The sequence below is a fragment of the Melanotaenia boesemani genome, chromosome 8 (genome assembly GCF_017639745.1).
Source record: "Melanotaenia boesemani isolate fMelBoe1 chromosome 8, fMelBoe1.pri, whole genome shotgun sequence".
NCBI lineage: Eukaryota > Metazoa > Chordata > Actinopteri > Atheriniformes > Melanotaeniidae > Melanotaenia > Melanotaenia boesemani.
The window spans coordinates 36,709,119-36,780,778 of record NC_055689.1 but is presented as its reverse complement, the minus strand read 5'-3'; the positions used below and the strand labels follow the sequence as shown (position 1 = coordinate 36,780,778).

At 44.8% G+C, this 71,660-nt stretch overlaps 1 protein-coding gene and 1 gene segment (V, D, J or C); one reads left to right on the top strand and one right to left on the bottom strand.

Moving 5' to 3' along the window:
* The first annotated feature begins 24,654 nt into the window (after positions 1–24,654).
* On the top strand, positions 24,655–25,600 carry LOC121645182. The segment is given in 2 exon segments: positions 24,655–24,814; positions 25,099–25,600. Coding segments are annotated over 2 exon segments (426 nt in total).
* Positions 25,601–35,163: 9,563 nt separating this feature from the next.
* Positions 35,164–67,603, bottom strand: LOC121645018 (zinc finger protein 79-like; the record flags this gene model as incomplete). The annotated part of the gene is made up of 4 exons (XM_041993289.1): positions 35,164–36,681; positions 43,844–43,986; positions 62,602–62,782; positions 67,483–67,603. Coding segments are annotated over 4 exons (1,470 nt in total), but the record flags the coding sequence as incomplete, so codon positions are not given.
* Positions 67,604–71,660: the final 4,057 nt, after the last annotated feature.

Here is a 71,660-nt window from a genome sequence, read left to right as displayed (position 1 = left end):
GTTTTGTGCATCCTGGCATAGTAAATCAATGTGGTGAATTTCATGCATGTCGGTCCACGTAGGGGGCGGGGCTGGTTGATCAAAATATTGTAGGGGGCGCTATAGAGCCACTATGTCACTATTCCAGCATATGTCAATTTGGCTCAGTTCCACGTCTGAATACGATCCTTCCTGCCGAGTTTGGTGGAGATCGATGGTACACAGGGTGAGTTACAAGTACTTCCTGTTTGGTGGCGTCGGACCAATATTCGCCATGGTTACGTTTGGCGAAGGAACTTGAGATTTTTATTGTGGTATCATGAAAGGGTTTGACCTGTTGTGAAGCACTTTCAAGTGTCTGGGGTTCATGCCTGAGGAGAAGGACCACGACAACTGCAAAGTAGCACTTCCTGTTGAAAGTGGGCGGGGCTTAGGGCTAGACCGGAAGTGGTCATATGGGTCTGTTCGGGACCGGACCATGACTAAGCCCTGTGAGTTTGATGGCCTATGCCCTACCATGTGGAACATGTGTACAAAGTTTCATGAAGATTGATAACTTGCAATGGAGGGGCATCACAAATAGGTGGCGCTCTCGTTCAATTTTGCCTGAACAGTCCTGAGCACCCCAAATTATTAAATTTTTCGCATTCCAATGGGGGGGTAGGCAAAATTTGGTGAGTTTTGGAGCATGTTCAGGCCCCCAAAAATGCGATTCATTGTGCGAAATAAAAATAATAATAAACGCTTGCATTACAATAGGCCTTCGCACCGCCTTCGGTGCTCGGGCCTAATAATAAACGCTTGCATTTCAATAGGCCTTCGCACCGCCTTCGGTGCTCGGGCCTAATAATAATAAACGCTTGCATTTCAATAGGCCTTCGCACCGCCTTCGGTGCTCGGGCCTAATTAAAGCTGCAAGCAGCGATGAAGGCCCTCGCACCTCTGGCGCCGCTCCGGCCTATTGCACCGCCCCCTCAGCCGGCAACCTCCCTCCCCAAGCAAGCTCGCTCTGGCTGGCAGCCGTACGCTCAGTCGTCCCCATGTTTCTGCCTCGTGTGGTCATTGTCTCTCTCTGACCATCATCTCATACATCAATGGGCCTAATAATGACATCAGAAGTGGTCATGACCTTGTTCTGACCAATAGTGTGAAACAAATCCAAACAAAATCATGCTTTTAAGATCTGCAGATATCAACATGGCCAGTAGGTGGAGCTATAGTGTTTGATCTTGTACTAACATGTTCAGGTTGGGACTTTAATGACAACTGCCAACTATCACGTCCTTTGGCCAACCGAGTCCAGAGTTATTGCCACTTCCTGTTTGATGGCGAGGAACTGAAACCTCCCAGGCATCCATTTTAATCATGATGGTGGAAGGAGATTGTGATATTTTCAGTGATGAGGTCTCAAAGAATGATGTTGATGATTTTAAGTAGGTTTTAATGCGTTCAATGGTAAAAAAAAATGCAGTATTTCCTGTTTCCAGGGGGCGGGGCTATGGCGTTGACAACATCTCGACATGTAGATGTGGTTAGCATGGAAATGACATCATACGTGGCCATTTTGGTCAAGATAGGTTGTTTTATATTTAAGTTGTATCATTTTCGTCTCTCATGGCGAGATATCAAAGTTTGAGGCCACGCCCCCGCCATGCCCTTTCTCCTTTGAGAAAGTTTTGCATAACTTTTGATCACACATGCCTCTGGAAGCTTCAGAGTGTTTTTGAGGTAAATATGATCAAATCTGTAGGAGGAGGAGTTCAAATGCAGTGGTAAGAAAGCGGCAAAAATAACCCTAAAAATGACACTTTTTTCAAAATGGCCGACATCCTGTTGAAATTAGCCTAGAGGTCTAATGGACAATTTTGTACATCCTGGCATGTTAAATGAATGTGGTGAGTTTCATGCATGTTGGTCCACGTAGGGGGCGGGGCTGGTTGATCAAAATATTGTAGGGGGCGCTATAGAGCCACTATGTCACTATTCCAGCATATGTCAATTTGGCTCAGTTCCACGTCTGAATACGATCCTTCCTGCTGAGTTTGGTGGAGATCGATGGTACAACGGGTGAGTTACAAGTACTTCCTGTTTGGTGGCGTCGGATCAGTATTCGACATGGTTACATTTGGCGAAGGGACTTGAGATTTTTATTGTGGGATCATGAAAGGGTTTGACCTGTTGTGAAGCACTTTCAAGTGTCTGGGGTTCATGCCTGAGGAGAAGGACGCCGGCAACTGAAAAAAAGCACTTCCTGTTGAAAGTGGGCGGGGCTTAGGGCTAGACCGGAAGTGGTCATATGGATCTGCTCGGGACCGGACCATGAGTATTCCCTGTGAGTTTGAAGGTGATTGGGTGAAAATTGAGGGAGTTATAGTGAGTTATGATGTCATGGCGTCTAATCGTAGTTCGCCATGGCGCCACGGTCTCGCCTTGAAGGGTAGAGCAACAGTCTTCACCGGATATCATCCCCAACTTGTTTTCAGGTGTCTGACCCAGTTTGACCCCGGTTTTGTCCAAAAGGCCATAGCAGTGGGTCTTCGAGTAAAAAACATGACTTCCTATCGCCAGGGGGCGTGGCCTATTCATAATCCAATAATGAGCACGTAGATGTCTTGAGGATCGGACTAGTATCTGACGTGACCATTTTGGTTCAGAAATGTTGTTTTATGTGGGAGTTATATCAATTTCGTCTTTCATGGCGAGACATCAAACTTTGAGGCCACGCCCCCTGTACGCCGTTACTCCTTTGAGAAAGTTTTGCATAACTTTTGATCACACATGCCTTCTGAACATCCTCAGCCATTTTGGTGTCAATACGATAATATCTCAAGGAGGAGTTCGTTCAAATGCGAGGTCAGTGAAACGGCAAAATTGCGACTTTGACCCAAAATGGCCGACTTCCTGTTTTTTTTAGAGCAGTTCTCCAAGAGAATTTTTTGTTCGCCCGAGCATTTCGAACAATTGTAGCAAATTTCATGAAGATTGACGACATGCAGTGGCGGGGCACCATAAATAGGTGGCGCTCTCGTGCAATTTTCCCCGAACAGTCCCGAGCACCCTCCCATATGTAAATTTTCACATTCCAATGGGGGGGTAGGCAAAATTTGCTGAGTTTTGGAGCATGTTCAGGCCCCCAAAAATGCAATCCATTCGGCGGAAGAAAAATAAGAATAAGAATAAGAATAAGAAAAAGAAAAAACGCTTGCATTACAATAGGCCTTCGCACCGCCTTCGGTGCTCGGGCCTAATAATAAACGCTTGCACTTCAATAGGCCTTCGCACCGCCTTCGGTGCTCGGGCCTAATAATAAACGCCTGCATTTCAATAGGCCTTCTCACCGCCTTCGGTGCTCGGGCCTAATAATAATAAACGCTTGCATTAAAATAGGCCTTCGCACCGCCTTCGGTGCTCGGGCCTAATTAAAGCTGCAAGCAGCGATGAAGGCCCTCGCACCTCTGGCGCCGCTCTGGCCTATTGCACCGCCCCCTCGGCCTGCAACCTCCCTCCCCAAGCAAGCTCGCTCTGGCTGGCAGCCGTACGCTCAGTCGTCCCCATGTTTCTGCCTCTTGTGGTCATTGTCTCTCTCTGACCATCATCTCATACATCAATGGGCCTAATAATGACATCAGAAGTGGTCATGATCTTGTTCTGACCAATAGTGTGAAACAAATCCAAACAAAATCATGCTTTTAAGATCTGCAGATATCCACATGGTCAGTAGGTGGAGCTATACTGTTTGATCTTGTACTAACATGTTGAGGTTCGGACTTTAATGACAACTGCCAAGTATCACGTCATTGAGTCAACCGAGTCCAGAGTTATAGCCACTTCCTGTTTGATGGCGAGGGACAGAAACCTCACAGGCAGCCATTTTATTCATGATGGTGTAAGCAGTTTGTTATATTGTGAGTCATGTGTTCATCAAGGATAATATTGATGAGTTTGAGTAGGTGTGTAGGGTTTTCAATGGGAAAAGAGGAGTACTTCCTGTTTCCAGGGGGCGGGGCTATGGCGTTGAAAACATCAGGACATGAAGAGGCTTTTTGGTTTGTACTGGCATGTTATATAAATATGCCACATTTCATGAATGTCAGTCAAAGCAGTGGTTGGAGCTGACAGAATAAATAATTATAGGGGGCGCTATAGAGCCACATAACCAGCATATGTCTATTTAAATCAGTTCCAGGCCTGACCACTGTCCTTCCTGCCGAGTTTGGTGGAGATCGGGAGTACTATGGGTAAGTTGCAAATACTTCCTGTTTCATGGCGATGAACGCCATTCGCCATGGTTTTGCTTGAGGAAGGAACTTGAGGATTGTTTTCGGTAGTATCACGAAAGAGTTTGACCTGATCTGAAGCACTTTTGAGTGTGTGGAGTTCATTCCTGAGGAGAGGGACCCCAGTGTCTGAAAAAGACACTTCCTGTTGAAAGTGGGCGGGGCTTAGACCAAGACCAGAAGTAGTTCAATGTATCTGTTCAGGAACAGACCCTGAGTAATTACTGTGAGTGTGATGGTGATTGGATGAAAATTGAGGGATTTATACTGATTAATGGTGTGATGGCGTTTTATCCAAGTTTGTCATGACGCCACCGTCTGGCCATGCAGCGTTGAGCAATGTCCAGGTGACAACATCTGGACATGTAGATGTGGTCAGCATGGAAATGACATCAAACGGGGCCATTTTGGTCAAGATAGGTTGTTTTATATGTAAGTTATGTCAGTTTCGTCTCTCATGGCGAGATATCAAAGTTTGAGGCCACGCCCCCGCCATGCCCTTTCTCCTTTGAGAAAGTTTTGGATAACTTTTGATCACACATGCCTCTGGAAGCTTCAGAGTGATTTTGAGGTAAATACGATAAAGTCTGTAGGAGGAGTTCGTTCAAATGCAATGGCAAGAAACAGGCCAAAATGACCCTAAAAATGACACGTTTTACAAAATGGCCGACTTCCTGTCTAAATTAGCCTATAGGTCTAATGGACAGTTTTGTGCATCCTGGCATAGTAAATCAATGTGGTGAATTTCATGCATGTCGGTCCACGTAGGGGGCGGGGCTGGTTGATCAAAATATTGTAGGGGGCGCTATAGAGCCACTATGTCACTATTCCAGCATATGTCAATTTGGCTCAGTTCCACGTCTAAATACGATCGTTCCTGCCGAATTTGGTGGAGATCGATGGTACACCGGGTGAGTTACAAGTACTTCCTGTTTGGTGGCGTCGGACCAATATTCGCCATGGTTACGTTTGGCGACGGAACTTGAGATTTTTATTGTGGGATCATGAAAGGGTTTGACCTGTTGTGAAGCACTTTCAAGTGTCTGGAGTTCATGCCTGAGGAGCAGGACCCCGGCATCTGCAAAAAAGCACTTCCTGTCGAAAGTGGGCGGGGCTTAGGGTTAGACCGGAAGTGGTTATATGTGTCTGTTTGGGACCGGACCATGACTAAACCCTGTGAGTTTGATGGTGATTGGGTGAAAAATGAGGGAGTTATACTTGTTTTTGATGTCATGGCGTCTTATCGAAGTTTGCCATGGCGCCACGGTCTCGCCTTGCAGTGTAGAGCAACAGTCTTCACCGGATATCATCCCCAACTTGTTTTCAGGTGTCTGACCCAGTTTGACCCTGGTTCTGTCCAAAAGGCCAGAGCAGTGGGTCTTCGAGTAAAAAACATGACTTCCTGTCGCCAGGGGGCGTGGCCTATTCATAATCCAATAATGACCACATAGATGTGTTGAGGATGGGACTAGTATCATACGAGGCCATTTTGGGTCAGAAAAGTTGTTTTATGTGGGAGTTATATCAATTTCGTCTTTCATGGCGAGACATCAAACTTTGAGGCCACGCCCCCTGTACGCCCTTACTGCTTTGAGAAAGTTTTTGATAACTTTTGATCACACATGCCTTCTGAACATCCTGAGCCATTTTGGTGTCAATACGATAATATCTCTAAGAGGAGTTCGTTCAAATGCGAGGTCAGTAAAACGCCAAAATGGCGACTTTGACCCAAAATGGCCGACTTCCTGTTTTTTTTAGAGCACTACTCCAAGAGGTTTTTTTGTTGGCCCGAGCATTTGGAACAAGTGTACCGATTTTCATGAAGATTGACGACATGCAGTGGCGGGGCACCATAAATAGGTGGCGCTCTTGTTCAGTTTTGCCAGAACAGTCCCGAGCACCCCAAAATACGAAATTTTTCACATTCCTTTGGAGGGGTACGCAAAATTTGGTGAGTTTTGGGGTATGTTGAGACCCCCAAAAATGCAATTCATTTGACGGGAGAATAATAAGAATAATTAAAGCTGCAAGCAGCGATGAAGGCCCTCGCACCTCTGGCGCCGCTCCGGCCTATTGCACCGCCGCATGAGTCGTAACGTCCCAGCCCCAACATGCCTGCTCTCGCTTGCAGCCGTATGCTCAGTCGTCCCCAGGTTTTCTGCCTTGAGTGGACATTGTCGCCCACTGAGGATCAACTGGTACATCTCTGGGCCCAAAAATGCATCAGAGATGTTCTTGACCATGTTCTGATCAATTGTGTGAAATAAATACAAACAACAGCATGGTTTTAATATCTGCAGATGTCAACATAGCCAGTAGGTGGCACTGTAGTGTTTGATAATGTACTAACATGTTGAGGTTGGGACTTTAATGACAACTGCCAAATATCACATCCTTTGGTCAACCGAGTCCAGAGTTATAGCCACTTCCTGTTTGATGGCGAGGGACAGAATCCTCCCTGGCAGCCATTTTAATCATGATGGTGTGAGTAGATTGTGATATTTTTAATCATGAGGTCTCCAAGAATGACATTGATGAGTTTGATGGTGTTTGTAAGGTTTTCAATGGTAAAACATAGGGTACTTCCTGTTTCCAGGGGGCGGGGCTATGGCATTGACAACATCTGGACATGTAGATGTGGTCAGCATGGAAATGACATCATACGTGGCCATTTTGGTTAAGATACGTTGTTTAATATGAAAGTTATATCAGTTTCGTCTGTAATGGCGAGATATCAAAGTTTGAGGCCACGCCCCCGCCATGCCCTTTCTCCTTTGAGAAAGTTTTGGATAACTTTTGATCACACATGCCTCTGGAAGCTTCAGAGTGATTTTGAGGTAAATACAATTAAATCTGTAGGAGGAGTTCGTTCAAATGCAATGGCAAGAAACAGGCCAAAATTACCCTGAAAATGACACGTTTTCCAAAATGGCCAACTTCCTGTTGAAATTAGCCTAAAGGTCTAATGGACAGTTTTGTGCATCCTGGCATAGAAAATCAATGTGGTGAATTTCATGCATGTCGGTCCACGTAGGGGGCGGGGCTGGTTGATCAAAATATTGTAGGGGGCGCTATAGAGCCACTATGTCACTATTCCAGCATATTTGAATTTGGCTCAGTTCCACGTCTGAATACGATCCTTCCTGCAGAGTTTGGTGGAGATCGATGGTACACCGGGTGAGTTACAAGTACTTCCTGTTTGGTGGCGTTGGACTAATATTCGCCATGGTTATGTTTGGCGAAGGAACTTGAGATTTTTGTTGTAGTATCATGAAAGGGTTTGACCTGTTGTGAAGCACTTTCAAGTGTGTGAGGTTCATGCCTGAGGAGAAGGACAACGACAACTGCAGAAAAGCACTTCCTTTTGAAAGTGGGCGGGGCTTAGGGCTAGACCGGAAGTGGTCATATGGGTCTGTTCGGGACCGGACCATGACTAAGCCCTGTGAGTTTGATGGTGATTGGGTGAAAAATGAGGGAGTTATACTGATTTATGATGTCATGGCGTCTTATCGAAGTTCGCCATGGCGCCACGGTCTCGCCTTGCAGCGTAGAGCAACAGTCTTCACCGGATATCATCCCCAACTTGTTTTCAGGTGTCTGATGCAGTTTGACCCCGGTTGTGTTCAAAACGTCAGAGAAGTGGGTCTTCGAGTAAAAAACATGACTTCCTGTCACCAGGGGGCGTGGCCTATTCATAATCCAATGATGACCATGTAGATGTCTTGAGGATGGGACTAGTATCATACGTGGCCGTTTTGGTTCAGAAATGTTGTTTTATGTGGGAGTTATTTCAATATCGTGTTTCATGGCGAGACATCAAACTTTGAGGCCACGCCCCCTGTACGCCGTTACTCCTTTGAGAGAGTTTTGCATAACTTTTGATCACACATGCCTTCTGAACATCCTGAGCCATTTTGGTGTCAATACGATAATATCTCTAGGAGGAGTTCGTTCAAATGCGAGGTCAGTGAAACGCCAAAATGGCGACTTTGACCCAAAATGGCCGACTTCCTGTTTTTTTTAGAGCACTACTCCAAGAGGATTTTTTGTTCGCCCGAGCATTTGGAACAAGTGCACTGATTTTCATGAAGATTGACGACATGCACTGGCGGGGCACCATAAATAGGTGGCGCTCTTGTTCAATTTTGCCCAAATAGTCCCGAGCACCCCAAAATATGAAATTTTTCACATTCGAATGGGGGGGTACGCAAAATTTGGTGAGTTTTGGGGTATGTTGAGACCCCCAAAAATGCAATTCATTTGACGGACGAATAATAATAAGAAGAAGAATTAAAGCTGCAAGCAGCGATGAAGGCCCTCGCACCTCTGGCGCCGCTCTGGCCTATTGCACCGCCCCCTCGGCCTGCAACCTCCCTCCCCAAGCAAGCTCGCTCTGGCTGGCAGCCGTACGCTCAGTCGTCCCCATGTTTCTGCCTCGTGTGGTCATTGTCTCTCTCTGACCATCATCTCATACATCAATGGGCCTAATAATGACATCAGAAGTGGTCATGACCTTGTTCTGACCAATAGTGTGAAACAAATCCAAACACAATCATGCTTTTAAGATCTGCAGATATCAACATGGCCAGTAGGTGGAGCTATAGTGTTTGATCTTGTACTAACATGTTGAGGTTCGGACTTTAATGACAACTGCCAAGTATCACGTCATTGGGTCAACCGAGTCCAGAGTTATAGCCACTTCCTGTTTGATGGCGAGGGACAGAAACCTCACAGGCAGCCATTTTATTCATGATGGTGTAAGCAGTTTGTTATATTGTGAGTCATGTGTTCATCAAGGATAATATTGATGAGTTTGAGTAGGTGTGTAGGGTTTTCAATGGGATAAAAGGGGTACTTCCTGTTTCCAGGGGGCGGGGCTATGGCGTTGAAAACATCAGGACATGAAGAGGCTTTTTGGTTTGTACTGGCATGTTATATAAATATGCCACATTTCATGAATGTCAGTCAAAGCAGTGGTTGGAGCTGATAGAATAAATAATTATAGGGGGCGCTATAGAGCCACATAACCAGCATATGTCTATTTAAATCAGTTCCAGGCCTGACCACTGTCCTTCCTGCCGAGTTTGGTGGAGATCGGGAGTACTATGGGTCAGTTGCAAATACTTCCTGTTTCATGGCGATGAACGCCATTCGCCATGGTTTTGCTTGAGGAAGGAACTTGAGGATTGTTTTCGGTAGTATCACGAAAGAGTTTGACCTGATCTGAAGCACTTTTGAGTGTGTGGAGTTCATTCCTGAGGAGAGGGACCCCAGTGTCTGAAAAAGACACTTCCTGTTGAAAGTGGGCGGGGCTTAGACCAAGACCAGAAGTAGTTCAATGTATCTGTTCAGGAACAGACCCTGAGTAATTACTGTGAGTGTGATGGTGATTGGATGAAAATTGAGGGATTTATACTGATTAATGATGTCATGGCGTTTTATCCAAGTTTGTCATGACGCCACCGTCTGGCCATGCAGCGTTGAGCAATGTCCAGGTGACAACATCTGGACATGTAGATGTGGTCAGCATGGAAATGACATCAAACGGGGCCATTTTGGTCAAGATAGGTTGTTTTATATGTAAGTTATGTCAGTTTCGTCTGTCATGGCGAGATATCAAAGTTTGAGGCCACGCCCCCGCCATGCCCTTTCTCCTTTGAGAAAGTTTTGCATAACTTTTGATCACACATGCCTCTGGAAGCTTCAGAGTGATTTTGAGGTAAATACGATATAATCTGTAGGAGGAGTTCGTTCAAATGCAATGGCAAGAAACAGGCCAAAATGACCCTGAAAATGACACGTTTTACAAAATGGCCGACTTCCTGTTGAAATTAGCAAAAAGGTGTAATGGACAGTTTTGTGCATCCTGGCATAGTAAATCAATGTGGTGAATTTCATGCATGTCGGTCCACGTAGGGGGCGAGGCTGGTTGATCAAAATATTGTAGGGGGCGCTATAGAGCCACTATGTCACTATTCCAGCATATGTCAATTTGGCTCAGTTCCACGTCTGAATACGATCCTTCCTGCTGAGTTTGGTGGAGATCGATGATACACCGGGTGAGTTACAAGTACTTCCTGTTTGATGGCGTCGGACCAAGATTCGCCATGGTTACGTTTGGCGAAGGAACTTGAGATTTTTATTGTAGTATCATGAAAGGGTTTGACCTGTTGTGAAGCACTTTCAAGTGTCTGGGGTTCATGCCTGAGGAGAAGGACCAAGACAACTGCTAAAAAGCACTTCCTGTTGAAAGTGGGCGGGGCTTAGGGCTAGACCGGAAGTGGTCATATGGGTGTGTTCGGGACCGGACCATGACTAAGCCCTGTGAGTTTGATGGTGATTGGGTGAAAAATGAGGGAGTTATACTTATTAATGATGTCATGGCGTCTTATCGAAGTTCGCCATGGCGCCACGGTCTTGCTTTGCAGCGTAGAGCAACAGTCTTCACCGGATATCATCCCCAACTTGTTTTCAGGTGTCTGATGCAGTTTGACCCCGGTTGTGTTCAAAACGTCAGAGAAGTGGGTCTTCGAGTAAAAAACATGACTTCCTGTCGCCAGGGGGCGTGGCCTATTGATAATCCAATGATGACCATGTAGATGTCTTGAGGATGGGACTAGTATCATACGTGGCCATTTTGGTTCAGAAATGTTGTTTTATGTGGGAGTTATATCAATTTCGTCTTTCATGGCGAGACATCAAACTTTGAGGCCACGCCCCTTCTACGCCCTTACTCCTTTGAGAAAGTTTTGCATAACTTTTGATCACACATGGCTTCTGAACATCCTGAGCCATTTTGGTGTCAATCCGATAATATCTCTAGGAGGAGTTCGTTCAAATACGAGGTCAGTAAAACGCCAAAATGGCGACTTTGACCCAAAATGGCCGACTTCCTGTTTTTTTGAGAGCAGTTCTCCAAGAGGATTTTTTGTTCGCCCGAGTATTTCAAACATGTGTTGCGAATTTCATGAAGATTGACGACGTGCAGTGGCGGGGCACCATAAATAGGTGGCGCTCTCGTTCACTTTTGCCCGAACAGTCCCGAGCACCCCAAAATATGAAATTTTTCACATTCCTTTGGGGGGGTACGCAAAATTTGGTGAGTTTTGGGGTATGTTGAGACCCCCAAAAATGCAATTCATTTGACGGAAGAAAAAGAATAAGAATAAGAATAATAATTAAAGCTGCAAGCAGCGATGAAGGCCCTCGCACCTCTGGCGCCGCTCTGGCCTATTGCACCGCCCCCTCGGCCTGCAACCTCCCTCCCCAAGCAAGCTCGCTCTGACTGGCAGCCGTACGCTCAGTCGTCCCCATGTTTCTGCCTCGTGTGGTCATTGTCTCTCTCTGACCATCATCTCATACATCAATGGGCCTAATAATGACATCAGAAGTGGTCATGACCTTGTTCTGACCAATAGTGTGAAACAAATCCAAACACAATCATGCTTTTAAGATCTGCAGATATCAACATGGCCAGTGGGTGGAGCTATAGTGTTTGATCTTGTACTAACATGTTGAGGTTCGGACTTTAATGACAACTGCCAAGTATCACGTCATTGGGTCAACCGAGTCCAGAGTTATAGCCACTTCCTGTTTGATGGCGAGGGACAGAAACCTCACAGGCAGCCATTTTATTCATGATGGTGTAAGCAGTTTGTTATATTGTGAGTCATGTGTTCATCAAGGATAATATTGATGAGTTTGAGTAGGTGTGTAGGGTTTTCAATGGGATAAAAGGGGTACTTCCTGTTTCCAGGGGGCGGGGCTATGGCGTTGAAAACATCAGGACATGAAGAGGCTTTTTGGTTTGTACTGGCATGTTATATAAATATGCCACATTTCATGAATGTCAGTCAAAGCAGTGGTTGGAGCTGATAGAATAAATAATTATAGGGGGCGCTATAGAGCCACATAACCAGCATATGTCTATTTAAATCAGTTCCAGGCCTGACCACTGTCCTTCCTGCCGAGTTTGGTGGAGATCGGGAGTACTATGGGTCAGTTGCAAATACTTCCTGTTTCATGGCGATGAACGCCATTCGCCATGGTTTTGCTTGAGGAAGGAACTTGAGGATTGTTTTCGGTAGTATCACGAAAGAGTTTGACCTGATCTGAAGCACTTTTGAGTGTGTGGAGTTCATTCCTGAGGAGAGGGACCCCAGTGTCTGAAAAAGACACTTCCTGTTGAAAGTGGGCGGGGCTTAGACCAAGACCAGAAGTAGTTCAATGTATCTGTTCAGGAACAGACCCTGAGTAATTACTGTGAGTGTGATGGTGATTGGATGAAAATTGAGGGATTTATACTGATTAATGATGTCATGGCGTTTTATCCAAGTTTGTCATTACGCCACCGTCTGGCCATGCAGCGTTGAGCAATGTCCAGGTGACAACATCTGGACATGTAGATGTGGTCAGCATAGAAATGACATCAAACGGGGCCATTTTGGTCAAGATAGGTTGTTTTATATGTAAGTTATGTCAGTTTCGTCTCTCATGGCGAGATATCAAAGTTTGAGGCCACGCCCCCGCCATGCCCTTTCTCCTTTGAGAAAGTTTTGCATAACTTTTAATCACACATGCCTCTGGAAGCTTCAGAGTGATTTTGAGGTAAATACGATATAATCTGTAGGAGGAGTTCGTTCAAATGCAATGGCAAGAAACAGGCCAAAATGACCCTGAAAATGACACGTTTTACAAAATGGCCGACTTCCTGTTGAAATTAGCCTATAGGTCTAATGGACAGTTTTGTGCATCCTGGCATAGTAAATCAATGTGGTGAATTTCATGCATGTCGGTCCACGTAGGGGGCAGGGCTGGTTCATCAAAATATTGTAGGGGGCGCTATAGAGCCACTATGTCACTATTCCAGCATATGTCAATTTGGCTCAGTTCCACGTCTGAATACGATCCTTCCTGCCGAGTTTGGTGGAGATCGATGGTACACAGGGTGAGTTACAAGTACTTCCTGTTTGGTGGCGTCGGACCAATATTCGCCATGGTTACGTTTGGCGAAGGAACTTGAGATTTTTATTGTGGTATCATGAAAGGGTTTGACCTGTTGTGAAGCACTTTCAAGTGTCTGGGGTTCATGCCTGAGGAGAAGGACCACGACAACTGCAAAGTAGCACTTCCTGTTGAAAGTGGGCGGGGCTTAGGGCTAGACCGGAAGTGGTCATATGGGTGTGTTCGGGACCGGACCATGACTAAGCCCTGTGAGTTTGATGGTGATTGGGTGAAAAATGAGGGAGTTATAGTGATTGATGATGTCATGGCGTCTAATCGAAGTTCGCCATGGCGCCACGGTCTGGCCTTGCAGCGTAGAGCAACAGTCTTCACCGGATATCATCCCCAACTTGTTTACAGGTGTCTGACCCGGTTTGACCCCGGTTGTGTCCAAAAGGCCAGAGCAGTGGGTCTTCGAGTAAAAAACATGACTTCCTGTCGCCAGGGGGCGTGGCCTATTCATAATCCAATAATGATGGCGTAGATGTCTTGAAGATGGGACTAGCAACATGCGTGGCCATTTTCGTTCAGAAATGTTGTTTTATGTGGGAGTTATTTCAATTTCGTCTTTCATGGCGAGACATCAAACTTTGAGGCCACGCCCCCTGTACGCCGTTACTCCTTTGAGAGAGTTTTGCATAACTTTTGATCACACATGCCTTCTGAACATCCTCAGCCATTTTGGTGTCAATACGATAATATCTGTAGGAGGAGTTCGTTCAAATGCGACGTCAGTAAAACGCCAAAATGGCGACTTTGACCCAAAATGGCTGACTTCCTGTTTTTTTTCGGACAGTGCTCCAAGAGGATTTTTTGTTCGCCCCACCATTTAGAACAAGTGTACCGATTTTCATGAAGATTGATGACATGCAGTGGCGGGGCATCATAAATAGGTGGCGCTCTCGTTCAATTTTGCCCGAACAGTCCCGAGCACCCCACCATATGTAAATTTACGCATTCCTTTGGGGGGGTAGGCAAAATTTGGTGAGTTTTCGAGCATGGGCAGTACCCCAAAAATGTGTTTGAGTTTTGAGAAGAATAATAAGAATAAGAAGAAGAAGAAGAAGAAGAAAAAACGCTTGCATTACAATAGGCCTTCGCACCGCCTTCGGTGCTCTGGCCTAATAATAAACGCTTGCATTACAATAGGCCTTCGCACCGCCTTCGGTGCTCGGGCCTAATAAACGCTTGCATTACAATAGGCCTTCGCACCGCCTTCGGTGCTCGGGCCTAATTAAAGCCGCAAGCGGCATCCATCGGGTCCGAGCTGCCTGGACCCCGCCACCCGATATCGCCATGACAACAGGTGGTGTAATGCGTTAAGGACCCAACCTGTATGAGTCCTGTGAAGTTTGATGCAGTTCCCATGTATTCCTACGGAGATATCAGCAAACCGTGTTTCATGGCGAGAAGGCATTTTTCCGTCGGTTGCCACGGTTACACACTGTCTCCTATCAGAAAGATTTGAGGAGCGTTTGGTCCCCAACTTATCAGGAAGCTTCCTACCAAGTTTGGAGTCAGTCGCACTAATCCCCTCAGACTAGTTCGTTAAAATGGGAGTGAAATCCAAGATGGCGGGCAGTGCGTTGCCATGGCAACAGGTGTTCTGTTGACATCAATGCTGGACTTGGGTTGTCACAAGTATGAATCCTGTCAAGTTTGGTGCAGATCCCAGGTATTCCTATGGAGATATAAGCAAACCGTGTTTCATGGCGAGGGCATTTTTCCGTCGGTTGCCACGGTTACACGCTTTTTCCTATTAGAAAGATTTGAGGAGCGTTTGGTCCCCAACTTGTGAGGAAGCTTCCCACCAAGTTTGAAGTCAGCCGCACGAATCCCCTCAGACTAGTTCGTTAAAATGGCAGTGAAATCCAAGATGGCGGGCACCCCGTTGCCATGGCAACAGGTGTTCTATTGACTTCTTTGCTGGACTTGGGGTGTCACAAGTATGAATCCTATCAAGTTTGGTGCAGATCCCACGTATTCCTATGGAGATATAAGCAAACCGTGTTTCATGGCGAGGTCATTTTCCATCAGTTGCCACGGTAACACGCTTCCTGCTATTAGAAAGATTTGAGGAGCGTTTGGACCCCAACTTGTCAGGAAGGTTCCCACCAAGTTTGGAGTCGGTCGCACGAATCCTCTCAGACTAGTTCATTCAAATGGCAGTGAAATCCAAGATGGCGGCCACCCCGTTGCCATGGCAACAGGTGTTCGATTGACGTCTTTGCTGGACTTGGGGTGTGACACGTATGAATACTGTCAAGTTTGGTGCAGATCCCATCTATTTCTATGGAGATATGAGCAAACCGTGTTTCATGGCGAGAAGGCGTTTTTCTGTCGGTTGCCACGGTAACACGCTTTCTGCTATTAGAGAGATTTGAGGAGCGTTTGGTCCCCAACTTGTCAGGAAGCTTCCTACCAAGTTTGGAGTCAGTCGCACGAATCCCCTCAGACTAGTTCGTTCAAATACGATGTGTGTAAAGTGCAAAAAATGGCAAAAAAATGGCTGCACACGCCAAGATGGCGGGCACCCCGTTGCCATGACGACAGGTGTTACATTGAGTTTTTTGGTCAACACGGGGTGGTACACGTGTGTGGCGAGTTTCGTCTTCCTACGTTGAAGTAGACTTCCTGGGCCCTATTCATGTGGTGATTTTTGGTGACTCTAGGTGGCGCTGTTGAGGCAATTTTGCATTGAATAGTATGCGGACCTTATAATATCCGATTTTCGCCGGGCTTGACGTGTGTGCCAAGTTTCACAACTTTTCATGGGTGTTTAGGGGGTCAAATTAGGCGTCGAAATGCTTAGGAGGAGTATAATAATAAACATTTCAACTACAATAGGGTCTCGCCATACTTTGTATGGCTCGGACCCTAATAATAAACATTTCAACTACAATAGGGCCCCGCCATACTTCGTATGGCTCGGACCCTAATAATAATTAAAGCCGCAAGCGGCATCCATCGGGTCCGAGCAGCCTGGACCCCGCCACCCGATGTTGCCATGACAACAGCTGGTGTAACGCGCTAAGGACCCAACCGGTATGAATCATGTCAAGTTTGGTGCAGTTCCCATGTATTCCTATGGAGCTATGAGCAAACCACGTTTCATGGCGAGAAGGCTTTTTCCGTCGGTTGCCACGGTTACACGCTTTCTCCTATCAGAAAGATTTGAGTAGCGTTTGTTCCCCAACTTGTCAGGAAGGTTCCCACCAAGTTTGGAGTCGGTCGCCCGAATCCCCTCAGACTAGTTCGTTCCAATGGCAGTGAAATCCAAGATGGCGGGTACACCGTTGCCATGGCAACAGGTGTTCGATTGACTTATTTGCTGCACTTGGGGTGGGACACGTATGAATGCAGTGAAGTTTGGTGAAGATCCCGTGTATTTCTATGGAGATATGATCAACCCGTGTTTCATGGCGAGGAGGCTTTTTCCGTCGGTTGCCACGGTTACAGGCTTTCTGCTATTAGAAAGATTTGAGGAGCGTTTGGTCCCCAACTTGTCAGTAACGTTCCCACCAAGTTTGGAGTCTGTCGCACGAATCCCCTCAGACTAGTTCGTTCAAATGTCAGTGAAATCCAAGATGGCGGGCACCCCGTTGCCATGGCAACAGGTGTTTGATTGACTTCTTTGCTGGACTTGGGGTGTCACACGTATGAATACTGTCAAGTTTGGTGGAGATCTCATGTATTTCTGTGGAGATATGAGCAAACCGTGTTTCATGGCGAGAAGGCATTTTTCCGTCTGTTGCCACGGTAACATGGTTTCTGCTATTAGAAAGATTTGAGGAGCGTTTGGTCCCCAACTTGTCAGGAAGGTTCCCACCAAGTTTGGAGTCAGTCGCACGAATCCCCTCAGACTAGTTCGTTGAAATGGCAATGAAATCCAAGATGGCGGCCACCCCGTTGCCATGGCAACAGGTGTTCGATTGACTTCTGTGCTGGACTTGGGGTGTGACAGGTATGAATACTGTCAAGTTTGGTGCAGTTCCCATTTCTTCCTGTGGAGATATGAGCAAACCGTGTTTTATGGCGAGAAGGCGTTTTTCTGTCGGTTGCCACAGTAACACGCTTTCTGCTATTAGAGAGATTTGAGGAGCGATTGGTCCCCAACTTGTCAGGAAGCTTCCCACCAAGTTTGGAGTCAATCGCACGAATCCCCTCAGACTAGTTAGTTCAAATATGATGTGTGTAAAGTGCCAAAAAAGGCAAAAAAATGGCCGCACACACCAAGATGGCGGGTGCCCCGTTGCCATGACAACAGGTGTTTGATTGAGTTTTTTAGTTGACTCGGGGTGGTACACGTGTGTGCCGAGTTTCGTGTTCCTACGTCCAAGTAGACTTTTGGGACCCCATTCATTTGGTGATTTTTGGGGTGTCTAGGGGGCGCTGTTGAGCCACTTTTGTATTGAAGTGTATGCGGATCTTATGATATCCGAGTTACGCGGGACTTGATGTGTGTGCCAAGTTTCACAACTTTTCATGGGTGTTTAGGGGGTCAAATTTGGCGTCGAAATGCTTAGAAGAAGTATAATAAACATTTCAGGAACAATAGGGCCTTGCCATACTTTGTATGGCTCGGACCCTAATTAAAGCCGCAAGCGGCATCCATCGGGTCCGAGCTGCCTGGACCCCGCCACCCGATGTCGCCATGACAACAGGTGGTGTAATGCGTTAAAGACCCAACAAGTCTGAATCCTGTCAAGTTTGGTGCAGTTCCCATTTATTCCTGTGGAGATATAAGCAAACCGTGTTTCATGGGGAGAAGGCGTATTCCGTCGGTTGCCACGGTAACACGCTTTTTCCTATTAGAAAGATTTGAGGAGCGTTTGGTCCCCAACTTGTCAGGAAGGTCCCCACCAAGTTTGGAGTCAGTCGGACGAATACCTTCAGAGTAGTTTGTTCATATGGCAGTGAAATCCAAGATGGCGGCCACCCCGTTGCCATGGCAACAGGTGTTCGATTGACTTCTTTGCTGGACTTGTGGTGTCACCAGTATAAATACTGTGAACTTTGGTGCAGATCCCATCTATTTCTGTGGAGATATGAGCAACCGTGTTTCATGGCGAGGTCTTTTTCCATCGGTTGCCACGGTAACACGCTTTCTGCTATTAGAAAGATTTGAGGAGCGTTTGGTCCCCAACTTGTCAGGAAGGTCCCCACCAAGTTTGGAGTCGGTCGGACCATTCCCCTCAGACTAGTTCGTTCAAATGGCAATGAAATCCAAGATGGCGGCCACCCCGTTGCCATGGCAACAGGTGTTCGATTGACTTCTGTGCTGGACTTGGGGTGTGACAGGTATGAATACTCTGAAGTTTGGTGCAGATCCCATCTATTTCGATGGAGATATGAGCAAACCGTGTTTCATGGCGAGAAGGCGTTTTTCCGTCGGTTGCCACGGTAACACGCTTTCTGCTATTAGAGAGATTTGAGGAGCGTTTGGTCCCCAACTTGTCAGGAAGGTCCCCACCAAGTTTGGAGTCAATCGCACGAATCCCCTCAGACTAGTTCGTTCAAATACGATGTGTGTAAAGTGGAAAAAATGGGAAAAAAATGGCCGCACACGCCAAGATGGCGGGCACCCCGTTGCCATGGCGACAGGTGTTACATTGAGTTTTTTGGTCAACACGGGGTGGTACACGTGTGTGCCGAGTTTCGTCTTCCTACGTTGAAGTCGACTTCCGGGGCCCCATTCATGTGGTGATTTTTGGTGACTCTAGGTGGCGCTGTTGAGCCAATTTTGCATTGAATAGTATGCGGACCTTATAATATCCGAGTTACGCGGGGCTTGACGTGTGTGCCAAGTTTCACAACTTTTCATGGGTGTTTAGGGGGTCAAATGTGGCGTCGAAATGCTTAGAAGAAGTATAATTAAAGCCGCAAGCGGCATCCATCGGGTCCGAGCTTCCTGGACCCCGCCACCCGATGTCACCATGACAACAGGTGGTGTAACGCGTTAAGGACCCAACGTGTGTGAATACTGTCAAGTTTGGTGCAGTTCCCAGTCATTCCTGTGGAGATATAAGCAAACCGTGTTTAATGGCGAGGTGTTTTTCCATCGGTTGCCACGGTAACACGCTTTCTGCTATTAGAAAGATTTGAGGAGCGTTTGGTCCCCAACTTGTCAGGAAGGTCCCCACCGAGTTTGGAGTCGGTTGGACCATTCCCCTCAGACTAGTTCGTTCAAATGGCAGTGAAATCCAAGATGGCGGGCGACCCGTTGCCATGGTAACAGGTGTTTGATTGACTTCTTTGCTGTACTTGGGGTGTCACACGTATGAATACTGTGAAGTTTGGTGGAGATCCCATCTATTTCTATGGAGATATAAGCAAACCGTGTTTCATGGCGAGAAGGCGTTTTTCCGTCTGTTGCCACGGTAACATGCTTTCTGCTATTAGAAAGATTTGAGGAGCGTTTGGTCCCCAACTTGTCAGGAAGCTTCCCATCAAGTTTGGAGTCAATCGCACGAATCCCCTCAGACTAGTTCGTTCAAATACGATGTGTGTAAAGTGGAAAAAATGGCCAAAAAATGGCCGCACACGCCAAGATGGCGGGCACCCCGTTGCCATGGCAACATGTGTTACATTGAGTTTTTTGGTCAACACGGGGTGGTACACGTGTGTGCCGAGTTTCGTCTTCCTACGTTGAAGTAGACTTCCTGTTCCCCATTCATGTGGTGATTTTTGGTGACTGTAGGTGGCGCTGTTGAGCCAATTTTGCACTGAATAGTATGCGGACCTTAGAATATCCGATTTTCGCCGGGCTTGACGTGTGTGCCAAGTTTCACAACTTTTCATGGGTGTTTAGGGGGTCAAATTTGGCGTCGAAATGCTTAGGAGGAGAAGGAGAATAATAATAAACATAGCAGAAACAATAGGGCCTTGCCATACTTTGTATGGCTCGGACCCTAATAAACATTTCAGGAACAATAGGGCCTTGCCATACTTTGTATGGCTCGGACCCTAATTAAAGCCGCAAGCGGCATCCATCGGGTCCGAGCGGCCTGGACCCCGCCACCCGATGTCGCCATGACAAGAGGTGGTGTGATGCGTTAAGGACCCCACGTGTATGAGTCCTGTCAAGTTTGGTGCAGTTCCCATTTATTCCAGTGGAGATATGAGCAAACCGTGTTTCATGGCGAGAAGGCTTTTTCCGTTGGTTGCCACGGTAACACGCTTTCTCCTATTAGAAAGATTTGAGGAGCGTTTGGTCCCCAACTTGTCATGAAGCTTCCCACCAAGTTTGGAGTCAGTCGCACGAATCCCCTCAGACTAGTTTGTTAAAATGGGAGTGAAACCCAAGATGGCGGGCAGTCCGTTGTCATGGCAACAAGTGTTCTATTGACATCAATGCTGGACTTGGGGTGTCACAAGTATGAATACTGTCAAGTTTGGTGCAGATCCCACGTATTCCTATGGAGATATAAGCAAACCGTGTTTCATGGCGAGGTCATTTTCCATCAGTTGCCACGGTAACACGCTTCCTGCTATTAGAAAGATTTGAGGAGCGTTTGGACCCCAACTTGTCAGGAAGGTTCCCACCAAGTTTGGAGTCGGTCGCACGAATCCTCTCAGACTAGTTCATTCAAATGGCAGTGAAATCCAAGATGGCGGCCACCCCGTTGCCATGGCAACAGGTGTTCGATTGACTTCTTTGCTGGACTTGGGGTGTGACACGTATGAATACTGTCAAGTTTGGTGCAGATCCCATCTATTTCTATGGAGATATGAGCAAACCGTGTTTCATGGCGAGAAGGCGTTTTTCTGTCGGTTGCCACGGTAACACGCTTTCTGCTATTAGGGAGATTTGAGGAGCGTTTGGTCCCCAACTTGTCAGGAAGCTTCCTACCAAGTTTGGAGTCAGTCGCACGAATCCCCTCAGACTAGTTCGTTCAAATACGATGTGTGTAAAGTGCAAAAAATGGCAAAAAAATGGCTGCACACGCCAAGATGGCGGGCACCCCGTTGCCATGACGACAGGTGTTACATTGAGTTTTTTGGTCAACACGGGGTGGTACACGTGTGTGGCGAGTTTCGTCTTCCTACGTTGAAGTAGACTTCCTGGGCCCCATTCATGTGTTGATTTTTGGTGACTCTAGGTGGCGCTGTTGAGGCAATTTTGCATTGAATAGTATGCGGACCTTATAATATCCGATTTTCGCCGGGCTTGACGTGTGTGCCAAGTTTCACAACTTTTCATGGGTGTTTAGGGGGTCAAATTAGGCGTCGAAATGCTTAGGAGGAGTATAATAATAAACATTTCAACTACAATAGGGTCTCGCCATACTTTGTATGGCTCGGACCCTAATAATAAACATTTCAACTACAATAGGGTTTCGCCATACTTTGTATGGCTCGGACCCTAATAATAAACATTTCAACTACAATAGGGTTTCGCCATACTTTGTATGGCTCGGACCCTAATAATAAACATTTCAGGAACAATAGGGCCTTGCCATACTTTGTATGGCTCGGACCCTAATTAAAGCCGCAAGCGGCAGCCATCGGGTCCGAGCGGCCTGGACCCCGCCACCCGATGTCGCCATGACAACAGGTGGTGTAATGCGTTAAGAACCCAACCTGTATGAATCCTGTCAAGGTTGGTGCAGTTCCCATTTATTCCTTTGGAGATATGAGCAAACCATGTTTCATGGCGAGAAGGTCATTTTCCGTCGGTTGCCACGGTTACAGGCTTGTTCCTATTAGAAAGATTTGAATAGCGTTTGGTCCCCAACTTGTCAGTAACGTTCCCACCAAGTTTGGAGTCTGTCGCACGAATCCCCTCAGACTAGTTGGTTGAAATGGCAGTGAAATCCAAGATGGCGGGCACCCCGTTGCCATGGCAACAGGTGTTTGATTGACTACTTTGCTGGACTTGGGGTGTCACACGTATGATTACTTTTAAGTTTGGTGCAGATCCCACGTATTCTTATGGAGATATAAGCAAACCGTGTTTCATGGCGAGAAGGCGTTTTTCGGTCGGTTGCCACGGTTACACGCTTTTTCCTATTACAAAGATTTGAGGAGCGTTTGGTCCCCAACCTGTCAGGAAGCTTCCCACCAAGTTTGGAGTCAATCGCATGAATCCCCTCAGACTAGTTCGTTCAAATACGATGTGTGTAAAGTGGAAAAAATGGCCAAAAAATGGCCGCACACGCCAAGATGGCGGGCACCCCGTTGCCATGACAACAGGTGTTCAATTGAGTTTTTTGGTTGACTCGGGGTGTTACACATGTGTGCCGAGTTTCGTGTTCCTACGTCGAAGTAGACTTTTGGGACCCCATTCATTTGGGGATTTTGGGGGTGTCTAGGTGGCGCTGTTGAGCCAATTTTGCATTGAAGTGTATGCGGACCTTATATTATCCGAGTTACACGGGACTTGACGTGTGTGCAAAAATTCACAACTTTTCATGGGTGTTTAGGGGGTCAAATTTGGCGTCGAAATGCTTAGTATAATAATAATAAACATAGCAGGAACAATAGGGCCCCGCCATACTTTGTATGGCTCGGACCCTAATAAACATTTCAGGAACAATAGGGCCTTGCCATACTTCGTATGGCTCGGACCCTAATAATAAAAGTAATGATTAAAATGCTAAACTAAAAAGGTGGGTCTTGAGTCTGTTTTTAAAAATATCCACACCAGGTGCTCCCCTCACGTCCTCAGGCAGGCTGTTCCACATACGAGGGCCATATAAATTAAAGGAGGACTCGCCGTGGGTTTTTGTTTTTACTCTGGGAACAGTTAAAAGACCAGTACCAGAGGACCTGAGGGGTCTCGTGGGCTCATAAGATAAAAGCAAATCAGATAAATAAGGTGGGCTAAGACCATTAAGAGACTTAAAAACCAATTAAAAAATCTTAAAATCAATTCTGAAGCTGACGGGGAGCCAGTGCAGAGACTTTAAAATTGGTGTGATGTGGGCCCTCTTTCTGGTCTTTGTCAACAGACGTGCAGCTGGTTCAGGTACTTCTTTGGAAGACCAGAAAGAAGAGCATTGCAGTAATCTAATCTTGATGTGATAAAAGCATGAATAAGAGTCTCTGCACTGGCTCGAGAGAGAAACGGCCTGATGTGGGAGATGTTCTTTAGATGGTAAAAAGCAGTCTTAGTTATGTTTTTAATATGTGGCTCAAAACTGAGATCTGCATCTAAAATCACTCCCAGGTTTTTTACTTGATTAAAATGGTTGAGCGCTATTGTTTTCAGTTTGGCCTCCAGTTTCTCGCTCTCTCAGCTTCAGGTCCAATCAATAAAACTTCTGTTTTGTCCTGGTTGAGCTGCAAGAAGTTTTCTGCCATCCACCCTCTGATATCTAAAATACAATCTAACAAGGCATCAAAGGGCCCGTGCTCATCAGGAGTCACGGCAACATATAACTGTGTGTCATCGGCATAGCTGTGGAAATTTATGCTGTGTCTCCTGATGACATCACCAAGAGGAAGCATTTAAAGATTAAAAAGGGTGGGGCCTAAAACTGAGCCTTGGGGTACACCACAGGTTAGTCTATAGCTCTTGGACAAGGATTCCTTTATGCTAACAAAGAACTCTCTATCTGTTAGATAGGATTTAAACCAGTTAAAAACAGTACCAGTGAGGCCAACCATGTCGCGGAGTCTGTTTAAAAGAATAGTGTGGTCAACTGTGTCAAAGGCTGCGCTGAGGTCAAGCAACACTAAGACAGAGAGTTTTTTTATGTCAGTATTGAGCCTAAGGTCACTCACAACCTTGACCAGTGCCGTCTCAGTGCTGTGATTGGTCCTAAAACCTGACTGAAACTTCTCAAATTTATTGTGTGAGGCATCTAAATTGCTCTTCTTCAGAACAGGGGTCACCACGGCTGTCTTTAGGGGGGAAGGGAAGACGCCCGTCTGGAGAGAGCAATTCACAATGCTCAGTAAATCCTCCTCACAAGAGCCATAGACAGTTTTAAAAAAGGCAGTAGGGATGGGATCTAAAAAACAAGTTGCAGATCTTAACTGTGAAACAACATCCCTGAGCATTGCAGCATCAACCAGGGCAAAACTCTCCAGTGAGAATCAATTGTTTTACTTCATGGTTTCCTTCAGTCTGTTCTGATACTTTAGTTCCTTCCTCCATCTGGTCCTCCTGCAGCTCTTTGTCAGTTTTACAGCTGCTGTTTTCAATCTGATTCTCCTTGTTGCTGATTCTTTCAGCTCCAGGAAGCTTTGAAAACTAAATCATATATTTAACATGAAGAGGGTTTGACTGAGAACAACTATCAGATCAGAAAGTTCCAGAGTTTTCTCTTCCTTTAGGTGTCAGCTGTGAACAGCTCACTGAGGCGCTGCTGGAAGGCTTTTTCCTCCCTGTTGAAGTGAACTTTTTCCTCCACTAGAGGCCACATGATGAAGTAGGCGGGGCTCTACTTCTGCACTGTGTTCAAGCTTTCTGTCAATAAGAAGAGCTGCTGTGAAGAGAACAATTGTCAGACTGAATGTTGAACATCAGCTAGTTTCTCCTGCTGATTGAAACCTTGTTGTACAGATGGAACATTGGCTGTGGATTATTCTGGCTGCTCTTTTCTTTGGTAAGATAGAAACTCAACATGTTTCCTCTTCAAACACTTGAACACATTACTGAGCTGTACATGAAGAGCTTTTAATGTTCATTCTACAGAAAATCACAGCACATCATTTCTGCTGCCATTTGTTACCTTGTAAAAACACCTTCTATGCTTCAAAGTGACAATGATGAGTGGAAATGACATCTATTCTACATGGAATAGAACTCTTTAAAGCTGCTCATTCTTCTCCTTTAATCAATCATCTTTATTGATTCATCTCTTCCTCTGCATGTTCTGTTCTTCCTCAGAGTGTAAAGGAGAAGACACAGTGACCCAGCCAAGAGAAGATGTTACTGCTGCTGAAGGAGACCATGTTACACTCAGCTGTGATTTTACTACCAGTTATGCAGCTCCCACATTGTTCTGGTACAAACAAGAAGTAAATAGTTTCCCAAAGTACATGCTGAGACGTTTCTCAACATCTGGATATAATGATCCAGAGTTCAGCAAAGACAGATTTGATGCTGATATCAGAGACAAATCATCAGTTCCTCTGAAGATCCAGAAGCTTCATGTGTCTGACTCTGCTGTGTACTACTGTGCTCTGCAGCCCACAGTGACAGGAAACAGCAAAACTCTGTACAAAAACCTTTGGAGCAAAGACAACGCAATACTCCACAACGTCCACTAGAGGGCCTCAAGTTCAAGTTTGGTACAAGAATCTTTATTATCCCCTGAAGGCAAAACAAATCAACAAACACATCATATCTCAACAATTCATTTAAAAACCAAATTCCTGCAGGAATAAAATGAAGCTTTTAGTCTGTTAGTCCTACAAAAGACTACAGAGCCAAGTATGACATAAACATCCACATATATGACACAAGAAAGAAAGAAAGAAAGAAAGAAAGAAAGAAAGAAAGAAAGAAAGAAAGAAAGAAAGAAAGAAAGTTTGTTAACAGACATTTTAACATGTTGTTGCTTCTCATGAACTGATCTAAATAAAAAGTTTAACACATGAATATTTTTTCATGTTTGTTTGCTTTTATAATAAATCAAATGTTCTACTTTTCTATGTCTTCGTTTCTTCGGTTTTCACCATCCAGCTGATGGTTTTCAGGAGCTCCGGCTGGATGGTGTTGAAGGTACTGGAGAAATAACAAACCTGATTCTCACAGTGCTGCCAGGCTTCTCCAGGTGAGCCAGAGCTCGGTGTAGCAGGAAGATAACCACGTCTTCCACCCTGATACCAGGCCGGTAGGCGAACTGCAGTGGCTCCATGGAGGGTCCCACCGTGGACCGAAGGTGTTCCAGGATCAGACTCTACAGCGTCTTCATCAGATGGGACGTGATAGCCACCAGCCTGTAGCTGCTGGGTTCATTGGAGTGAGATGTCTTTGACATTAGTACCACCCAGGAGGTCTTCCAGAGCTGAGGTACCACCCAGGAGGTCTTCCAGAGCTGTGGTACCCCCCAGGAGGTCTTCCAGAGCTGTGGTACCACCCAGGAGGTCTTCCAGAGCTGTGGTACCACACAAAAGGTCTTCCAGAGCTGTGGTACCACAAAGGAGGTCTTCCAGAGCTGAGGTACCACCCAGGAGGTCTTCCAGAGCTGAGGTACCACCCAGGAGGTCTTCCAGAGCTGAGGTACCACCCAGGAGGTCTTCCAGAGCTGTGGTACCACACAGGAGGTCTTCCAGAGCTGTGGTACCACACAGGAGATCTTCCAGAGCTGAGGTACCACACAGGAGGTCTTCCAGAGCTGTGGTACCACCTTCAGCTTGAGGCTAAGGTTGAAGACCTGCTCCATATCTCCACACAGTTCATGTGCGCAGGACTTAAGGAGCCCAGAGCTGATGCCGTCTGGTCCAGCAGCTTTTTCACCTTGATCCTCCTCAGCTCCGTTCTCTCCTGGGTTGCTGTAAAGGAGAGGGGTGGGCAGGAGGGCTCTGTCCAAGGAGATGTGGAGGGCTTTGATGGCAGAATGAGTCAGAAGTGTGAAGGACTGTGGGGGGTAGTCCCAGTGTCAAGGTGTTTGAGTGCAGCTGTGTGGGGGGAGGAGTGGGTGCTTGATCAAACCTACTGAAATGCAGATTCAGATCGTTGACCCAGTTCAGGTCCCCCTCAGCCTGTGAGGGGAGCATTTTGAAGCCTGATATAGTTTTTAGGTTTCTCCACACCCCACTGATGTTCTGCTGCTGATGCTGCTGCTTTCATCTTCTTCACGAGAGGGCTTAAATATCAGGCTTAATCCACAACTTCTTAGTGAAGAACCGCACCACCTTGGAGGGAACGAACAAATGAACATCCATCCCTTTTCTTCTGCTTATCCGGGTCTGGTCGAGGGACAGCTGCCTAAGCAGGGAAGCCCAGACTTCCCTCTTCGCCAGCTCATCTGGGGGCATCCCGAGGCGTTCCTAGGCCAACAGAGAGATGTAGCCATTCCAGCGTGTCCTGGGTCTTCTCTGGGGCCTCCCATGTGAACTCTTCCACGTGGGGCAGGACCTAATTCCCAACCCGGAGAAAACACTCCACCCTTTTCCAGCTGAGGACCATGGTCTAAGATTTGGAGGTTCTGATCAGTGGTGTAGTCTAGTAGTCCCGCCCCACCCTCATACATCATGTCCTAGTGTAATATCTGTCCCGCAGCACCCTTCTCAAAGCAGCAGCTGCTATTAAATGTATACTTTGTTAATGAGCACCACGGTCATTAATAAAGTTTGCATCCACACGTAAGTGAGATCATGAAAGACTGTTTATGTGTTATCTAAATGTAAACACAAGATGTATAACAGCCATTCCTTTCCTCATGGGGAGGAGCTTTGCCTGCTTGGACTGGGGGTTGTTGCCGTGGTGATCGCCCTTGTCCCAGTGGCTGGGGGTCCTACACTGCAGTCCTACAGCTGTGATGTGGACTCTGGTCTGTCCTGATCTGGGTGGTTGCTGTGCTGGCTTTTGTGGAAATGGGTGGGCTGGGTCTTGGTGTGATCAGATCCCCAAGATATTGTTTCTTCACAGCAGCATCAAGCCAGATGTTTATTACTTTTATTATTTTGTACTAAGAAACAGAAATGAGGGAGTTTATGTTTGTGTATAATGGAGGGAGGGGGGACGGCTCTGTTTGTACATGTATGTGGACGTCTGTGTGACTGTGAGAGAGACAATGATGGGTGTGTTTTTGAATTGCTATGTCATACAGTGTGTGAAGGCTTGTTTTAATTTATTATGCATACATTTGTTTCATCATGTAAAACACTTTGTGTGGCCTTTGGCAAGAAAAACGCTTTATAAATAAAGTTTAATGTGAATTGATTACGACCGGTGTCAGAGCTTGGTCCGCATTGCTGGCAGTAAATCAGAATTGTTTCCAGTGCGGGTTGGACTCTGCCATGGCTGCCCTTTGTCACCGAATCTGTTTATCCGGCTGCGAATCGCTCCAGCGAGAGCTGAAGATCGAGGCCCGATGAAGCCAACAGAACCACATCATCCGCATTGAGCAGAGACCCGATCTTGAGGCCACCAAACGGGATCCCCTCAACACCTCGGCTGTGCCTACAAATTCTGTCCATAAAAGTTATGAACAGAAAGGAATGGATTTATTGGTCAAGAGTTTGAGAAAGGATGTCGGCAGAGGACCCTGCAGGGAGAGAGCCTGATCACAGGAGAAGGAGATTCCACTGAAAAAAACTCCACAGTTAAAACTCCAGGCCAAGATCCAGAAACCTAGTCCATAAACAAGCAATGGTCAAACACAGAGAGGCAGATTTTGGGATACTTAGGGTTGGGTGAGAATTAGTGATCAGAAGTCAGAGCATGGGCCGGTGTCCAGATAACCAGAAGGCAGGAGAGGTCTGTCGTAGGCAAGGCAAGATGAAGAGAATAATCCAAGGATGTGAACTTGGTCAGCAACATGGAAACAAACTAGCACAAGAAGTCCAGCGGGATGGTAGATGTCCAGCAAAGATTGGAGAACATCTACCGGCACAAGGCTGTCCATAGTCTGGCAGAGAAGGAGAGTCTGGAGAGAGTTTAGGTAGACCTGAGCACAGGTGAGGATGAGGAACAATCAAACAATCAGGGAAGTCCAGGTGGACTGAGTGAACCTCATTTATCCTCAGGCCTGGCAGAAATGAACTATGACATTTTATTCCAATCATACTACATTAAAACCTCTTTTTATATTTGCTTATTGTCCCTATAATCTGGGAAAACTGTGTAATTATAACTTTTCCATTTATCACCAGCTGGTTCCAAGAGGATGGAGATGAAAAATGTGTAGACCAGGTGGTTCCAACAGATCCTTCCTTTAAACTCTTCTTCTACATCAATAACAGATCTAAGCTCCTGAGATCAGAGTGATGAAGATGAAGCAGCCAGACTGTTAACCAGGAGGAAGAGTAACTGAGAGAAGAGAAACTACAGATGAAAGAGGAGACGGAGAGATTCAGGGAGGAGCTGAGCTGTTACTGAACTATAGAAGAGACACAAACTTCCACATTCAACACAGTTCAACACACAAACCACAAACATCACCTTTATTCAACATGCTGTCTTTGCAGACATTTGGATTCACTCTGCTGTTTCTAGTCATTCTAACAGGTTTGTTTGCTTCTTTAAAACATCCATTTCTGGATTTTCTGCTTCTTCTTCAGTTATTTGACTTCTCTCTTCCTTTAGGTGTCAGCTGTGAAGAACTCACTGCAGTCAAGAATGAAGAGTCCAGTTTAGAAGGAAGCTCTGTTACCCTGTCCTACACTTACTCTAAAACACCAGATGGTAGTGATAATTTCTTCTGGTATCGACAATATCCAGGAAAACCACGAGAATTCCTGATCTCTCACGCAGGAACAGGATTAAAACTTTTAGCTCCAGTTCCTGGACTGTCTTTTAAAGTGAGTGCAGATAGAAACAACTGGATCTGGAGATCTCCTCTGCTGCAGTGTCTGACTCTGCTGTGTACTACTGTGCTCTGCAGCCCACAGTGACAGGAAACAGCAAAACTCTGTACAAAAACCTTTGGAGCAAAGACAACGCAATACTCCACAACGTCCACTAGAGGGCCTCACACACTGTTAAAGCTCTGATTGTTGAGTCATTGGACTGATGACAAAGACAAGAGAGAAATGAAGCAGTAAAGATCAGAGACAGAGACAGAGCTGCTGTGGAAGCAGGAAACAATCTGATTGGTTGAGCTGAACTGAAAACATCATGGCCCCGCCCACTGAACTTCAGCTCATCCAATGACATTATTTCTTCCTCATTCTACTGCAGTGGAAGAACATTGTTCATCTGCTGTGTGTCTGGCTTTTAGAACTCCAAAGACATGTTGCTTTACCTCTTTTTGCTTCTATCTCACATTCTAGGTGAGTTTAAGAACAGGGATTAAAGTTTGCTTGAAGCTGCTGCATTAACCACATATACAGACTGCATTTCACTACTTTTCTGCTTTCTTTGCTCTGATAGAATGAAAATCATCTTTGGATCATCTTGTAAATTGAACTGATAGAGTTCTACAGTTGATTTAGTTGTGAATGTCCACAGAGTAACACTGTACAGGAGACATTTTCCACTGTCTTCTCCTCTCAGCCTCATGGACAATGTTAGTCTGATGGCTTCATTTTCTCTACTTTTTCCAGGACTAAAAGCTGCAGACACAATCTCTCCTGATCAAGATGAAGTCAGTGGAAGAGAAGAACGACCTCTCAAACTCACATGTAGATATCAGACATCAGCAGGAGGTGTTCGACTTCACTGGTACAAACATCATTCTGACCTTCAGGCTCCTCAGTTTATACTCTGGAAAAATGCAAAGTCATGGAGTGGTGAACACATTCCTGATCAGCGATATTCCTCAGGAACATCGTCTACAACAACCAGCCTGACCATCAGCGAGCTAACCCTGGCAGACACAGCTCTCTACTACTGTGCTCTAGAAACACAGTGATACAAAGTGTAGAAGAGGCTGTACAAAAACCTGAACACAGATATCTGACTACTCTTCAAAGAGGAGGGAAGTGGTATTCAGACCACAGCTTCATATCAGATGGATTCTGCTCATTCCTGTTTCATCAGAGTCTCTGTGGTTCCAGCTGCAAACACTAATTATTCTAATAGAAAAACTCACCAACAATGTGCTTCATAGAGCTTCGGAAAGAATAGAAAATGTTTTAAAATGTGTTATAGAGAAGATAAAATGAAGAAAACCAAGCAGAGGTTGCAGAGCGCTGAAAAGCAGAGTTTATATTTCCACTTAAACAGATAAAATCTCAAACCTATAAGGTTTTATAGACAATGATGCAGAGTGAATCAGCAGTGTTAGGAGAGTAGAGTAAGACAGACGTCACCAATTACCCAAAATATACAATATTCTTCCACATTTCTGGAGCATAAAATACACAAACATGTCCCCAAAGTAGCAGGTAAGCTGCACCAGTAGCAGCTTTTTTAAATTGTCCTGTCCAGCATGGTGGCAGCAGAATGATGGTCTGGCTGCTGAGTTTTGCCGGACAAATTTGCTTTGTCAAGAGGAGTTTAATGGGTATAAAGCTTCTCTTGATAATGAGGTATCTAAGCATAGCATTTGTATGGTACACACTTAAGTCTTTACCATATAAGGTTCTCTGTCCTACAGACTGGATTGACACAAGAACATGCATTCCATGCAAATGAGCATCCTATAGGCAAACTCTGTGATTGGAGGACAAGGACTGAGGAATTTTCTTTGTTTAAACCCTATATAAGACAGAATGACACATCAGGTCTTTAGGTCTTCGTTCTGGCTTTGGGACCTCCAGATTTTGCTGCAGAAATCTGTTTTGATGTCTGAACTTTTGTAATAAACTTCTTTTTATTATTCAAGTCAGCGTCCAGAGACGTTTTTGCCTGAAAGCCAATTTTTCCACATCTCCTGATCAAGATACATCAACATTACTGTTAAATACTTAGGTGTTCTATTAGACCAAGAACTCAAATTTAAACAATATATTGAGTACATAATCAAAAGAACGTACGCTTGCTTGTTTAATGCCTTTGTACCGATCATCTAACTGTTTCACACAAGAAATAAAAAAGAAAATTTTCTCAGTTAATATTACCTATTATTGATTATGCTGACATAATTTATCAAAATACATATGATATACATCTTAAACCATTAAATATCTTATTTAATGTCTTTATAGAACTCATCGTTGTACTCTATATGAGAAACTTAATTGGTTACAGCCTGACGGGAGAAGACCCTGCCATTGGTTTCAATTTATTTTTAAATGTGCTTATTTTGACTTGCCTCCATATCTAAAATGTTTCTTAATTCCTTTGTCGTCCTCCTACTCTTTAAGAAAGTCTGAAAATCTCTCCTTTATTGTTCCATTAGTGAGGAAGGAGGCAGGTTGGCGGTCCTTCTCCTATTTGGCCCCTAATGACGGAAACCATTTACCTGCATCTTTGAGGTCAATAACATCCTATTGTCATTTCAGAATTCTACTCAATACTCACCTCCAAACAGTTTGCCAGTGTTTGTAATGCTGTTTCCACACTGCTCCTTATGTGTTAATCCGTTAATCTGAAATTGTGTAAACTGCAACTGACACAAACTCTGTGTTAATGATGATTCTATATAGTTTTGGTAGAAGTGGGTTGTGAAAGCAAGTGCTAGTTGTTGTATTGTCTACTATCCTTCTTTTATATGTAGCCCTTTTATTACTCACGAATTATATGAGTGGGCTCTGGCTTCTTTTACTCTCGTACTGTGTTTACTCAAATGTTAAGTAATATTTTGGATCTCTGCACTGTATTAAAGTTAAGCACCAGATACTACGGTACAGGTGTATAAAGGAGGCAAATACTCAGTCACGACTTTACACAAGGTATGAAGTATGAACAATAACCCCTCTTTAATTAACACAGAATAGTAGTAAATAAAATAAAACAAAATAGGGTTTATGGGTTTAAACACAATAAAGACAGATAGCAGCTCTTCTCTGCTCAGACCTCAAAAGTATACACACAGTGTGTCACTTAAAATTCACCGTTTCAATACAGCTTATAGAAATGGTTATTCACTAATCCTAAAGCCGGCAAACCCCAAGTTAACACTACGTAGCAGGCCTGTATCGACGCTTGTGAACGTAGTGACCCAAAACTCAGTGGTCGTTTCACTCAAAGAGTAAAATAAAATAAAGTTAAGGTACCTTGTGCAAGATGACTATTAATCTCCAAAGATTTACTCCTTTCTGTGTTGTCCTCGTCTCCAGTTAAAACACAGCGCGGCACTCACAGTCACAGCTCCAACTCCAAAGGTAGTTCAAGTGCGTGGTCCACACCCGGTCACGAACTCCTGGTCCTTGTTCCAACGTTGCCAGAGGTACTCTGAGAGCTCCCGGGTGGCTCAGAGCGCTATCTGGGTCCAATCTCTCGTTGTCCAGTACAGTAACGATCCTCTACAAGCTTCTAGGTCCAGCTGATTTAGCAAACAGCAGCCTATAGTCCTTTACCGAGCTTGCTAGCATCGGCTACTTGCTATGCTATAAGCTAGCGGCAAAACAGTCTAGAAGTTTCGAGTGGAAACTTAATCGTCCTCTGCCACAAACTTAAGCACAAATACTCACAGTGGGTTATCGTAGGGACGGGCCGGGCTCGAGCCAGCAACCCTTGGGCTGCAGGACAACCACTCTACCCACTGAGCCATGCCGCCCCTATATAGCACACATTCACTAAAACGTAGAGCAAGCAGGCGAGGCAGGAATTTTCTCATCTTTGGACCTCAAACACAGGCTATGAGGACACACAACTGTTAAACATGCTGGTAAATAAATTATGTCCATCTTTACCACTAGATGGCAGTCATTTTTATGTACTGTACCTTTAAAGTAAAATGGCATCAAAACTCTAAAGCCTGGTACACATAACGATTTTTGGGCTGTTTTTGTCCCGATTTGGCCTCTTCCCGACCTCGGAAGGCAAACGCCCGATCATCGTAAGATTTCCCTGTCCAGTTATCATTTGGTCAGAGGTTACGTCCCGATAATCCGCTCCGAAACGTGTCGTAGCCGACAAGCGGGAATATTGAACATGTTCAATATTTCAGAGCCGATTTCTGAGGAACGCCACACAGTATGATCAAAACCGATGTTTTATCTTCACGTGTGAGGTCTCAACCAGATAAAAAATCTCACAAGATTAAAAAAATCGTTGTGTGTACCAGGCTTCAGTCAAAGCATGTTTTTTTCCTCATGGCAGAAGTTATTCTTAAAGACGATGACAGCAGAGCCCACATTTAAATATCTTTTATTTAAGAATGACATCCTCAGCTCTTGCAAATAGGTTCTAAAACTAAACACACACACAAAAATCTTTCAGTAAAACGTCCACATTTGACAATAAGCAAGTCTTTTATTAGTGAGTTTTCATGTGGCCCTTTGAATCACAATTTACAGGAAACATTTTCCATGTTTTACAGGAATCAGCTTCTCAGCTGTCTGACTTCTGTTGAGGCCCTTAAATCATCATTTAGATCAGGGGTGTCAAATTTAAACACACAGTGGACCAAAATTAAAAAACTGGAACACGTTGAGGGCCGCCTGGTTCAATGTTTATTAAAAACTCATTTTAATGACTTTATTGCACATATTGTACCTGGAACTAACAGTCTACAAGCAATTGCCATTAATAATCAAATAAAAAAAAAAAAAAAAAAAATTTAGTTTACTTGTTTGACAAATGAAACATCCTGTAACAGCAAGATAATAAAAATGTAAAAAATGAAACTGCATTAAAGGACAGTTTGCTGCTCTGCGATGCTCACTAGTCTCAAGATGATATGCCTGTTGGCTCAAAAGCCTGGTTTATTATTTCACAACCTGTTGACAGTCAGGCATATATTGAGGGGTCATGGGAGTTTGCCCAACCGGTCTACATGTGCTTTGTGGACTTGGAGAAGGCTTTTGACCGTGTCCCCCAGGGACTCTTGTGGGGGGAACTCCAGAAGTATGGAGTGCTGGACCTGCTTGTACGAGCTGTCCGGTCCCTGTACGACCGGTGTAAGAGCTTGGTCCGCATTGCCGGCAGTAAATCAGAATCATTTCCAGTATGAGTTGGACTCCACCAAGGCTGCCATTTGTCACCGATTTTGTTCATAACTTTTATGGGCAGAATTTCTAGGTGCAGCCGAGGTGTTGAGGGGATCCGGTTCGGTGGCCTCAGGATTGGGTCTCTGCTCTTTGCAGATGATGTGGTTCTGTTGGCTTCATCGGGCCTCAATCTTCAGCTCTCACTGGAGCGATTCGCAGTTACCGGTCGATCTACGTTCCCACCTTCACCTATGTCCTGTAAATGAAATGTGCTGTACAAATAAACTGCCTTGCCTTGCCTATCTGTGGTGGTGCTTCATTTCAAGGTGTCTTCTTACGTTGTATTCCTTCATTCCAGCCTCTCTGTCTCCACACAGAAGACACACAGCTTTGTCCTTTACATCCACAAACATATTCTCTGTTTACAAATTCCACTTTTCCTTTAGCCATTTTCTGGGGAGAGGGGTTGTTGACAAAGGTGAGCAGCTCCGTCAGGTTTCTGGAGAATCGGTGAGGTACTCGCTCGCGGGCCTGTGATTGCAAACGTACTGGCAGTGCATTGTGGGACTTGTAGTATTTATGTAAAGCACTTTGAATTGTCTATACAAATAAATTTGCCTTGCCTTGGTACATGTGCTGTATCAGCAGGCCAGCTCTAATAGTGATTAGATATGATCACGCAGGCCAAAGATAGTTGACTAGTTTCCACATATAGAAGGTGGCTTTTGACATTCTCTGTTAGTGATCATGTGGTACTTTAAATCATCATTTTGTTTGAAACATTCTCCACATGTTGGTCAAGAATATGGCCTCTCAGCTGTGTGAATTCTCATGTGGTTCACCAAAGTACTCTTGTGCCTGAAACATTTTCCACATGTTTGACAAGAATACGGCTTCTCACCTGTGTGAAGTCTCATGTGGTTCACCAAAGTACACTTGTGACTGAAACATTTTCCACATGTTTGACAAGAATACGGCCTCGCAGCTGTGTGAAGTCTCATGTGGTACACCAAAGTACACTTGTGACTGAAACATTTTCCACATGTTTGACAAGAATATGGCTTCTCACCTGTGTGAAGTCTCATGTGGTTCACCAAAGTACTCTGGCGACTGAGACATTTTCCACATGTTTGACAAGAATACGGCTTCTCACCTGTGTGAAGTCTCATGTGGTTCACCAAAGTACTCTGGCGACTGAGACATTTTCCACATGTTGGACAAGAATACAGCTTCTCAGCTGTGTGAATTCTCATGTGGCTTAACAAATTATAATTTTGATTGAAGCATTTCCCGCATGTTTTACAAGAATATGGTCTCTCTCCTGTGTGAGTTCTTACATGAACAGTTAACTTACTTTTCGTTTTAAACTGTTTCCCACAGAACTTGCAGGAATGTTGTTTCTCATCTCTTTCATTACAATGACTTTCTAACAGAAAGGACTCTCCTACGTTCTCATTTGTCTCCGTTAGACAGCTCTTTTCAGGCTGTGTATCTGCACACGTTGTTGGTCCTGAGTCTTCAACCATGCTTTCCTCTAAAGGTGAATGTTGGTCTGCAGGAGGACTGTAAGAGGGAATATGGTCCCTGTCTAGTTCTGGATCACTGTGACCATCTTCCTCATGAGCAGCCGGTATTGAAAACTGATCAGTTTCATCCTTCAGCCAAAGCTGCTCTTCCTCCTGACTGCTGAGGAGTTCCTCCTCTTCCTCTTCAATACGAGCAGACTCTGGTTGCTCCTGGTCCAGGTTTGAGTTCTGGTTGCACAGCTGCTGGTCATCTTGAAGAGCTTCATCCACCTTGTAGACATATTGATGTGGAACCTCTGGAGGGATAAAGGGACAAATGAAAAACATGAAGAAAGATTTTAGTTTAGGTTAATTACTAGGGTTCCTAAAAAAGAAAAAATAGGACTTAATATTTATATTATTACTTATTTAACTATTACAAGCTTCACTGAGACTAAAAATCTCTTTTCCAAGAATGGCTCAGGCTTCTGGTCAGTATGGCTGGACGATTATGACCAAAATAATAATCACGATTATTTTGATCAATATTGTAATCACGATTATTCACCGTGTTTGGAAAAACAGGTGTTTTTATTTAATTATAGACAAACTATGTGGCAACAATTTTAGTGAAAAATTAAACTTTAATTTACTATAGATGACAAATAATGCAACAAATGCATTTACCATTAAGTGACGCTAATGCTTTAGGTGGCGTAGTTTCTGGGGAGACGGCAGATTCAAACTAGACGCACCCAAACATTTATGTTTTCATTCAATTGTATTTTGTGCCAGCCTAATCAAAATATTCTTTAAAGAAGCAAAATAGTGTCTTTAAAAGGTACACTCTGGAGCACAGCGGGGAGGATTTGGCCAGCCTGACAGATTTTATAGATCGTTGTTGCGACAGAATCGTCATGGGGAAACCAAACAACATGTCCACCCCCTCCACCTAAGCCAAAGCCAAGAGACAGCGACATGAGGATTCACCTGGAGCTATTTCACCACCGGGGAACGACTCAACAGATGTTCTGATCTCTATAGATAAGAAACTCAGTAGTTTTGATGCGCGTTTGAGCCTGGTAGAAATTCTCTACAAGGAGTTCCAGGCGCTACGTGAATCATTAAAATTCAGCCAGAAGCAGGTGGAAACTCTGGCTGTAGAGAATGCCGGTCTCAGAGAGTCGGTAAAATCCCTCACCGAGGGCTTGACCCGTCTCTCGGAAGAAAACAAGAAGATGAAGGAAACGGTGATCGATCTGCAGGCGCGGAGCATGAGAGAGAACCTGGTATTTGCAGGGATTCCAGAGCAGACGGAGGAGGACCCCGAGACCACGGTGAAAAACTTCATCAAAACCCACCTGAAGCTCCCAGAGGAAACGGTGAAAAACATCTCCTTTCACAGAGTTCATCGGCTCAGCGGGAGGAAACCCGGGTCCAGCAGACTAAGACCTATTGTAGCGAAGTTCGTCAGCTTCAAACAGAAGGAGCACGTGAAGAACCAGGGCCGCGAACTGAAGGGAACGAACTTTGGAGTAAACGACCAATATCCCAGAGAGATTCTGGACCGACGGAGAGTCCTGTTTCCCATCAGGAAGAAATCCATCAGTGAAGGTGCTCGCGCTGTCATCTCGGTGGATAAATTATTTATTAATGGACAGCTGTACCGCGACCCGGACATCACTCCGTGGCTCTACTGACTTGGTATGTCTTTAATTTTCCTGTTTTCTCACTAGATCATGTTATATCGTTAAAACTGCCATAAAAGATCATTTAGTTAACAGTAAATCCACTGCCCGTCTCCACTACACTGCTCTCAGCACAGATGCGTTTTTTAAATTACTTTTTTCTTTGGCACTGTCTCTCTTTTCACTCTTTACACTTCTTCTCTCCGACCCTTTAACGGTTAACGGTAACACTTGTCATTATATTATATACACATCAGCACTTTTCCTGATTCACAGGAACACACACAGAACAGCACAAGCGCACATACATCTCTGTCACAACCAGCTGGCAGATACACATGCACGCAGAGAAGCAGTGGGATGCACGCACACACGCTTCAGTAATATGCATATAGCCTCATCTCTGTGGTTGGTTCATGAACGAACTCACATTTGTTACTTGGAATGTGCGTGGAGCTGGCACAAGGGAAAAGAGGTTAAACATTTTTAATCGTTTGCAAGAAATGAAAGCAGATATAATATTACTCCGTTTCCACACGTGTATTCAGCTTGTTATCATTCTAGGCAGAGAGGAGTAGCAACTCTTATTAATAGAAGGTTAAATTTTGACATAGATAATACAATCATAGATCCAGAAGGCAGATTTATAATAGTTACATTATCTATTCAAAATGTTAAGTTATGTATAGCAAATATATATGGTCCAAATGTAGATGATCCTCCTTCTTTCACTCCCTCTTCGCCTCTATGGTCACTCAGATAACACAGTAATTATAGGAGGTGATTTTAACATTATACTGGACAAACAAAGTACCACAGGAGCTCATCGAGTCTGGAAATCCTCAGAAACTGTATAACAGTACATGAAGGATTTTGGTCTCTGTGATGCTTGGCGCTCTCACCATCCCACACTAAGAGAATACACCTTCTTCTCTTCAGTTCACCATTCCTATTCTAGATTAGATTTCTTAACTAGCAGCTCGCTGATGAATGACATGTCAGAAATCAGAATCCATCCTATTAGCATTAGTGATCACGCACCAGTATCATTCACTCTGAGAAGTAAGAGCAATAAACCAGCAACTAGAAACTGGAGATTTAATACGTCATTACTTAAAGATCCTGAGTTTATCAGCTACTTTAAAAGAGAATGGTCCTTATATCTAGAAAATAACGACTTGCCAGAAACTTCAGCAAGTGTTCTTTGGGAAGCAGGAAAAGCAGTAATGAGAGGAAAAATATTTTCCTTTTCTTCTCATAAGAAAAAGAAGGAAACTTTGAGAATTTCAGAGTTAGAACTCAGAATTAAATCCTTAGAGGAGCTTACCATGTCTCCCCAGAAGAACACCTACTAAATGCTATAAGGAAAGCTAAACTTGAATTTAATGAAATAATAGATAAAAAGACGCAGTTCTTGGTGCAAAGACTTTGTTTGGAGAACTTTGAGCATGGCAACAAATCTGGAAGGTTCCTGGCTAATTAGTTAAAAACAAACAAGGAGAAAACAACCATCTCCTCTGTCAGAGATCCAGAAGGAAACATCAGCCACAACCCTGACAAGATAAATAACACTTTCAAAGAATTCTATAAAACATTATATACATCACAACTAACTACAACAGGTGACAATAAAGTTAAATTTCTTAGTAACATCAATCTTCCAAAATTAAAACATGAAAATAAAATGGTCTTGGATTCCCCCCTTTCAGTTGGCGAACTCCATGAAGCTCTCCAGCATATGTCCAACAATAAAGCTCCAGGTCCAGATGGTTACCCAGCAGAATTCTACAAAGAATTCTGGACAACGTTGGCACCCACTTTCTACAATATGATATTAGAAATAAAGGAAAAACAAAAAATACCTTCAAATATGAACCTAGCCAATATTACTCTACTATTATAACCAGGTAAAGACCCGACACTTCCATCCAGTTACCGTCCAATTTCATTAATAAATGTAGATCTCAAAATAATTAGCAAAGCTTTGGTCAGAAGAATAGAAAAAATAACCCCTCTAATAATACATCCTGACCAAACAGGCTTTATTAAAGGTAGACTTTCCTCTACTAACATGCGTAGATTAATTAACATCATAGATTATTCGACTCTACATAATCTGGAATCCACAGTCATTTCTTTAGACGCAGAAAAAGCGTTTGACCGAGTAAACTGGAAATTTTTATTTGCAACATTAAACAAATTTGGGTTTGGGTCATCTTTCATAGATTGGATAAAGATATTATATAACAACCCAAATGCTTGTATGAAGACCAATGATCAAACCTCTTCAAGTTTCTGTTTGCAGAGAGGCACCAGACAGGGCTGCCCGCTTTCTCCATCACTCTTTGCTATTTTTACTTAACCCCTAGCTGCTGCCATAAGACAAAATAAAGAGATTAAAGGAATCCATGCCAAAAATATAGAACACAAGATAAGTCTTTATGCTGATGACGTATTACTTTTCCTCCAGAAGCCACTGACATCTCTCCCCCAGACAATCCCTCTTATTAACACATTCTCATCAATATCTGAATACTCTATTAACTGGTCTAAGACTATTATTATGCCCATTAACTGTGACCTACAAAACACACCCAATACTACAATACAGTCTGGAAACATTAGATATCTAGGCATAAATGTTTCCCCCAGGTTATCAGAACTAACAAAGCTAAATTATGTCCAGCTACTTAAAACAATAGAGGATGATCTCTCACGGTGGAGACGCTTACCCATATCACTCATGGGGAGGGTTGCTACAGTTAAAATGATGGTTCTATCTAAAGTAAACTATCTGTTTTTAATGATACCCATTAAACCATCCTCCAACTAGGTTAAGTCACTGGACTCACATATATCAAAATTTTTATGGAAAAACAAGCCATCACGTATCAGTCTAAAAACTTTACAACAGACTAAAGATAGAGGGGGATTGGAGCTACCCGACTTTAATCATGTTTTCTTAGCTAACAAGCTGCAGTATATCTCCAAATGGCTTAAACCTAGCAGTCTGGATGAACCACGGTTAGATGTAGAGCAAGCATTATGTGAGGATCTGGTTATATGCAACTGATACAATTCAAAATTCTGCATAAAACTCATTATACAGGACAAAGGATGTTCAGGATGGGTCTGTCACAATCAAACATCTGCCCACACTGCAATGAAAACACACCTGACAACTATCTCCATGCCTTGTGGTCCTGCACACCTGTCCACAGGTTCTGGCTTCAGCTATGTGTGGACATGTCAACATGGTTTAAATGTAATATTCCTACAAACCCCGCACTATGTCTACTAGGTGACTTGGGTGACATTAATATGGCAACCAACTCTGCACACATGATACGCACAGCATTATGCATCGCAAAGAAAACTATCCTAGTGAACTGGAAAACCAAAAATAATCTGTGTTTTCAGCAGTTTAGGAATCTCTTAGTTGACCACATCAGTAGTGAGACAATGTCTGCCTCCTCAAAGAGCCATTTAGCTGAATCTCATTCCCTCTGGTCACCTGTGCTTAGTTCCATCACTTAGTGTAGGTAGGTGGAGGACTGTGACCTCGTTGCTTTGGAGGTTGGAAAATGGCCGGGAGTGACTGGTGGTTGCGGGTTCTTAGTGGTTGCCCGTGGTGCGGGACCGGGCTGCTCTGCGGTGGGGGTGGCTCTGGGTCTGGCCCCATCGGAGGCTGTGGGGGCCACTGGTTGGAGTCGCCTCGTGGCGGGAAGTGAGGCCACTGGTGGCGCCTGGGTCGGTGGGCGTCGGTCCTGGGCCGGGCGGCCGGGCTATTCCGGGGCAGGCTGGGCGGGGGTTCTGGGCTCTGGTGCCTGGGGGTGGTCCTCCTCCCTCCGAGGTGGTGGGGTCCGCATGTGCCGAGTGTCTAGGCCTGCCCGGATGTGCTGCCATGGTGTGGGTTGGTGCATGCCCTGGTGTCTGGTTGCCGCCCTGGGACCCAGGGTATGGCCTGGGGGCAGGAGGGGTGTAGGGGTTTGAAAGAGGGCTGAGTGGGATTTGGGGGATTATGGGGGGAGGTGCTGGGGTGTGAGGCAGGGATGCTTTTATGTTGTGTGTGTGTCTATGCTTTGGATGTTTGTGTGTGCGCATGCGTATGCTAGGATGAGTGGGAGTGTGTAAGATCATAGGTGAGTAGGTGGGGTGGGGAGGGATGACATGACCCTGTGGGGGGGCCTGGGGGTGGTGCGCCGTGGATCTGGGCTCTCCCGCTATTCTGCTTCCACTCCTCTCCCTCCCCCTTGGGTGTCTGGTGGGTGGGTGTCTTCTGGGGTCGGTGGAGGCTCGTTGGCTGCAGTCTCTGCGTGGCCTGGTCATGGGGAGCGGCTGCCTCTGGCCTGTCTTGTCCTGGGGGGCCTCCTGGGGAATGGGGGTGCCTAGTGCTGCTAGCAGCTCACCATCCGGAGGGAGGTTCTCTTCCCTTCGGACTTACATCACTGGACCCCTCTTCTTCCCCGCTCTCTCTATCTCTCTTACATATACACATAGACACACACACATAGGGATGTGGGAGGCATGCACATCATGTTGGGGTGTAGCCGGGGGGACCACCCAAGTGGCTTCCTTAGCTGCACCCTGTGGGTTTAAATTACACTTAGACATCAAAACACCAACATAACACACAAACAACTTCTGGGGGGCATGTCATGTGGTGTGTAGAGGGCGTGACTACTAACATGACCTTGCTCCCAGCACAATATGGTCACTGCCCCCCAGTTTTACTTGCAAAAAACACACTCACCACAAACAGTCACGAGAGGGGAGGTGGAAGAGGAGGACAATGGTGACACCTCACACCCCTCTTCCTTTGGGGCACCGCTGGGGGTGTACAGGGGGAGTTGGTTGCCCTGGGGGCCGGGAACCGGGGTGGCTGGGCTGATGAGGGGCTGCTGATCTTGGGGGATGCCTGTTTGGCCGCATCTGGGTGGGAGGTGATGGGGGGGTCGCTGGATTTGTCGCTAGTCGTTTTTTAAGAAATGGCTAGAGGTGAATGAAAACTCGCTAAATACAGTGACGAAGTCGCTACGTTGGCAATAGAGCTGCAACTAATAACTATTCTGATGGTCGATTAGTCACCGACTATTAAAACGACTAGTCGACCAATCGGATTATGAATCTCATGATTATTATAAATGGATCTTATTTCACTTTCAGCTTTGAAATCTTGCATGAGGTTGTTATGTAAGTCCGACGTTCCTCCTCTTTAAGTATTCGAGCGTTGCAGACGTACTTCCGTCGTACACAAGGTCCGCTTTACAAACCTCACATGTATTTAATTTATTTTATAAGTTTAACGTGAAGTTGTTCCAGACTTTTGACGTCCTCGGCCACCGTTTTGCTCCCTAGTTCGCCGCCATATTTTCCCTCTGGCGGACTTTATTGCGCATGTGCAACTCTCAGCAGAGATAAAAAAAAGAAGACGAGGTCTCACTCTGTAGTTTTTTTTTTTTTGCAGACAATAGTCGACGGCTAAATTCATTGACGACTATTTTTATTGTCGACTAACGTCGACTAATCGTTGCAGCCCTAGTTGGCAGCACTGAGTACAACCAGCTGCCGGCTGTTAAAGGGGTGTGTTACTGCGCCCTTGTTATTTAGGCAGCTTAATGAAGCTTTGGCCTTGCGTTGGCCTCCTGGTGGTTGGCAGACTACAGGGTGAGAATGTACGTGATCAGAGATGCAGCAGAGACGCACTTTGAATGTAAATATCGTTGACGATCAGGTGAATTTAATTGTGGCCAAAATCGGATTAATTGTGCAGCCCTACTAGTCAGGATACCTCCAGGACGCCTCCCTGATGAGGTGTTCGGGCATGTCCCATCTGGAGGAGGCCGCGGGGAAGACCCAGGACATGCTGGACGGACGACATCTCTCGGTTGGCCTGGGAACGCCTCGGGATTCCCCTGGATGAGCTGTTGAAATTTCACAGTTTCATCCTTCAGCCAAAGCTGCTCTTCCTCCTGACTGCTGAGGAGTTCCTCCTCTTCCTCTTTAATACGAGCAGACTCTGGTTGCTCCTGGTCCAGGTTTGAGTTCTGGTTGCACAGCTGCTGGTCATCTTGAAGAGCTTCATCCACCTTGTAGACATATTGATGTGGAACCTCTGGAGGGATAAAGGGACAAATGAAAACCATGAAGAAAGATTTTAGTTTAGATTAATTACTAGGGTTCCTAAAAAAGAAAAAATAGAACTTAATATTTATATTATTACTTATTTAACCATTACAAGCTTCACTGAGACTAAAAATCTCTTTTCAAAGAGTTTAACAGCACAGTTAAAATGTACAAACACACATTCAAACTGAGTTTATAAAACACATTTAAAGTAAATGAAAAACCAATTAAAATCCTCAAATGAAGCAGAACATCTACAAACACATGTAACTGCCTCCAAATCATCATGAAAGCCCTTTTTCCCACCTCAGTTTGAACCCTCTGGGACTGAAAATAATAATAAATCTCCTCCACATCCAGAGGAGCCAGATGAGGTGGCTCGGGCATCTGGTTAGGATGCTTCCTGGACGCCTCCCTGGTGAGGTGTTCCAGGCACGTCCCACCGGAAAGAGGCCCCGGGGAAGACCCAGGACACGCTGGATGGACTACATGTCTCGGCTGTCCTGGGAACGCCCCAGGATTCCCCTGGATGAGCTGATGAATGTGCCGGGGAGAGGGAAGTCTGGGTTTCCCTGCTGAGGCAGCTGCCCCTGCAACCCGACCCCGGATAAGGATGGATGGAGGAACGGATGGATGGGCTGGGTTTGACAAACCAATTTTTTAATTTTAATTATTAAAATAAAATAAATCCAACATCGATTCATAAAACTTTGAGATCAGTTTTTCATACGTCCTCATTTCTGTTAACGTGACTTTTGCCTGACTTACCGAGACTCAGCGAGATCTTAGCATATATACACACAACTGGTTTCCTCCGTCGCCTCCATCCAATCAGCTTCTCTTCCTGAGATTAAGTGTGACATTCAGATGTTTTTATTCACCAGTGTGGATTACATTCATCTGTAAAGTCTTTTTCAGGGTATTACTGCTCACATTAGCAACTAACGCTACGACTCTCATATTAGCAGCTAATGCTAACAGCCACTGTCACTTCCAGCAACAGGAAGTGATGTCACAACCCACGTAGTTTAAAATAAATCCGACATGGTCATTTAAAGTCACGTTTCCTCTAGAACAAGTTTACACTTCATCCTTTTATCAAACAGTAAACAGTCTGATGCTATTTATCTGGTTTCCATGACGGCATGTCATAGCTGCTCTCTGTGTCCACAGCAGATAAAACACACACACACACACACACACACACACACACACACACACACACACACAGGTTTCTGTCAGAGGACAGAGTGCACGTGTCTGAAAACACGTCAACCAGCTGATAATCAGACAGAAATGATGGAAGAAGGAAGCATCTTGCTGCAGCGAGGAGCAGATGGAGGATTTCTCCTGCTCCAGTTTTACACCCATAGCGTCACGGTCGTCATGGCAACTCACACAGCTGATCAAGCTGAAACTACGTCATTGTAGGAATTTCTGAATGGTATTACGGATTTAAATGGACCCAGTGTTCTTTGTAGGTTTTATTAACAGCACGTTATGTGAGATTTGAACTTAAAGAATATTTAGAGCGACTCCGCTGAATGAAACGCTTCATCAGGACTTTTAAAAAGTTTCACTTGTTTCTCTGAGTTTTTTTTCCATCACAGAGTTTCTGGCTGTGAATCTGGGGAAACGCTGTTTTGTTCTGGTAGTTCAGAAACGAATGAAGATGTGTTAAATCAGATTATTACAGTAATCTGATTACTGCCAGATAACTGGTTTTGATTGACAAGTAGATGCACTCAGTGTTTTATATATTAAAAAGTTAACTGAGATCATCTTTAATATTGAAGAAAAACAGGTGGTGTTACATAATCAGGTATAAATGAATCGATATCAAATCAGATTTAATCTAAATTGAATTGAAATAGGTTGTTGTGAATGGAATTGATTCAGGAAATTAGTGACGACATCCAGTCCTGATATATACGTGTGAGCAGGACGGCAGGACCTGGGCCGGCATTGAAAGCCTCGATCGGTTCTGCTGTCCGACCTGTTGTGTGCATGCGTGGTGTCGGAACAGCTCTAGTATGTTGATGCTAGCAAGCCACGTTCCGTCCCACAACTTTGGCTCGCTGACCCGGCATTTAAAGACCGGCTTTAGCCGGTCATGGGGAACGATCGGGAAGCTTTTTGTAAAGTGTGCAGGAAAACCAATAATGTGACCTGGAACGGTGTCACAGCGATCATATCACATGGTTTTTGGTGCAACTGCAAACAACCACCTGGTTTGTTGCTGTACTGTTCCATCTCCCATCAGCCCAAACATAAAAGCTACTGGTTATTCCAGCCTTGGACATACAGGGTCTATATGGGATTTCCTGCTACCACAGAGAAAATACCAGTTCATTTTATGTGCTGTGTTAAAGTGACAGGTGGATATTTCAGTACTGCTGCTGCTCAGCTAAACTAGTCTGTACACGTAGGCTACCGTCCACATCTGTCCACATCTGTCCACATCTGTCCTGGTCCAGCTCAGAAACAGCTGTAAACTGGGCCAATGAGGAACATTTTCTTAGTCCAGGTTAAAGCTGATGAGGAGACTTTGTGACTTCATCAGTGTGTTTATCTGGCTGGAAATCTGCTTGTTGGCTTATTTTACTGCATGAAATCTTTGGTGGGTCCTGCTGGACCAAACAGACCTCCACAGGTGGGCTGCTGCATGGAAAAGTTTAATATGTTTAATATGCCTTAAATTGTAATGCAATGTTTTATTTTAGGATTAAAACACTGCTCTTTTAAAATAATGTAAAACATAAAAGAACCAGTGTTTTGAACGACTCTTTGAAGTGACGACTCCCGAATGAACGACTCGTTTCAAAGAGCCATAAGTCCCATCACTACAAAACACACTCATTTTAAATGGGAACATCATCTTCCCCAAATAAAGATGAAAATGAAGCTTTTTTTCCTGAAAGGACCAAATTATCAGTCAGTTTTAGGTATTTACCCAGTAAGAACATGTGAAGTTCACTTACTTACCCGGTAACTGCAGCTAGTTCAAATGGGTAAATACGAGGAAACTACTGTTCAACAGCTTCATAATTACTCTGGATTTACCCATGAAGTTCTTAGTAGCAGCAACACATGACGGTAACTACAGAAACATGTCAGTAAAAACGTAGAAAGAAAGAAGTGTTGAAGTACAGTGAAAAGCTTCTATTATTTCCTGCTAACTACGTCCCTGCAAATATCTGCATTGGGGTGGTAGAGATGTGAAACGTCTGCAACCAGCCCACAGTGGCATCTCAGCGTCTCTCTTAGTGTTTCTGCCTGAAACTGCAGCTGCAGCATCATTTTCCTCTCAGTCTAAAACTAAATGCTGCCACGTGGACTACAGATGGGAATTAGTGAGAACGCTGGAATCTGCTACAGAGCATCTTTACCTTGTGGATCAGGTTTTCTACATGGTCCCTGACAAATAAAGCAAATAAATCTAAACTAAATGTACCGTAGAGCTCTGATCAGGATCCTCCATGAGTCCATGTGTTAGTTCATTCAGACCATCCCAGTGTTTCCTACCTGTTCTGATTAACTTTATCTGTGGATTCCAGGTGATATCCAGCAGCCTGCGCTGACGATCGATCTCTTCTTCGTACTGGACGATGGTTTTTTCAAACTCTGTGAATATTTCTTCAGCAGCAGCAGTTAGTCGCTCGCTGATAAACTCTCTCAGATGCTGAACTGAAGACATCGTTGCTGAAACACTGAAATATTCAGCTGAGAGACGACAACACAACCGTTTTCCTGCTCCGTCCTCACACGAGGAAAGCTAACGATGCTGCTAGCGGCTTGTTTACTTCCGGTTGGTGTCACACTGGGAAGTTCCGGCAGCAGAAGAGGAAGTCAACCTTTTATTCCGCTTTGTATTGGAAACATTACTTACTTAAATGTACTTACTTAAATATAATTTAACCGTAGTACTTACCTAAATATAATTTAATTAATAACACCCATGACCTTAGAAACTAATGTTGAACACTTTATAGGGATTTAATCTTTGTCCAATTACAAGACGTTTGAGAGCTAATCTGAATGTATAAATAAAACCTAAAAGCACTCAGAGACCACAGACCTCCACCAAGCCATTGTAATGTGTTCCCAGTGATTTTAGACATTAACTTTGAGTCAGAATCAGATGGTGAACTTATTCCTAGAAAAAGAAGAAAATCCTGCATCCTGATCCAGATCACCCCTAAAATCTAATCACTTGTTTCTTTTCTATTTTTGAGATTTCCAGAAAATTTAATCAAAATCTGTCCATTTTTGTAGTTATGTTCCTAACAGACAAAGCAACACTGCTGAAAACATGACCTCTACTTTGGTGGAGGTAATAATTTAAAGTAATTATGGTTTTCTCTCAGTTTTTTTCAGACACCTGCAGGATGACACACTTTCTCCTCTCCAGGCTGTAGAGCTCTGTGGTAATCAGTCTTTATGTCAGACTGATTTGAGCTGACAGAAATGCTGCACTAACTCAGATAAAACTAGAACTGTGCTGAGCAGAAAAGCAGCTCAGGTTCATGAGTCTCCTCCTACTGTTTGACTGCAGCTGTGAACATCAGACCAAACACAAAACCTCTCACAGATAATTCATCCTGAACTCCAGGTCCACCATTTCTCCTCTGGAAACATGGAAACACTGGCTGTGATTTGCTTCTTTTCAGCTCTCGTAGGTACGTATTTTGATTTTATTGTCTCTTATTTGATCTTTTATTGGTGGTGATGGGACTCAGTTTTCGGGTCTGTTTCACTCTTTACATGCAGCTCTTTCTGACTGTAAATGGACTCAATAAATAAACTTTACTTTCTTACTAGAATATGTGTGTATGAATGGTCAGAGCTGATCTTACATGAACATTTCCAAGAATCACAACAAGTTGGTAAATTCAACACTTTGCAGGAAAATGACCTTGTGCACTAAACGTGCACAGATCTGTGCATAAACATGATGAATAAATGAGGACCCTGTTCTACATCGATAACACATCTAAGCTCCTGAGATCAGAGTGATGAAGATGAAGCAGCCAGACTGTTAACCAGGAGGAAGAGTAACTGAGAGAAGAGAAACTACAGATGAAAGAGGAGACGGAGAGATTCAGGGAGGAGCTGAGCTGTTACTGAACTATAGAGGAGACACAAACTTCCACATTCAACACAGTTCAACACACAAACCACAAACATCACCTTTATTCAACATGCTGTCTTTGCAGACATTTGGATTCACTCTGCTGTTTCTAGTCATTCTAACAGGTTTGTTTGCTTCTTTAAAACATCCATTTCTGGATTTTCTGCTTCTTCTTCACTTATTTGACTTCTCTCTTCCTTTAGGTGTCAGCTGTGAAGAACTCACTGCAGTCAAGAATGAAGAGTCCAGTTTAGAAGGAAGCGCTGTTACTCTGTCCTACACTAAAACTAAAACTACAGCTCCTGGTGATCATTTCTTCTGGTATCGACAATATCCAGGAAAACCACCAGAATTCCTCCTGTACATCTCTGGACTCAACAAGTCAAGAGCAGCAGAGTCTCTGAAATCAGCCGCAAGGTTCTCCACTAAACTGGGAGAAAACAAACAAAAATTAGATCTGGAGATCTCCTCTGCTGAAGTGTCTGACTCTGCTGTGTACTACTGTGCTCTGCAGCCCACAGTGACAGGAAACAGCAAAACTCTGTACAAAAACCTTTGGAGCAAAGACAACGCAATACTCCACAACGTCCACTAGAGGGCCTCACACACTGTTAAAGCTCTGATTGTTGAGTCGTTGGACTGATGACAAAGACAAGAGAGAAATGAAGCAGTAAAGATCAGAGACAGAGACAGAGCTGCTGTGGAAGCAGGAAACAATCTGATTGGTTGAGCTGAACTGAAAACATCATGGCCCCGCCCACTGAACTTCAGCTCATCCAATGACATTATTTCTTCCTCATTCTACTGCAGTGGAAGAACATTGTTCATCTGCTGTGTGTCTGGCTTTAAGAACTCCAAAGACATGTTGCTTTACCTCTTTTTGCTTCTATCTCACATTCTAGGTGAGTTTAAGAACAGGGATTAAAGTTTGCTTGAAGCTGCTGCATTAACCACATATACAGACTGCATTTCACTACTTTTCTGCTTTCTTTGCTCTGATAGAATGAAAATCATCTTTGGATCATCTTGTAAATTCAACTGACAGAGTTCTACAGTTGATTTAGTTGTGAATGTCCACAGAGTAACACTGTACAGGAGACATTTTCCACTGTCTTCTCCTCTCAGCCTCATGGACAATGTTAGTCTGATGGCTTCATTTTCTCTACTTTTTCCAGGACTAAAAGCTGCAGACACAATCTCTCCTGATCAAGATGAAGTCAGTGGAAGAGAAGGACGACCTCTCACACTCACATGTACATATCAGACTGATGAGAGCTACATTTATCTTCACTGGTACAAACATCATTCTGACCTTCAGGCTCCTCAGTTTATACTCTGGAAACGAGTACATTCCTGATCAGCGATATTCCTCAGGAACAGCGTCTACATTAACCAGCCTGACCATCAGCGAGCTAACCCTGGCAGACACAGCTCTCTACTACTGTGCTCTAGAAACACAGTGATACAAAGTGTAGAAGAGGCTGTACAAAAACCTGAACACAGATATCTGACTACTCTTCAAAGAGGAGGGAAGTGGTATTCAGACCACAGCTTCATATCAGATGGATTCTGCTCATTCCTGTTTTATCAGAGTCTCTGTGGTTCCAGCTGCAAACACTAATTATTCTAATAGAAAAACTCACCGACAATGTGCTTCATAGAGCTTTGGAAAGAATAGAAAATACTGTGTGTAATAAAAGTTTGTTCCACATATCTGGTTCATAAAAACCACAAACATTTTTCCAACATTTTAACTATGAGGATGTAAAGTAAAACTTTTCCAGATGACCTAAAAAGTCAGAACATTCCAGAAAATGTTTAATATATTTCTGCTGTAAACCACGTGAAGTTGTTTTATTCAGACACAGTTTTGTAAAATGAATTCTGTGACAGACAGAGAGTCAGTGTAGAGATCTCCGAACTGGACTGATATGATCCATTTCTTCCATCTCATCTAAAAACTAGAAACATTCTGGAAAAAAATTTGTTTGTAAAACTACTGAGACATCAGGTTGAAGGTCTCCAGTGCTGGACGACTCCTACCACCAAGCAGTACAGAACACATGTGACCTTGAATTATTCTCTAAACATCATCAAACATCATGATAGTCCTGCTTTCCTGCTGGACTCCACTTTCCTGTCCTTGTAACACTGCCCGATTCAGAAAAGGCTCAAAGAAACTAGAAGGTGATGAGAGTCCCGACCAAAACCAAATAAAAGAAGGAGAAGGCCTGTCGGATTAGGGCCCAAACAAAAACCAACAAACTTTACTTAATTCAGTTAAAATTTTTAACATCTCACCCAGTCCTGTCACCACAGGGTACTACAGGGTTCATTCCTGGGTCCTCTTTACACTCCCCCCTTGGAGCTATTTTCCAGGAACATCATGTCCACTCCACTGCTATGCAGATGACACCTAAGTCTATATTTCCAATAAACTGATAAAAAATACAGCAGCTTGTATCAGTACAATGACATCATCTATTTCCCACATCACACCTGTGCTACAGAAACTCTACTGGCTTCCTGTCACATATCGCATTCAGTATAAATTATTTCTATTAACATACAAGCCATTCACAACCTCGTCCCTTCATACATCTCTGACCTTCCTGTTTGTACCCTCAGATCTTCTTCTTCTATTCATCTCACTGTCCCTCCTGTTCTCCTCAGCACATAACCAACCACCATAACCAACCCCCCCACCACAATCCTCCATCTGAGGAAGGAGGTAGCAGCTGGATTTAGTGACGCCGTTTATCTTCTTGAAGTTTCTACAGAAACGGTCAGACCCACCAGATTTACCGTCCTAAAGGCAGGGTGAACTCCAGGGGCTACAGCTGGTTCAGCAACGCCATGCAACATGTAATCAACCTGCATTTAAACACGGATGTTTATCAGGATTTATCCTGTAGGGGGCTGTTTTATAGGGTGGAGGCCCCCACATCCATGTCATGCTGTATAACTTGAGTCTGAGAGGGCACGTTAGAAAACACTGAACAGTGTGAACAAGGAACCACATCATCCCACTGAATTCCACTTAAACACATGAAACAAGAGTCAAGTTGAGGCGATACTTCAGAGTTCAGTGCAGCCTCTGACAGTCCGTCAGCATCAGTTTCAGCAGCAGATAGTTTCAGTGTGGCCCCGTCTTACCTTCACTACACAGCACCACAGGGGTCGTGGAGGACCCTCAACAGCAGGTGGAGCCACACATGATGTCAGTGTTGAAGTCTTCTTACCTCCACCAGCAGGATCAAAAGCAGGTAAATCCATCTCCCACTGATCACAGCTTCATCAATGCTTCCAATAACAGTCCTCTCCACCTCCAACTGGTCCAGGCAGATGGCTCCTCCTCCTGGTTCTGGTTCTGCTGGAGGTTTTCCTTCCTGGAAGGTTTTCTGCTCCACTCACCTCATGCAGCTGATGACAGTGGATTGAATCAAACGTCTTGCTATCTGTTGCTTCCATCTCTAGGTCAGCTTTCTATAGATCGGCTTTCTATGAAACACATGATAAACTGGACTAATCAGGATTACTGGGAATTTGTTCCAAGTAGATCAGATACGATTAAAGTTCAGTGGGAACTGGATTATAGTTTATTTAGATGGTAAAACTGCCTGGAGATGGCTTTGTGGTGAAACTGCACTTTACACATAAAGCTGAATAAAAAATGAAGCAGAGACTTAAAGAAACTGAACAAACTGATCCAGAAGTTCTGGTTCTGTTCTGGGGACTGGAATCAGCTAAAATGGAGATTGTCAGGTCAGATTCTTAAAAAAGTAAAAGAGACTTTAAATAGTTTTCAGCTAGTTTTGGTATTTAGTGAGAATCCAGGAGGAGAATCAAACAAATCAAACTTTATTTATATAGCACCTTTCATACATAAAAAAACTCAAGGTGCTTTACAGAGAGTAAAATCCCCCAGAACCCCAACCCAAGAGCAGCAAGCCCACCCCCCACCCCTTCCCATCAAACACACACACAACACAGAGGGTAAAAGCAAGTTAAAAGGACCAAGGAAACGCTGTCATAAATTCTGGGGTCTAGTGGTGTGGGGAACCACTGAGATAAAACACTGTAAAACCAAATCTAAAACAATCTAAGAACCAACCCTGGGTATAAAAATAATATTGCTAAGACCCATAAAATAAGAGAACCCGTGAAATAAGAGAATCAGAATGATAAAACAAATACATAAATGATAAATAAATATTAGCTGAATACAGCCTGTGTTAAGAATAAATAAATGTATAAATACAATAGTAATAATAAAAGTAATGATTAAAATGCTAAACTAAAAAGGTGGGTCTTGAGTCTGTTTTTAAAAATATCCACACCAGGTGCCCCCCTCACGTCCTCAGGCAGGCTGTTCCACATACGAGGGCCATATAAATTAAAGGAGGACTCGCCGTGGGTTTTTGTTTTTACTCTGGGAACAGTTAAAAGGCCAGTACCAGAGGACCTGAGGGGTCTCGTGGGCTCATAAGATAAAAGCAAATCAGATAAATAAGGTGGGCTAAGACCATTAAGAGACTTAAAAACCAATAAAAGAATCTTAAAATCAATTCTGAAGCTGACGGGGAGCCAGTGCAGAGACTTTAAAATTGGTGTAATGTGGGCCCTCTTTCTGGTCTTTGCCAACAGACGTGCAGCTGCGTTCAGGTACTTCTTTGGAAGACCAGAAAGAAGAGCATTGCAGTAATCTAATCTTGATGTGATAAAAGCATGAATAAGAGTCTCTGCACTGGCTCGAGAGAGAAACGGCCTGATGCGGGAGATGTTCTTTAGATGATAAAAAGCTGTCTTAGTTATGTTTTTAATATGTGGCTCAAAACTGAGATCTGCATCTAAAATCACTCCCAGGTATTTTACTTGATTAAAATGGTTGAGTGCTATTGTTTTCAGTTTGGCCTCCAGTTTCTCGCTCTCTCAGCTTCAGGTCCAATCATTAAAACTTCTGTTTTGTCCTGGTTGAGCTGCAAGAAGTTTTCTGCCATCCACCCTCTGATATCTAAAATACAATCTAACAAGGCATCAATGGGCCCGTGCTCATCAGGCGTCACGGCAACATATAACTGTGTGTCATCGGCATAGCTGTGGAAATTTATGCCGTGTCTCCTGATGACATCACCAAGAGGAAGCATGTAAAGATTAAAAAGGGTGGGGCCTAAAACTGAGCCTTGGGGTACACCACAGGTTAGTCTATAGCTCTTGGACGAGGATTCCTTCATGCTAACAAAGAACTCTCTATCTGTTAGATAGGATTTAAACCAGTTAAAAACAGTACCAGTGAGGCCAACCATGTCGCGGAGTCTGTTTAAAAGAATAGTGTGGTCAACTGTGTCAAAGGCTGCGCTGAGGTCAAGCAACACTAAGACAGAGAGTTTTTTCATGTCAGTATTGAGCCTAAGGTCACTCACAACCTTGACCAGTGCCGTCTCAGTGCTGTGATTGGTCCTAAAACCTGACTGAAACTTCTCCAATTTATTGTGTGAGGCATCTAAATCGCTCTTCTTCAGAACAGGGGTCACCACGGCTGTCTTTAGGGGGGAAGGGAAGACGCCCGTCTGGAGAGAGCAATTCACAATGCTCAGTAAATCCTCCTCACAAGAGCCATAGACAGTTTTAAAAAAGGCAGTGGGGATGGGATCTAAAAAACAAGTTGCAGATCTTAACTGTGAAACAACATCCCTAAGCATTGCAGCATCAACCAGGGCAAAACTCTCCAGTGAGAATCAGTTGTTTTACTTCATGGTTTCCTTCAGTCTGTTCTGATACTTTAGTTCCTTCCTCCATCAGGTCCTCCTGCAGCTCTTTGTCAGTTTTACAGCTGCTGTTTTCAATCTGATTCTCCTTGTTGCTGATTCTTTCAGCTCCAGGAAGCTTTGAAAACGAAATCATATATTTAACATGAAGAGAGTTTGGCTGAGAACAACTATCAGATCAGAAACTTCCAGAGTTTTCTCTTCCTTTAGGTGTCAGCTGTGAACAGCTCACTGAGGCACTGCTGGAAGGCTTTTTCCTCCCTGTTGAAGTGAACTTTTTCCTCCACTAGAGGCCACATGATGAAGTAGGTGGGGCTCTACTTCTGCACTGTGTTCAAGCTTCTGTCAATAAGAAGAGCTGCTGTGAAGAGAACAATTGTCAGACTGAATGTTGAACATCAGCTAGTTTCTCCTGCTGATTGAAACCTTGTTGTACAGATGGAACATTGGCTGTGGATTATTCTGGCTGCTCTTTTCTTTGGTAAGATAGAAACTCAACATGTTTCCTCTTCAAACACTTGAACACATTACTGAGCTGTACATGAAGAGCTTTTAATGTTCATTCTACAGAAAATCACAGCACATCATTTCTGCTGCCATTTGTTACCTTGTAAAAACACCTTCTATGCTTCAAAGTGACAATGATGAGTGGAAATGACATCTATTCTACATGGAATAGAACTCTTTAAAGCTGCTCATTCTTCTCCTTTAATCAATCATCTTTATTGATTCATCTCTTCCTCTGCATGTTCTGTTCTTCCTCAGAGTGTAAAGGAGAAGACACAGTGACCCAGCCAAGAGAAGATGTTACTGCTGCTGAAGGAGACCATGTTACACTCAGCTGTACTTTTACTACCAGTTATACAGCTCCCACATTACTCTGGTACAAACAAGAAGTAAATAGTTTTCCAAAGTACATGCTGAAACGATTATCAACCACAGCAGAGAATAATCCAGAGTTCAGCAAAGACAGATTTGATGCTGTGATCAGAGACAAATCAGTTCCTCTGAAGATCCAGAAGCTTCATGTGTCTGACTCTGCTGTGTACTACTGTGCTCTGCAGCCCACAGTGACAGGAAACAGCAAAACTCTGTACAAAAACCTTTGGAGCAAAGACAACGCAATACTCCACAACGTCCACTAGAGGGCCTCACACACTGTTACACTTCTATGGTTTGTTGGGGCTCAGTCTGGGTTCTTTGTTCAGTTTAAAGTAAAACATACAGCAGAGTGTTTGCTGCATCTTTTAAGTCTCTGTGATGATGAAAATAAACTTTCTTCATTAGAATTAAGCAGAAGAAATAATAATCATGTCCTTTATTCTCTTAAGACAGAAACAGACATTATTAAATCTATAGTTTATGTACTTTCATGTAATAAATTCAGTAAGAGTTTAAAGAAGTGATATGATTTCATGGAGGTGCGTTAATCTGCAGTTGTTCAGGGATTCACTCTCAGTGCTTTGTTTAGCTTTTCTGTTGGTTTACTGTGTGTTGACCACGTTCTGCTGGGCAGACGACATCTACAGCCAACATGGCCTCTTAAAGGTGGGATTATGGACTGAGCAGTGTAACACAGGGCCTGACTTCAGGGGCATTTACCTCTTTAATCAAGCAAGATGATATTTGAGCATGAAAACAAGAAATCCTGCTCTCAGATCAAACCATTACACTCTTGATTAAAGAGGGAAATACCCCCATACCTGGCCAAAACAACACTGGCCACCTGGATTTAACTAAGCAAACAGGTACCAGCCTCCTACTGGATGATGACTGCTGGGCGTCCACCACTAGAGGGCCTCACACATGGTTCAGTCTGGAGTTTCTGTACAGGTGAGATGATGGGTGAAAAACAACACGTCAGTGTGTTTCATGCAGATTCTGTTACCGTACAAGTTGCAATGACAATTTCTTCTCAGAGATGATAGAATATCACGTCAAAATGACATAGTTTTGATTTGATATCACGGTGGACGTATCGTCAGCTTCAATGAAATGATCACCTATTAGATTATCTGACATCAGTTTGTTTAATAACAGCAATAGTAATTTTAAAATAACAGCTTTTTACAGTCAGTTTTTATTATTCTCAACAGAAGGCAAAAAAGAACAAGGAAGACATACCTGGAGGTTATTTGGTCATCCTTTATTTACATTCCCTCATTTCCAAAAGGACAGTACACATATTTCATGGTTCTTCTATTTATCTTTGATATGACAAATCAATTCATCTTTATTTTTAATTACCTTTCATAGGGATTAAATGTAGTTCAGTGTGCAGTGATATAAAAACATAAAACAGTGACAACACAGTAATAACAAAGATGGGCGTAGAAAAAGAAACACAAATAGTTAAACATAAATTATATAACAACAGTAAGACTTGAAATAAAAATAATTCCAAGCATCACAAATTTAAAACAAAGACCACCCAAGACAGTGATGAAAAAAGCAGTTAAATAAAATATTGAGTTATTATTACACATTATAAAAAGTTGATTAAAAAAAACCCTACATACAAAATATTGACGGATTAATTTGTTTATTTTTGGTTTAAAAGTATAGATATTCTCAGATCCCATGCACACATGTCCACTGTTTGAGAGCATAATGGCTAAATGAAGTAGAACAAAAATGTAAACTAAATGCATCTCTGAGAGAAACCAATGCAAGGCTGTGCCTTAAAAATTAATACAATAATTGTAAAATCAATGAGGTAATCACAGGCAGCCGATGTAAAGAATTTTAATTTATGCAACGTGTGCTTTTCTAGTCTTCTACTCTATGTTGGCACCAGCATTTCTGCATTTTTAATCAACTGCAGTTTATTGTATTTCTTTGGAAGACCAAAAGTATAATTTTCTTTCTGTGCACCCCTGGCAGTTCTATAACAAATGTTTTAAAAAACGTAAGCGTACACTTTTTGCTCTTTCAGATTGCAGCCATATCGTCGGGGGAAAGGACGAGTATTACCCGGTGAAGCAAGTTTTTTTTTTTTTTTTTTTTTTTTTTTTTTTAACCTGTCTTGTCCAGCATCGTTGCAAACAGAATGATTGTCTGGCTGCTGTCTGGTGCTGGGCAATTTTACTCTATCAAGCAGGGATTTATACTACATGTATAAAGTCCCTCTTGATGACATGAAAAACTTTATTAAATCAGACTCTTAATGCTGGACTCGACCGGAGGGGACAGAGAGAGAGAGAGAGAAAAGAAAGGAGAGAGAAGAGGGAGGGGAGAGAGAGGGACAGAAAGGGTGTGGGGAGTGCGGGTGGGGACTTAAAACATTATACAGAAAACCATGTAATCCATACTACTTGCAACATATATAGCTAAGATCATCCTGGCCAGTAGGTCATTACACAACTAGTTGATAATAGTAACAATAATAATAATCACAATAATAGTAATAATTATAATAGTAGTAGTAATAATAATAAGAGTAAGAGTAATAATAATAATAATAAGAACAGAAATAATAAAAAAAAAAAGAAAAAAAATATGATAATAGATATAAGTGAAACTGCTGTATTCAAGAACACGCGCAGAGAAACCTGTGTGGATATGCTGGAGAACTCGGCCACACGGCGACGCAAAGACTGTGTGGAGACGTTCAGGGAGGAGTGACCATGCAGAGTGATCATGCAGATGCCACCTCACTTGAACAGAGGCCAGAGTCAGGCCAGCGGTCCCGAGACCCAGGCCACCAGCCCCCCCGTAGGCTACAGATCCCGACCGGTCCACAGAGACGACCACTCGCCCGCCCAGGAAGGCAGCAGCAGGAGACCCCAGCAGGAGCCGCCCCGCGGACACAGGGCACCGGCCCCGGCAGGCCGAGGCCAGCAGTCCCCGACCCCCCCGGGCACCGGCCGCCCGGGACAGACGGGGCAGAGGGCCCGGGCCCAGGAGCGCAGGGACACCCCCCACCCCCACAGGCCAAGGGCCAGCACGCCACCCGGGGGGACCCGGCCCGCCCAGACGGCCACCACCAGAGGCCAGCCCCACACCCCAGCGCCCAGCCGCACACCCCGAGAACCAGTCCTGCCCCCCCCCAGACCAACACACACAAACACACACACTCTCCTTCCACTCCTCCATTCATCCTCCCACACATACACCATCCAACCCTCACATACTCTGTCCTCCCACACACACACACCATCCTTCCACCATCCATCCTTCCACACACACACCATCCTTCCACCATCCATCCTCCCACACACTCACCATCCTTCCACCATACACTCTCCCACACCTACCCCATCCTCCCACACACACACATCATCCCTCCACCACTCATCCTCCCACACATACACCATCCTCCACCTTCACACCTCCCACACACACACACACACACCATCCTTCCACTACCCATCCTCCCACACATACATCATTCTCCTACACATACACCGTCCTCCCTCTCCTACACCAAACATCCACCTTCACGTACCCCATCCTCCCACACACACACACACCACCCCTCCATCACCCACTCTCCCAAACATACACCACTCCCCCACACACACACCATCCTCCCTCCCATACACCATCCATCCTCCTGCACCCACACCATTCTTCCACCATCCATCCTCCCACACACTCCCCATCCCTGCACCATACATTCTCCCACACATACCCCATCCTCCCCCACATACATCATCCCTCCACCATTCATCCTCCCACACCCACACCACCCCCCCTCCCACACACCACACATCCACCTCCACACACCCCACCCTCCCACACACACACACCATCCCTCCACCACCCATCCCCCCACACACACACCACTCTCCCACCCACACACCACCCCCCCCCCCACACATACACACACACACACACAAACACCATCCCCCCACCACCATCCTCCCGCCACCCCACGCCGCGGGGGGACAGCCCCAGCCAGGAGGCGAGGAGACACGAGCCAGGCCCCCACCCCCCCCACCCCGCCCCAGTCCCCCACTCCCCACCCCCAAAACAGCACCTTCCCCCCAGGGCCAGCAGCCAAACCCCCCGGGACAGCCCGCCCACGCCCCGGGCCAACGCGACAGGCCACCCGGCCCGCCCCGCCCCCGGGCCATCCATGGAGACAGGGGCGCTTGAAGACCCCATCCCCCCTCCCTCCCCCACTAGTGAGGGAATATATTATGTGCTGTTTGCAATTAAAAAAAAAGAGGGTTAAAATTGGGGGGTAGTAACTGCATTGAGGAGGGGGTGGGGCCACCTGAGCAGTCCCACCCACCTGACCTCGCATGTTCCACCCCCCAAAACGTGTTTGTATGTTGCAAATGTTATTTGTGCTCAGTGTGAAGCAAGTTTTAAAGACAAAAATCCAGAAGGTTCTCCTTTGTCATTATTTAAAGTAAAAATGTAATGTGAATATATACCTTTAGTCTGAATGTATTTAGTGGATTTTAATGCACCACAGCTCTAAAGTCCTCTGACAGTGTGATTGCTTATAGCAGTAAACATTTTAAAATATTTTTCAGGGGAAACAAATAGAGCTGGTGGAGAGGGAACCATGTTCCATGTGGTATGTATGATTTCCCTTCTTTAAATTTTATAAAAAAATAGTCTTTAAATTGAAACTTTTATTATTCATGTCATGGAAGTTGTAAGGTATTTATTGTTAAATGCTTCTGTGCTATTTATTTGTAGAAACTTATTTTAAATTGCATTTATAGCTTGAGTATATCTATATATGATCCCGATGTTGTTGTACTGCAACTAACTAACAAACAGGAAGATTGATTGAAGGATTGATCTACCCCAGAAGGAAAAGAAAATTGTAGCAGTATTAATACAAACATATGAATAAAAATATAAACAGTTAAATTTCAGGAAAATGAATTACAAACACCTACCAGTATAATATATAAAGACAAATTAGGCATAAATGAATTTGTTGTATGGGATCGTAGTTTGTGGTCTAATGAAACTTGTCTTAAAAGATTTGTCTCATTAAATCAAATGACAAACTATGTATTAATAGTGTGTAAATATAATACAACCATTCTAAAATTCTGGAGTTTGTATTGTGGCTAAATACTTTGATTTGTTTAATTTTTTTAATAGCTATCGTTTTCAAATCAAACAAGTATTTATTTAATTGATAGTAGCTTAAGCAGATCTGTGGTTAAATGTAACCAGTTTGAACTCAGTCCGTGACGCACCATTAACTTTCTTCCGGTTTGTTGTTAATGTTGTTGTTAATAGCGTCCGTAGCAACCACTGTAGCAACAATCTGAAACGTAGTATTTCTACAATTTTGTTGAAGGATTGTACATCGAAACGAAAAAACTACTAATTGTGTAAATAAACCGAATGGATACTATAAAAAAAGTGTTAATTTGTCGCTACAAAAGCTATCAAAACGAGGCTAAAGCCACAATCGATCTTAAAATATAGCATTTTCCAACAAAAATAGAAGGGATGTCCGCCACGTTTTTAGTTCACGCCGGGTAGAAACTCGGCAGTCACGTGACCCAAAGAAAATGAAACGTAACCATGCTACAACTTCAGAGCCCTTCTTGTTAAAAGTGGCTACGTTTCGCCGTGTGGACAAACGTAGGTATTACATGATTTAGAGTGAGACTGGGTTGCTCCATCAGGCTACTGGAGAATCAGTGAGGTACGCACTCGCGGGCCTGTGATTACAAACGTACTGGCAGTGCATTGTGGGACTTGTAGTATCAGCGGGCCAGCTCTAATAGGGATTAGATATGATCATGCAGGCCAAAGATTAGACTGAATTATTTTCCACATATAGAAAGTGGTTTTTGACATCCTCTGTTAGAGCTCATGTGGAACTTGAAATGATCATTTCGTTTGAAACATTTTCCACATGTTGGACAAAAAAATGACTTCTCAGCTGTGTGAATTCTCATGTGGCGCACCAAAGCATCCTGGCGACCGAAACATTTCCCACATGTTGGACAAGAATACGGCCTCTCGCCCGTGTGAATTCTCATGTGGTACTTCAAATAATGAGTTTGATTGAAACATTTTCCACAAGTTGGACAAGAATACGGCTTCTCACCTGTGTGAACTCTCATGTGACGCACCAAATTCCCCTGGTAAAAGAAACATTTTCCACATGTTGGACAGAAAAATTGCTTCAAGCCTGAGTGAATTTTCATGTGGGTCACCAAAAACTTCTTTTTAGTGAAGCATTTCCCACATGTTTGACAAGAGTACGGTCTCTCTCCTGTGTGAGTTCTTACATGAACAGTTAACTTATTTTTAATTTTAAATTGTTTCCCACAGAACTTGCAGGAATGTTGTTTCTCATCTCTTTCATTACAATGACTTTCTAACAGAAAGGACTCTCCTACGTTCTCATTTGTCTCCGTTAGACAGCTCTTTTCTGACTGTGTATCTGCACACGTTGTTGGTCCTGAGTCTTCAACCATGCTTTCCTCTAAAGGTGAATGTTGGTCTGCAGGAGGGCTGTAAGAGGGAATATGGTCCCTGTTTGGTTCTGGATCACTGTGACCATCTTCCTCATGAGCAGCCGGTATTGAAAACTGATCAGTTTCATCCTTCAGCCAAAGCTGCTCTTCCTCCTGACTGCTGAGGAGTTCCTCCTCTTCCTCTTTAATACGAGCAGACTCTGGTTCCTCCTGGTCCAGGTTTGAGTTCTGGTTGCACAGCTGCTGGTCATCTTGAAGAGCTTCATCCACCTTGTAGACATATTGATGTGGAACCTCTGGAGGGATAAAGGGACAAATGAAAAACATGAAGAGAGATTTTAGTTTAGGTTAATTACTAGGGTTCCTAAAAAAGAAAAAATAGGACTTAATATTTATATTATTACTTATTTAACCATTACAAGCTTCACTGAGACTAAAAATCTCTTTTCAAAGAGTTTAACAGCACAGTTAAAATGTACAAACACACAGTCAAACTGAGTTTATAAAACACACTTAAAGTAAATGTAAAACTAATTAAAATCCTCAAATGAAGCAGAACATCTACAAACACATGTAACTGCCTCCAAATCATCATGAAAGCCCTTTTTCCCACCTCAGTTTGAACCCTCTGGGACTGAAAATAATAATAAATCTTGTAAACTAAGACGAAAAGGTCCTGATCTCTTCAGATGATTATATTAAATAATTTATCAAGAGCTATAGGATTAGACAAGAGATGAAAAAATGTGGTTTTAAAGGGAGTCAGTGAGTCTTCATTTGTCCCCCTATGACCCAGAAGGATAGCAAATCATTAATCTGACTGAAAAAAATCATTCTTAACTTTTTAGTTAATCTAAGAGTGATCTTTACATAAAATCCGCCAAATCTAAAACACCTAAAATCTATTATTTGAAAAAAACAAAACAAAACAAAAAAAAAACTAAAATTGTATTTATTTTATTTTCCATCCATCCATCCATTTTCTGCCGCTTATCCAGGGTCGGGTTACGGGGGCAGCTGCCTAAGCAGGGAAACCCAGACTTCCCTCTCCCTGGCCACATTCACCAGCTCATCCGGGGGGATCCAGAGGCGTTCCCAGGCCAGCCAAGAGATGTAGTCCATCCAGCATGTCCTGGGTCTTCCTCGGGGCCTCTTTCCGGTGGGACGTGCCTGGAACACCTCACCAGGGAGGGGTCCAGGAGGCATCCTAACCAGATGCCCGAGCCACCTCATCTGGTTCCTCTCGATGTGGAGGAGCAGCTGCTCTACTCTGAGCCCCTCCCGGATCACTGAGCTTCTCACCCTATCTCTAAGGGAGAGTCCGGCCACCCTGCGGAGAAAACTCATTTCGGCCGCTTGAACTTTCGGTGACTACGCACAGCGGGTGGCCATAGGTGAGGGTAGGAATGTAGATCGACCGGTTAATCAAGAGCTTTGCCTTTTGGCTCAGCTCCTTCTTCACCACGACAGACCGATGCAGAGTCCGCATCACTGCAGACGCCGCACCGACCTGCCTGTCCATCTCCCGCTCCATCCTTCCCTCACTCGTGAACAAGACCCCGAGATACGTGAACTCCTCCACTTGGGGCAGGACCTATTGCAGACCCGGAGAGAGCACTCCACCCTTTTCCAGCAGAGGACCATAATCTCGGACTTGAAGGTGCTGATTCTCATCCCAGCCGCTTCACACTCGGCTGGAAATCGCTCCAGTGTATCCAGTGCATCGAGACTCTGTGGAGCTACGTCGAGCCTACAACGGGAAAGCAGATGCAGATGCCGCGCAAGCCTAAATCTGCCTTTAGGCATAACCTCAATGCACGTCTTGGGCTCTGGACCCAGTGTCCTCGAGAAGGGTTGGAACCACTTCCATTCTGAAGTTGCTCCCAGTAGGAGGTGCCAAGCAGGTGTGAGCATGCTCATTGCCCCCCCACTTGGCACCTGTACATTGGAGTTTACCTCGGTGGACGAAAGGGTAGCCTCCCTCCCTCCACCCTCAGGTGGGGGGACGGGTCCTGACTGTTGTTTGTGATTATGTACAGAGTGGCATTTCAGAATACCACTCAGGTGAAGAGGGGGGTGGAGCTGTCAACTGATCACCAGCTGGTGGTGAGTTGGCTTAGATGGTGGGGGAGGATGCCGGTCAGGCCTGGCAGACCCAAACCTGTTGTGAGTGTCTGCTGGGAACATCTGGCGGAGTCCCCTGGCAGAAAGAATTTCAACTCACTTCTCCTACAGAGCTTCAACCATGTCCTAGGTGAGGCAGGGGACATTGAGTCCGAGTGGGCTGTGTTCCGTGCCTCTATTGTTGAGGTGGTCAACTGGAGCTGTGAGCGTAAGGTCATCAGTGCCTGTCGTGGCGGTAATTGCCTAACTCACTGGTGGACACCAGTAGGAAGGGATGCTGTCAAGTTGAAGAAGGAGTCTTATCTGGCCGTTTTGGCCTGTGGGACTCCAGAGGAAGCTGATGGGTATTTGCAGGCTAAGCAGGACACAGCTTTGGTGGTAGCTAAGGCAAGAACTCGGGAATGAGAGGAGTTGGGAAAGGCCCTGGAGAATGACTTCTGGACGGCTTTGAGGAGATTCTGATCCACCATCCGATGGTTCAGCAGGGGAAAGCAGTGTTCCATCAACACTGTGTACAGTGGGGATGGGGGGCTGCTGACCTCGACTCGGGACGTTGTGAGTCGGTAGAGGGAATACATCAAAGACCTCCTCAATACCTCCTACATGTTTTGTGATGGGGAAGCAGAGTCTGGGGTCCCTGGCCTTGGCTCTCTTATCTCTGGCGATGAGGTCGCTGAGGTGGTTAAAAAGCTCCTCAGTGACAGGGACCCAGGGGGTGGATGAGGTCCACTCAAAGTTCATTAAGGCTATGGATGCTGTAGGGCTGTCTTGGCTGACACGCCTCTGCAGCATTATGTGGACATCTGGGAGAGATCCCTTGGACTGGCAGATCGGGGTGGTGGTCCCCCTCTTCAAAAAGGGGGACCTGAGGGTGTGCTCCAACTCACATTCCACAGCATCCCTGGTAAGATCTATTCAGGGGTCCTGTAGAGCAGGATCTGTCTGATAGTCGACCCTCGGACTGAGGAGGAGCAGTGTGGTTTTCGTCCCGATAGAGGAATAGTGGACCAGCTCTACACCCTCTTAAGGGTCTCGGAAGAAGCATGGTGGTTTGCTTAACCAGTCTACATGTGCTTTGTGGACTTGGAGAAGGCATTTGACCATGCCCCCCGGGACTCTTGGGGGGTGGGGGTGGGGGGGTGTTGGTCCCACATGGCATGCCACCGGGGTCGGGCTGATATTACGATGTGTCCGTAGGGAAGAAGGAAGGGGTAGGGGGGGCAGCGGGGGTCCTGGTGGGGGTTAGGGCTCATGGGGGGTGGAGTCTGCTCTCCTTCTTGCTCACTCTCCTCCCGCCATGGGCTCCTTCGGAGTGGATGGGGGCGTTGTGCCTTGGGCCCAACCAGGATATGTGTGTGCAACCTGGGGCTCTCTGGTCCCCTGGTGTGGTGGCGTTGGCTGCCAGGGATGGGTGGGCGTTCGGGGTGCTGGTGCGTTGGACTCTTGGCTGGGTCGGGGCTTTCCCCTTCGGCCCTCGGGTGGTCTTGGGGAGGTGGGGGCGCCTACAGCGGCCAGCTAAGGAGCTGCCTTGGCTGCCTGGGAGGGAGATCTCTCTCCTGGTTGTGCCCCTCCCCGAGCCCCTCTCCTCCCCCGCCACCCCATATCATACACACCACACAAAGGGCACTGTGGGGCGAGTGGAGGCAGTGGGTTTGGCTGAGGGGTCTCCATTGCGGGATCCCCCGGTGGACTCCTGCGACTTCCTGTCCCACTAGATTTTAATCACAACCTAGACATCAATATACATTTAGGGCCTCGGGGGGGATGGGCTGTGGGAGGGCAGACAGGAGCCAACAAGGTGGCCCTTCCTTCATCCCCTCCCTCTGTTACCTCTCTCCCTCCGATTGTATTTACACGTTAGATGCTACCACATTTAATAGTACTGCACTACACACATAACACACACACACTGAGGGAGCCCTGAGGGGGTCCTGATGCCTGGCAGCAGTGGGACCCACCACCATCTCATGGCTCCTCCGGTTTTTAATTTTATTATAAATAACCCACACTCATGCACACCCAACTCAGGCGGTGGTGCAGGGGGGCGGGGGTCTTCCTACGCCCTTGTGTTCTGGGCTGCGGGAGGTGGAGGTTGGGTACCTGCCTGGAGTCCTGTGAGGGGTGTTGCTGGGTGCCGTTTGCCCTGGAGAACGCTCTCAGTGCTGCATCTGGGGGCTAGTGAGACCTCAGGGAGAATGTATTTGGTTGTGTGTGTGCGTGTGTGTGTCTGTGTGTCTCTCCATCCACTTCTGACTAGATGTTGGTGATGTTTGTGTGTTGGTACGTTTCTCTGCAGGTACATTTGATGACTACTGTACTTCTTCATATCATTTTTCTCCCTTTGTTGCACCTCTTCCTCTATCTCCCTGTCAGGTTTGGCACTGACATATAAAGACTAAAGAAAATAAGATTACAATAAAAATAATAAAAATATCAAGGGAGCCATGTATACAACATGTCTCCCTTGGTAGAGCAAATATGTCAAGCAAAATATGGCACACCGACCACCGTTCTGTATGTTAGGATGCTGGACAGGACACGGTAAAAAAAAAGAGAAAAAAAAAGAGGTAACATCGCTAAATATAGCGATGAAGTCGCTACGTTGGCAACACTGACTACAACCAGCTACCGACTGTAAAAGGGGTGCGCCACTGTGCCCTTGTTATTTAGGCAGCTTAATGAAGCTTTGGCCTTGCGTTCAACTCCTGGTGGTTGGCAAACTACAGGGTGAGAATGTACGTGATCAGAGATGCAGCAGATCCGCACTCTGAATGTAAATATCGTTGACGATCAAGTGAATTTAACTGTGGCCACCAAAATCATGATCACGATCAAAATCTGATTAATTGTGCAGCCCTACTAGTCAGGATACCTCCAGGACGCCTCCCTGATGAGGTGTTCGGGCATGTCCCATCTGGAGGAGGCCGCGGGGAAGACCCAGGACATGCTGGACGGACGACATCTCTCGGCTTGCCTGGGAACGCCTCGGGATTCCCCTGGATGAGCTGTTGAAATTTCACAGTTTCATCCTTCAGCCAAAGCTGCTCTTCCTCCTGACTGCTGAGGAGTTCCTCCTCTTCCTCTTTAATACGAGCAGACTCTGGTTGCTCCTGGTCCAGGTTTGAGTTCTGCTTGCACAGCTGCTGGTCATCTTGAAGAGCTTCATCCACCTTGTAGACATATTGATGTGGAACCTCTGGAGGGATAAAGGGACAAATGAAAAACATGAAGAAAGATTTTAGTTTAGGTTAATTACTAGGGTTCCCAAAAAAGAAAAAATAGGACTTAATATTTATATTATTACTTAATCTATTATTATTACTCTAATCAAACCATTAGAAGCTTCACTGAGACTAAAAATCTCTTTTCCAAGAGTTTAACAGCACAGTAAAAATGTACAAACAAACATTTGTTGAATGGGACGGCCCCCGTTAGTATTAGCTATTCTATTCTATTCTATTCTACAGTCATTTAGCAGACGCTTTTATCCAAAGCGACTATCATTTGAAAGTAAGAACAAAACAAGCAATCCAGTTGGATCCAGATGCTGTCATGTAGAGCTGGAGGTGGTGATTTTTTTGTTTAGTCCAAGATCATGATTTCATCACACATCATCTTAGGTGTAAAGCTACGCTGCTTTTTCAATGCTGAGTTGAGCTGGACAAATCTTTCTACCTCATTCTGAGTAGAAGAGTTAAGCTAAGTGTGGAAATGCTCCTTAAACAACTGAGTCTTTAGCTTGCTTTTAAAAGTGGATAAGGACTCTGCGGATCGGACGGAGTTTGGTAGATGGTTCCACCACCGGGGAACAACAGAGGAGAAGAGTCTAGCTACTGATGTGGCGCCACCTTGTGGTGGGAGCACTAGGCGTCTTTCACTGGCAGAGCGTAGCTGTGGAGAGGGAGTGTAGCTCTGGATTAAGGAGTGGAGGTAGACCGGAGCTGTTTGGGTTATTGTTTTGTAAGCCAGAAGCAGAGCTTTGAATCTGATGCGCTGCAACTGGAAGCCAGTGGAGAGCGATTAGCAGCGGAGTGACATGAGCTCTTTTGGGCTGGTTGAAGACCAGACGTGCTGCTGCGTTCTGGATCAGAGGTTTAACTGAGCATGCAGGCAGGCCAGCCAGTAAGGAGTTGCAGTAGTCAATGCGTGAAATGACCAGAGCCTGGACCAGGAGCTGGACCGTGTGTTCAGTCAGGTAGGGTCTGATCCTCCTGATGTTGTAGAGAGAAAATCGGCAAGATCGAACAACCGAGGCAACATGGTCCTGAAAGGTCAGCTGGTTGTCTACCATGACACCTAGATTCCTGGTAGAAGATGTAGACACAAGTGTGATGGAGTCAAGCTACACGCTTATCTGTGGCGGTAAGGAAGGATTGGCTGGGAAGATAATAAGCTCGGTCTTGGACAGATTTAGCTGAAGGTGGCGATCCTTCATCCATGCGGAGATATCAGCAACATGCTGATATTCACATTGAGACGTTGTGTCGTCAGGTGGGAAAGAAAGGAAAAGCTGAGTGTCATCTGCATAGCAGTGGTAGGAGAAACCATGAGAGCTAATGATGCACCGAGTGAGGAGGTGTATAGTGAAAAGAGAAGAGGGCCAAGCACCGAGCCCTGATGCACCCCTGTTGTCAGTCTATGTGGTCTGGTGAGGTAGGACGTAAACCACGAGAGGACAGACCCAGACATACCAAGCTCCGAGAGTGTGGAGAACAGTATATGATGGTTGACCGTGTCAAAGGCAGCAGACAGGTCCAGCAGTATAAGGACTGAGGATTGACCAGCAGATCTGGCAACCCGTAGGGAATCAGTAACTGACAGGAGAGCAGTTTCAGTAGAGCGGCCTTGCCTATAGCCAGACTGATATGGATCTAACAGGTTGTTGTCTTGGAGGAACTGTGAGACCTGACTGAAGACGACACGCTCTAGTAGTTTAGACATGAATGGAAGCAGAGAGACCGGCCGGTAGTTTCCAACCTGGGCTGGGTTGAGTGTGGGTTTCTTCAGCAGGGGGGAACCCGAGTTTGCTTGAAGGCAGAAGGAAAGACACCGGATTTAAGAGAGGAGGTGATAATATGGGTTACTGCAGGTCTGATTGTAGGTAAAATGCTCTGCAGGATGTCAGAGGGAACAGGATCAAGAGGACAGGTTGTGGGTTTTGAGTTGACCAGAAGTTTAGAGACTTGGTCCTCATTTATAGAGAGAGGAAGGAGCAGAGTGAGGCACCAGTAGCTGGTTTGGTAAGGCTGAGTTGGTCAGGCTCAGTGAATTGGTTACTGATGGTAGCGACCTTTTCAGTGAAGTAGGAAGCAAACATTTCTGCAGCCAGCACAGTGGGAGGCTGAGCAGGTGATAGAAGAGAGTTACGACCCGACTCAGGGGTATGATTGGGCGTAACAAAAAGATAACGTTGGGACAGATGTAAAAATTATAATCAGCACATTTTATTGTACACAAGTGAAACAACAAATAAAACCTGTAACAAAATTACACAAAATAAACAAGTGTTGGGGTTCGAGGACCTGCTGAAATAAATATACAAAAAGGTTTAACCAAAACCATTTACAAAACCCACCGAGTGCAAACGAAGAAGTGACTAAAACTTGGTGAGGAAACTAAAACCAAACAAAAGAGCAGCAGATCCATAACTAATGTGACCGTTGTCACAAACAAAAACAACCTAGCCCAACACCAAACTAAACACAAAACACCCACTATGACAGAACAAATAAAAGTGCAGCAAAGCTTGAACTAAACTGAGTGTAGAACGGTGAATCCAACCTAAACAGAACCATAACTAAGTCCTCCCACAGGACAGCACAAAATGGTCTGACACCAAACGGATCGCCCACACAAAGCACAGCGAACACCCAGTAAACCGTACTACCAAATTTCTGTCAAAATCAGGATGAGACCACCTGCGGCAACCAGTCTCGCCTTGATTCCACAAACACACACACACCCGGTGCACAAAGTGAGGGGAAGCGGCCTGTGCCATTTTCGCCACCCCCCGACTGGCTTCTGCTGCAGCCTTTTCAGCATAGGCTTCTTCTAAGCTGCAGCCTGATTGGTCCGGATCTGATTGGCCAATCAGAAGGGAGGAGACTGAGGTGTGTTGGTTCCAGCCACTCCAGACAGAGCCTCCAAACCAGGCAATCAACGGCAGAATGAGCTGCAGCTGCCAGCAATAGGCAGTGGCCGTAACAAGAGCGTTAAACACCATGAACATGTCGTGTGTTGGGAGCATTGTGGATCTTGTTCTGATAAAAGGCCATCTTGGCTGCCTTTAGGCTGGATGTAAAAATGTTTTGCTGGTACTTTAGTACGTTAGTTGCGAATGTGAGCGGTAATTTGCTGCAAAAGCCTTTACAGACGAATGTAACCCACATGGGTGAATGAAAACATCTGGAAGTGACATCATCTCGGCAAGAAAAGCTGATTGGACGGAGGCAACACAAAAAACCAGTTGTGTATATGTGCTAAGATCTCGCCGAGTCTCGATAAGTCACGCGAGAGTAGGGTCACGTTACCGGAAATGAGGGCGTATAAAAAAAATCTACCTGCAGATTTTATGAATCGATATTGGATTAATTTAATTTGAATCAAAATAAGTTGAACTAATTATCTGGATGCACTTTTTCCTTATTGTTGTTTCTATTTCTTATTCCCTCGTTGTTTGGTTTTAACTGATGTGCCTTCTAAGTAGACTTAATACATGTCTTTAAAAATTGGCACTAAAATGACAAACTGGTACACAGTATGAGATAATTACTGGGGTACTTTAACTCACAGAGAGGAGGTTCTCAGACACCTGGACAGCAACACGCCCTCCCCCTCACCAGTCGTCTCATCAGCCCAGGTAAACAAAGCTCTGAGGAGCATCAACGAGTCCTCAGAGCACGTACCAACGAGCTGACTGACATTCTCACCTCCATATTCAACCTCTCCCTCAACCAGAAAACTGTTCCATTCTGCCTTAAGACCACTACCACGGTCCCCTTCCCAAAAAAGAGCCCCCCAGCTGTCTGAATCACTACAAGCCAGTAACAC